The sequence below is a fragment of the Populus euphratica genome, unplaced genomic scaffold (genome assembly GCF_000495115.2).
Source record: "Populus euphratica unplaced genomic scaffold, PopEup_1.0 scaffold73.1, whole genome shotgun sequence".
Classification (NCBI taxonomy): domain Eukaryota; kingdom Viridiplantae; phylum Streptophyta; class Magnoliopsida; order Malpighiales; family Salicaceae; genus Populus; species Populus euphratica.
The window spans coordinates 655524-727612 of NW_011499895.1; the positions used below are offsets into that span (position 1 = coordinate 655524).

At 31.8% G+C, this 72089-nt stretch overlaps 2 protein-coding genes and 1 pseudogene across 15 annotated transcripts; all 3 read left to right on the top strand.

The window, feature by feature from the left end:
- Nucleotides 1-21251: 21251 nt before the first annotated feature.
- On the top strand, nucleotides 21252-39448 carry LOC105131920 (formin-like protein 18). 13 transcript variants are annotated; one of them, XM_011035125.1, is made up of 20 exons: nucleotides 21252-21622; nucleotides 22108-22808; nucleotides 23785-24006; nucleotides 24097-24961; nucleotides 25007-25748; nucleotides 25839-25962; nucleotides 26462-26533; nucleotides 27283-27381; nucleotides 27734-27775; nucleotides 28205-28285; nucleotides 28374-28424; nucleotides 28530-28611; nucleotides 34818-34912; nucleotides 35826-35897; nucleotides 35981-36097; nucleotides 37021-37089; nucleotides 37184-37250; nucleotides 38356-38698; nucleotides 38794-38876; nucleotides 39042-39448. In XM_011035125.1, the coding sequence occupies exons 1-18, from the start codon at nucleotides 21550-21552 to the stop codon at nucleotides 38529-38531; spliced, it is 3750 nt and encodes a 1249-aa protein (XP_011033427.1). In that variant the 5' UTR covers nucleotides 21252-21549; the 3' UTR covers nucleotides 38532-38698; nucleotides 38794-38876; nucleotides 39042-39448. The 13 variants fall into 13 exon arrangements, with proteins under 13 accessions (XP_011033427.1, XP_011033424.1, XP_011033425.1 ...); XM_011035122.1 differs by having other exon boundaries at nucleotides 24097-25748; nucleotides 38794-38932; XM_011035123.1 differs by having other exon boundaries at nucleotides 24097-25748; nucleotides 38794-38932; nucleotides 39060-39448.
- A 7385-nt stretch (nucleotides 39449-46833) lies between these two features.
- Nucleotides 46834-51594, top strand: LOC105131922 (reticulon-like protein B21). Of its 2 annotated transcripts, none has more exons than XM_011035135.1 (9): nucleotides 46834-48729; nucleotides 48840-48899; nucleotides 49011-49113; nucleotides 49234-49308; nucleotides 49413-49560; nucleotides 49655-49724; nucleotides 49940-50005; nucleotides 50992-51114; nucleotides 51224-51594. In XM_011035135.1, exons 1-9 carry the CDS (start codon nucleotides 47448-47450, stop codon nucleotides 51394-51396), a joined length of 2100 nt encoding a protein of 699 aa, XP_011033437.1. In that variant the 5' UTR covers nucleotides 46834-47447; the 3' UTR covers nucleotides 51397-51594. The 2 variants fall into 2 exon arrangements, with proteins under 2 accessions (XP_011033437.1, XP_011033436.1); XM_011035134.1 differs by having other exon boundaries at nucleotides 46835-48729; nucleotides 48831-48899.
- An 11783-nt stretch (nucleotides 51595-63377) lies between these two features.
- Nucleotides 63378-72089, top strand: part of LOC105131973 (RNA polymerase II C-terminal domain phosphatase-like 4) — a 9007-nt pseudogene continuing 295 nt past the window's right edge.

A 72089-nucleotide genomic window follows, 5' to 3' on the forward strand; every position in this document is an offset into this window, starting at 1 on the left:
TATATTTAATAATATGGTTATTTTTTAAAATAATTTTTACTTGAAAATATATTAAAATATTTTTTATTTTTAAAATTTTATTTTTCACATTAGTATGTTAATATAATCTAAAAACACTAAAAATATTCAAATTAAAAAAATAAAAATATCAATTTTTTAAAAATATAAAAATAAACAAGATATACAAAATCTTGTACGAGCAAAAATCTTTTTATAATCTCTTTTCTAGCATCAATTAAACTTGATATCCAACATTAATTAAATTTGATATAATATAAAGATAGTCATGTATCAGGTTATCAAAATAATTTTATCTTTATTTTATCTTTAATTGTATTTTGTTTTTATTAATATATTGTTTTATCTCTAATAACAGTAACCATACACATATTGCAATTTGTGTGAACCAGCTAGTGTATATATAATCAAAATAACATATAGATTGATCCTAATTTATATTATTGTGCTTTACTTTTTGTATTGGTACATGGTATATGAATGAGTTTGGCATATACTTGTTTAAGTGTTTGTATTCAATTTCTTAGAAATAGAATAAGAACATATACACACACGATTTAAAAAAAACATTTTAAGAGAATTAAAATGCAAATTGATGAAGCTTAAGAACTTTATAGGATTTCCTTAGCTTGTCATAGCTGACAATGAACCAAGTTATTCTAAATGAGTTGTAACTTGTTAAACAAAGTTTCTTGTATATTTTAAGAATCTTCTTGATACTTAAATAAATTTAGTAAAGGAGTTTAACATGAATTATGAACAATAAAAAAAATGATTAAATAATACAAAATTATAAGCAAAAAATAAGTGTTTATACGTATTAAAGAGTTAGGTGATTTGATAAGTAGCAGAGGCAGGGGAGGCTGGCAGGGGCCCTGGCTCCTGCAGGGAAAATTTTCTCAGCCCCTCTCTTGGCCCTTATTTAATATATATTTTAATAAAACAAATCTTTTTAAAATGATTCTTTTAATTTGGCCCTCCTTAATTTTTTTTTCTTGCTCCGCTCCTGGATTTGACATGCATCATTGAAAAATAATGATATTTAAACACCTTATCTTATGACTTATTTAGAACGGTGTATTTTGAAAATATGAAGATCAAGCATTGATTGCCATAATAATGATGACTAATCTAGTGTTTACAAGTAGTAATAGAGAAAAGGGGATTGGTAAGGCTCATAACCTTTCCAAAGAATTGTTTTTCCTACCCCTTTCTTAACAATATTTATAATTTTAACCTAAAAAGTAAAAAAAAAAAAAAATCTTATCCCATGGATTAATTTTTCTAATCCCCCTTAATTATATTTTCTGGCTTCGTCACAGAGGCGGAACCAAGGGGTGGCAAAGAGGGGCCCGGGCCCTGCAAAATACCCCTATAAAATATTTTAGATATTTTTTATTTAGTATTTAAATATAATAAGTAATAGGTTATCTAATAATAAATTATTATTTCATTAATTAATTATCTTTGAATATAAAATTATCTCTTCATCCAAGTTGTAAAAACAAAAATATAACCTAAACAAAAATATAACTTGTTCAATTTAATTATTTTTTGCTTTTTTTTTATGTTTCTTTTTTAGAATCCTAACCAAAAAATATAATAATACAAAGCAATATAGAAAGATTATAATAAAGCTGTCAATTAATTTATTATTCATCAAAATAAGGTAATTAGTGATCCAAATTTAATTTTTTTTATGTTTGTTAAGAATTTCATGAGGTTTATATGTATATAATTCTGCTATTTTTTTCTAACTCTACTAGTTTTACCATTTTTTGATTTTTTATTATAGTGAATGTCATTTTTTCTAATAAATTGAATATATTTTATAGATTTGAAATCATTAAAATTATCTATTTTTTCTCACATGTCTAATAAATTATCTAATGAATTTGTCATGATATTTCTAGCCAAATTAAATTTTTTAAAGAATATATACGCCGTTTTAATTCAATTAAAAAAAAATTACCAAATTAAATTCTTTAAAGAATATATACGTTGTTTTAATTCAATTAAATTTTTTTAAAAAACTAATAATTTTATTTTTTTATATTTGATTTACTTTTATTTATCCATTTTTTTAATATGTTAATTTTACTTTTATATATTAACGTGTTTTACATGCAAAAATTTATACCTATTATATTACTTTTGACCCTCCCTGTTAAGTAATCCCAGCTCCGCCGCCACTGTATGCAAGGAAGGTAAGAGTCTAAGCTTGTTACGATAATCAACTTGTGAAACAAAAGGAAATATTATTTTTTATTAGCTGTATAAAACAACCATTTGATCGGTTATATTAGTGACTAATTAAAAAGGGATAATGTGAGATTATTTTTATAAATAATTGAAAATTATATATTTTCACATAACATTGTTATGCATGTCAAACCAATGAAGGTATGAGATAAAATAAGCTAGTCTACAATATGTTCCAGTTTTTTAGGCTTGGCTCAAATGGTTAGAAAACCTTTTTATATATGTATTATCAGTTGCTCTTGGTTAATTTTTAAAAAACATTTCCATGTTGAAATTTGAATTAATAAAAATCTATTATATTGTACATAAAGTTAGGGTTGTATACATGTTTCTTATGAGATGGGAGCTAGAATTTTCTATAAATGTTTTTGTGGTAGGACTATGATACACTTCGTCAGAACGTTGCTTGCATGTAAGCCATATACCTGCATTGGTCCATATATATAGTGTCTTGGAAGGGGTTGTTTGGAACTATATTTGGATTTTATAATAAGATATATTGGAGTTATATTTAGAAATACTTAGACGAAAAAGAGAATGACATTTAGGTGACTTACATTTAAATGACATATTCATAGTCTATTATTAAAAATATTTTTTAAGGCACATTGAAGTTCATACTTAGATGGAAAGAAGAATGAATTATAATAAGATATATTGTAGAGATTATATTATTAGATGAGCAAGTCTTATAAATATGTTTTGTTTGCTAGAGAGTATCAATTCCAAGATGCAACATATTGCATTTTTTAACCAATATAGACAGATTTTTATATAACTAATTATAAAACAACCAAAACTTATACAATGTTAAGCTTTTGGCCGAGGGGTATCCTCTGGAGCAATATATTAAGGTACAAAGATTTTATGTCATGTATTCTTTCACCTCTTTCTTATAATGGATCGAATATGAAGTTATATTTTTTTATTTTATATATTGAGAAGCTTTGTTAGGGTTTTTTTTTTATACAATATCCTAAGTAAATTTAATTTTGGTGATTGTATTTATACCAGAATATGAATAGAGACTGAAAGGTCTTTTATAATTTTTATTCTTACCTCAATTTTCTATTTGACATGTATTGTCTAGTCTACCCATAAAATGATTTTCCCTTTCAACCATAAGGTAGTGCATCTTTTAGGACCAATTAATTTCTTCTTATAATTGTAACTCTATTATTTGTAGGGAATTTTATTGTTAGATACTTAGTACTTATCATTGCATTAATCTCATAAAGAATGGGTTTTTCTAATATAATGTTAATGTCATATCCATCTTAATGACCATGAAAGTTCGTTGGAACATATAAAATTTAAGTTATGTATCAATAATGACAGGAAGGTTTAGTGTACCTTCTACTGACACATTATCAAAGCCCGAAAAAAAGTTATTTGAAAAATTTAATTGGTCTCTCTTCAAATAAATATTTTCTAAAATTTTTGGCAAAGTCTCCTTTATATTTTCAATACTAAGTTATCGACTCAAAATCAAAACCTGTAAATAATGACCACAAACTCATCCCAGTATAAACAAACATCGCAACTCTATTAAACACGTCAATTTCTATATTCATTGTAGTTTTAATTAAATTTTTTTAGTTAGTATTGTATGATTTCATATACAATAGTTAAAACTAATTTATTTACAATAACATTAATTTTTTAGGACATAAACACATTCAAATATAAATACAACAAAACTATATTACTAGTTAAAGTAAGGGCATTGTTCTTAATTACATACCTGGCAAAAGAATAATTTTAAAAATTCTTAACATATAGGTAATATAAAACATAATATTAATACTTCCAATACAAAAAATAATTTAAATAAGGATTTCCATCTATGCTTCTATTTTCCAGCTCGAGAGTGCAATGTACCTAACAATATATTTATATTACATGTGAACATTTGGTAAAAACTAGAACATTTACACTTATTAATGATACATAATTTAAATAAGGGCTATTTGAAGCATATATAATAATATATGCACTAACTTATTAAATGAGCTACTTATCGTCAATATATTAATTTAATCTAAATTTTATTTTTTTTGCCAATCTTTACTAGATATCTTCTTTATTAACCAGGATATGACTTTCTCAAGTTGTCCATTAATTATTACATTACATCTTAAGTTTAGGTAAGAAAGAAAAGGAAAATAGTTCAACCAATTGTCCATTTAACAGAGTATTATTTTCATTAACTAGGAAACGCCCATTTAACATGGTATTATTTCCATTAACTAGAAAATAATCTTTCGGCACGCCCATTTATTTAACAAGGCATTATTTTCATTCTTTTTATTTCACAATTTCTACATTAACATTACAATCAAAGGAAATTTCTTCTAAAATACTAAATTAAATAATTAATTTATTATAGAGTATTTAACACCTACCTGGCGTTTGTGGGCGTGAAGTGGTTTTCTATTGCTAATTAGGTCCTGAGACTTTTTCTGCACCAGCACAAAAATCAATATGTCAATTATTATTCATAACCAAATAATAAAAATCTCATTTCACTTTAAGTTAAGAAGAATAAATTCTTCTTTTTAACCCTTCATTGAAATCAACTTCCTAATTCTGTAACAATCCATCTGATTCATCTAAAATCACTTTTTTACATTAACAAAATCCAAGTCAAAATTCCTTTTCTCCATTTTATATGTCATGTCTGAAATTCCTTAAGGAAAAAAGATGAATATTTTATTTTTGTAACATCATTCACCATTTCATTTATTAACATTTATAAGCCCATAAATTCCCACAATTCCTAAACAATTGGATTAAATTCTTCAATCTCCTAAAACTTCTCCTTTTGCGGAGACCAATAACAAAAAGGGAGGAGGGGTTTGTTTCTTCCATTTCCAAATTAAACACATACCCATTAATAATTTTAAGCTTCCTAATATAGTTCAATCATAAATTGCATCATTTCAATAATTAACACCATAAATTCTCAAATTCACATAATCATAGTAACTTAATTTCTTCATTAAAACACAAAATTATAATAATTAATCATTCTAAACATGTTCTTCGACTTAATTGGATAAAGATTCAAGGAATGGAAGCAAGAAAAATTCAAGTTTTCTTCTTCTCCCTTTTAAACCCTAACCTTAGATTTCTTTCTTTAAAACAAGTTTCAAACACTAAATCACCCCTCTTAATTATTTTTTTCTAATTGCTAATCACTCTAATTACACTTTTTTTTTGTTTTTATATAATTTGCAAGGAAACAACTAAAAATCACATAAATGATTTCCCTTTCTTATGGCTTCTAGCCATCGGCCAAGCAAAGAAACAAAATGGGTATTTACATAGTCTCATCTTTTAAATTTGCACATTAACCCTTTTTGTTTAGCATTTTCCAAATTTATCCCCTTCATTTCTTTCTCAATAAATTAATTTCGTATAACTTTCTTTTGTTTAATTTTGCCCCTCCAAATGCTTGCTTACTATTTATTTATTTATCTATTATTATTATTATTATTATTTGTCAAGTTAGAATACAACCGACTTTTACACACACCTCTCCGTTCAATCCCAATCAAAAGAGTTTTCATTGTAGTTAGTTTAGATGGATCTATATCCATTTGTATCATGATATCCTTTGAGAGTATATTATAACATTTCTATAATCTATTAATATTATATGTATCTTATGTTAGATAGGATTGCAAAGATGATAATGACATCTTTATAGGGAAAAGTCACATTTTCTTAATCTTATATAATAAACATGTCCAAGTATTATGAATTCATAACAAAAGTACTTATTTTCCATAAGATTTCCCGCACCTATAAGAATCTCCACCTACTAAGATTCCTCTGAGGATCATGTTGATCTTTGGCAATGATTGATGTTAACTATCATATTTGTTTTCTTATTTCTCGTGTTTTGCTTTCTTTTTCATAAATTGTTAATGATATCCCTTAGCTATAAGTCTTTTTTACTTTCTTCTTTAGAGCATATTATTCTTTTATATCCTATATTGGTGCTTGTGGAATAAAAAATACTTCTTTTGGTTATGCTTACCATGTTTATTTTTATAAGTGATAGGTACTGCATGAAATCTTTTTTCTTGATTGTTATTAATGCTTCTGTTTCAGTTGTGTTAGTAGAGTTATTAATTATGGACACACCAGTCTATTTTATTTAGGACCTCTTAGATCACCTTTAAATGTTTAGGAGTCATGAATGGAATGCTTGTGTTTTACAGCTTTTCCATACGCCTTTAAAATATGGATGCTCCTGTCTCGTTACACTTATTTTCTTAACACACATATTATTTTTTTATGGCTTGTTTAACATTAATGAGATTTCTATATAAGAGTGTATAAAATAATTCCCGCAAGGAGTAATTATGTACTTTATTAATTAAGGCTTTTATTATTATTAGTTCCACCAAATCTTATACTTTTACCATTTATTCACTGAATCTCTTCAGATATGATGTAATATTCTCTCTCTCTTCTCGAGCAATAATGAAAAGTTTAGTTGAATTGTTTTTAGCATGAATACTCATATTCAAATGAGCAATTAGGTTACTATATAAATTAGCGAAAATGAGTATGAAATCAAGCTTCAACTATGGTACTAGGCTTGTAAAAACCCATGAAATGTGGTTAGAAAATATTTGCACATTAGTTTGCTATCTTGTATCACCAATTTAAGGTTGATTCTTATATTTCACACTTGTTCTTTAGGATTAGAGAGAACATCATAGTTATTATGTTTATTTTTATCGAGAATAGATCTTTAGGTGGGCCAAGTATTCAACATATTCTAATATAATAAATAATCTTTTATAAGTGTGCAAGAATTTTTTTCCCTTGCTTTGTCATGACCTTTTACATTCCGAATCATTAGAGTGAGACTTTAAAGGGGAGTGGTGTTGTTAGAGATGAATGTAACTTATTATGACCTTGTTTTTGTTTGTGTAAAGATTATGTTTGGATGATCTATTCTAAAAATATTTTATATGGTGATGGGATATACTCTTTAGCACAAATAAGGAGTGATATCTACTTTTTTACACTTTATTTTGTCCTTTATTTCTAGAAAATAAAGTTGTTTATATATAAAAGAAGCATATTGATGGATTGGTTGTATGTTATGTGATGGTATGAAAAGAGCCTCGAGTTATTGGTGGTTTGTCAAGATAACCTTTATGAGTACTCTCATTTGCTAAGCAAACTAGTGGAGATTTACGAGAGCTGATAAGGGTAGTGAGAGGTTTGTAACTCTGTCTTATGAAGTTTCAATGTTGTTAGTCATAAAAAAAAATGTAAGATTAAATATAAGAAAATGGAATAAGTTAGGTTGAGTAGAAAATGAACAAGCTTTTATTTAGTTTTTCACAGACGACGTCACTGATGAAGTTATAGAAAAACTTTCGGCTTTCCATGACTAATAATGAACTAGGGTGTTCAGGATGGATTGTAGCCTGTAAAACAATTATGTCTGGCATTGAATAGAATGAGTATTTCCCTTATAATAATCTTAAATAAAGAATAGGTTATATTGGTTGCCTAAAATCTAAAAGGGCATCTAAATTGGACCGAAGCTTTTGTCAAACTATTGTTCTCTTGTTCCCTAAAAGTCATGGATAAGACATCAACTTCTCAATAAATCTTTTGATTCCATAATTTACTCCTCTAAAAAAACATCAGCGCACGTGAAAACAAGGTGCTTTTCCTAGCTAAGCTATAACCCTCTTATGAGTTTTAGGGGATCCTCTAATATTTAAGTCAATTTAGCAAAATAGTTTAATAGAAATGATGAACAATAAAGAAAAGATGATCAAACGATGCATAAAGTGTAAGAAAAAATATGTGTTTATATGTAGTAAAGAGTTAGGTGGTTTGACTTGTATTGTTATTAAGTAGGGATATTTAAACACCTTATCCCATTATTTATAAAGATTTTTCTTGGGAAGATGAAGATAAAGCGTAGCTCACCATAGTAGGGTGACAACTAATTTGATGTCTCTGAAAATGATGAAAGCTTAAGCCTATCAAGATGTTTAACTTGTGAAACAAATATAAGATCTTAGAAAGAAAATCTTATTATTTATTGGCCGGAAAAAGCAACTATTTGAATGGTCATGTTATTAACTAATTAAAAGGAGATAATATGATTATATTTTATGAATGTTTGAAAATTGTATATTCTCGTATAGCATTGTTTTGCATGTTAAACCAATAAATATAGGGAATAAAATAAGATGGTCTTTAGGATATGCCAGTCATTTGGATCAGGGTCAAATGATCAATTTTTTTAAATATATAATCATAAATATATATGGCATTTGAAAATTAAATTATGTATAGAAATTTTATTGTTTATATAAATCAATATAAAAATATAAAAAATGCTTGATTGGAGTTGTATTAGTAGAAAAATTCTAAAAGTTATAATATAATTAGCTTGGCATTATATTATCTTATTGTATTTATTATTTTGATTAAAGCATTGGTTTTTTACTAAAGAAGTACTATTGGAATTGTAGTTTTTCATCAACATGGCCATAATTTTTTTTTTCAATTGTTAATTAGACTTTTTCTTTTGATGTGTAAATGATAATTTAACTCGAAAAAAGGCAAACACAATTACGTTTTTTAACTAATTGTTTTATGAAAAGATCAATCCCATTCCTTTAACTAATTGTCTTATGAAAAGAGAAAAGACATAAAGCAATGAAATTTTATTTCAACTTTAAAAGATTAAAAAAAAAAACATGGATCCCTTTTTTATTTCTGTTATTATGATCTTGTCAATGGAAGCTTACATAATTAACAAGTGGATTTAATTATTACATTTTCATACATCTAAATTTGAATATTAGAAGAATTCATAACTTTTTTTTAGGAATGAACTAATTCAAATGCATCTAGCTTGTTTAAGATCTGAACATAAAAGATTTAATCTTAAATGATTTTTTCTAAATTTGGTAAAACTATTTAGAAACTAGGTATAGTCCTTGAGCTTAGAATTTTTTTTTTTTTTATCACATATGTAACTTGCTTCAATATGTTTATTTATATAAAAAAATCCAAACTATAAATTGAAAAGTCTATACAAGCAAGATCAAGATATTTCATAAATAAAATGAGATATATATTTGATTGTGTTTACTTAACTTATTTATTTAAATAAATAAAAGATAAATTCATAACCTAAAAAACTCGTGACTTAAAAGATAAATACAAATGAAATTGACTGAATAAACACATGCCATAAAAAATATTACGCAAGGCCAAACACAGTAGCAATATAATTTAAAAAAGAATATTTTTTATTTTAAGAATAAAATTTATTTGTATAAAAAAAGTTATAGATGAATTATAATAATACCTTGAAAAATGAAACAGAAACACCTAAAAAAACACTTATATTAAAAAAAGACATGTAAAAATCATGATCTTGGTCATGAGATCGGGATACACTCATAAAAAAAACTTAAAGATAATCAAAAGATTGTACAAAGTCAAATTCCCAATAAATTAAATATTGAAAGATGAAATTAGAAAAGAAATAATTACACAAAGGGTAAAAAAAATAAGGATGAGAAAAAATATTAATTAGAGGGATAAAAAAATTTAATTGGAGGGTTTAATTGAATTTAAAAATAGCTTTAATAAAATAAAAAATCAAAAGAATAAAGAATGAAATTGAAAAAAAAATTCAACAAAAATATCATTGATAAAATTAAAAATTTTAAAAAATGAGGATCGAGATGAAAAACTAAATGTAAGAGAAATTGCAATTAAATGATTAAATTGAAAAGAATAAAAACTACTTTAAATGGAAAAGGAAGGAAATAAGAACTTAATAAAATGAGGATTGAAATTGAAAAAAAAGAAACAAAAAAGACAATAATGTATATTATATATCAAGAGAGAGATAATATTCAATGATGTATATTATGTAATTTTACTATAGTTTAAAACACATTTTTCTATAGGTTGAATTGTAGTAAAACACCTATAATATTTAGTTTTTAAGTGAGAAGTCTCTCAAGTAAACAACAATAAGGGTAACAAGAAATCATTCAGATTTATTCATTTTGCAATAAAAATAATAACAATTATTATGATAAAAAAATTAATATTAATAACAATAATAAATAAATAACTACTCTCTGTTTATATAAATTTAGAAGCAATCTTATTTAAAGAAACTCAAACTGACTTACAGGTTCAAGAATTGCTACACACTTATATACGAGCTAAACAAATAACACATGAAGTACTATTTTTTTTTAAGTATTATAAAAAGTTCAAATCCCACTAGACTTGGTGATTTAATATTAAATTAAGTTATACATTAGTTTTTTTTAGTGTTTCAAAACCAAATAAATAATCTTTTTAGTCTTTATATTTTTCAATTTATTTGTAATTTAATTATTTTCATCCATTTCATGCTCCTTTTCACTTTATTTTATGTTTTTTTTAAAAAATAAAAAAAATAAGTAGATAACATGGAAAGACTCGGAGTAAATAAAGCATTTTTTTTTTAAACAAAATAATACTAAATAAAACATGGTCAACACTACTATCAAAGAACTAAGTAATTAGTTTTTAAAACTAAAGAAACTATTTAATTTATTTTATAAAATTATAGAGGCTGATTTATAACTTATTTATCCTTTGGTTAAAAGTAACATTTATATTTTATGTCCTTTATTGAATTGGTTAGGATAGCAAGGATAAAACTCTTTCAATCTAGAAGCCATTAGTCTAAATTTATGTTATTCTTTAACATTGTGTTTGGAAATTAATTTTAACTTAGGAAATTAATTTTAACTTATTTTTTTATTTAAATTTAATATTTTAGTATTTTTAGATCATTTTAATATACTAATATTAAAAAATAATTTTTTCAAATAAAAAAAATATTATTTTAATATTTTAAAAAACAACCATTATTATTTACATAAACATACAATAAATATGCATGAGTGTGTAATGTCTTTCTTGCTAGAAATATAACTATTTGTTACCCATTAAAAATTATTATTTGTAATTTAATTATTTTCATTCATTTCATGCTCCTTTTCACTTTATTTTATGTTTTTTTTAAGAAATAAAAAAAATAAGTAGATAACATGGAAAGACTCGGAGTAAATAAAGCATTTTTTTTTTAAACAAAATAATACTAAATAAAACATGGTCAACACTACTATCAAAGAACTAAGTAATTAGTTTTTAAAACTAAAGAAACTATTTAATTTATTTTATAAAATTATAGAGGCTGATTTATAACTTATTCATCCTTTGGTTGAAAGTAACATTTATATTTTATGTCCTTTATTGAATTGGTTAGGATAGCAAGGATAAAACTCTTTCAATCTAGAAGCCATTAGTCTAAATTTATGTTATTCTTTAACATTGTGTTTGGAAATTAATTTTAACTTATTTTTTTATTAAAATTTAATTTTTTTATTTAAATTTAATATTTTAGTATTTTTAGATCATTTTAATATACTAATATTAAAAAATAATTTTTTCAAATAAAAAAAATATTATTTTAATATTTTAAAAAACAACCATTATTATTTACATAAACATACAATAAATATGCATGAGTGTGTAATGTCTTTCTTGCTAGAAATATAACTATTTGTTACCCATTAAAAATTATTATTTGTAATTTAATTATTTTCATTCATTTCATGCTCCTTTTCACTTTATTTTATGTTTTTTTTAAGAAATAAAAAAATAAGTAGATAACATGGAAAGACTCGGAGTAAAGAAAGCATTTAAAAAAAACAAAATAATACTAAATAAAACATAGTCAATACTACTATCAAAGACCTAAGTAATTAGTTTTTAAAACTAAAAAAACTATTTAATTTTTTTTTATAAAATTATAAAGGCTAATTTATAACATATTCCTCCTATAGTTTTGGAAGTAACATTTACATTTTATGTCCTTTATTGAATTGGTTAGGATAACAAGAATAAAACTCTTTCAATCGAGAAGCTATTAGTCTAAATTTATTTTATTCTCTAATATAGAAATAAATTTTAATTTATTTTTTATTTTATTTTAATTTTTTATTATTTTTGGATTGTTTTGATATATTAATATTAAAAAATAATTTTTTCAAATAAAAAAAATATTATTTTAATATTTTAAAAAATATTTTAAAAAACAACCATTATTATTTACATAAACATACAATAAATATGCATGAGTGTGTAATGTCTTTCTTGCTGGAAATATAACTATTTGTTACCCATTAAAGATTATTATTTTCTTTAGAAGTCTATGTTATAGATGTCTTATCTATGATCCTACAACTTTCATCAGAGTGGATTGAAACATTTATTCAAAGGATGCCCGTGCATCACATGTCATAAAAAGGACCGTTCTTTTTTTCTAATCTCTGGATACTCGATCTGCCGCCATTGACATATCCTTCCTAGGTTTCCACGCAAAAGAAACACGTGTTGCAAATTAATTCATTGCATTAATTGTGTGAGAAAAATTCAACTGAGTGGGTTTTCCACTTGAGAAAAGTAGAAAAAAGAAAGCAAGAGAAAACTGACTAGGCTGTCGAGTGCGGATTTTTTATCAGTACAGGGTGGCCGGCTGAGTTCGTGACTAGTTTGCCTACCCAAAAAAATCGAAAATATTCCACATTATTAAAACGCATGCATAAAAGAGCCTTGTGGTCGGTACAAGGGCACAAAATAGCACTACAAGAAGCCATGTGAAAACAACCATCTGTTTTCTTTACGTTTCAAGCTCGGTGGTTATTTATATAATATTTATTAAAGGTTTTCATGATTATTAATTTTAAAATTTATAAAATTAATAAAAATATATACAAATTATATTAAATATCCATATTAAATTAAAAAAAATAAACCATATAAAATTATCTAGTTTAAATTATAATGGATAATTTAAGTGATTAGATTTTAAGTTTATTTTCTAATAATTATAGGTTTAAGTTTTTTCAGAGTCATTTAAAGTTTATATAGTTATTAACTTCAAAATTTATAAAATTAATCAAGATGTATATAAACTGAATCAAACACTTATATTAATAATAATAAAATATTTAATTTAACATCTTAGTTTGTTAATTTCTTGATCTCTAACGTAAAATTTTAAGCTCGTGGCTAATCTTTCATATCAAGTTTATAATTTATTTTTTGATAATAATAATAATTTTAGTTTGATCTTTTTTATATATTTTTTTCTTGATCTTTTAGTCAAAGTTTTTATGTTTTTTAATTTTATTTTTTAAATTAAATTTGTATTTTTTTAAATAATAATAGTAATAGTAACATTGATGCCATAAATTATATCTTTAATGCTTGGACTCCAATGAGCACAAGAACTATTACTTAAAGAGTACTAGAAAACCCTATTTTGCAACCTACCTAATCCAACCAGAGTTCCTGAAAGACATAGAAATTAGTAGACCACACAATTTAAATCTTTGGTTATCTTCCCAACATAACACAGGTTATAAAAGAAACCGGAGATATAAAAAACATCTTGAAGTCTTAGATTAGGAGTTATGGCAATATATCCTATACGAGTAATATGTAATTTATTACCATTAAGTATTCCAATCTAAGCATGATCTGAAATGACAAGCTTTTTTATCAAAAAGTTCATTGGAATCGGCCATATGGTTAGAGTCACTATTGTCAATAATCCACATGTTGTCAAGCTTACTACAATAATTAGCAAGGCTTAGTGACCAAAGATGGGTGAAATGTTGGAGTCATCACTCTGTCCTATTGTTCCTGTAAGATGAATAGAATGAGTTGAGTTCACAACAGATGCATGATTTATTGGCTTTCAAGTTGCAAGCTTGTTTGGTTTCTCTTGATTATTTCGGCAGTGTTTCCAACATGGTTGATACCCTATCAGCTGATATCATTCAGTTTATGTATGGCTGGAATAATTATAGTGTTCATATCACTTCTAAAATATGTTATATCTCTTATTGATTTTTGAATTTACAGCAAGTGCACGAGCTTCTATGGTGGGAAGTTATGACCCAGTTTTCACTTACTATCTTTCTTCGTGAATAATCATGCCATAAACTTTACTCAGGGATGATAAGGGCTCACTCTTTAGGTTTTGGGAACATATCGTCTTGAAACAATCATTCAAACGAAAGAGAAACTGATGCTCCTTCTCTCTCTCTACCTGCTGCAAATTCTTTTTCAGCATTACAATGATATTGAGGAGTAGTGTCAAACATCTAGAGTTAAACCCTAAAGAGCCTTAAACTCGGAATAATAGACAACAACCGTTTCATTATCTTGATGAAGCAGATATATTTCTTTTGAGTTCATGTATGCGTGCGATGTTCGTCTAGCCATAACTCTCTTACAATGTTGGTATAAGCCATACTATCATGCGAGAATCTCGTGACAAGGCATTGAAAATCCATGGAATTACACTTTCTCCATAGTGAATATTGTTCTAGAATCGGTTTCATGTGGGGTAATTGTCTCCATTGAGAACACAAATCACAAAAAACAATCTTGGAGTTATGCAAGAGGTGCAAAAAATATGGTGAATTAGGATCATTAGAGGGTTGCAATTGGTTATCTTCCCCTCTCGATTGGCTAGGGGTTGTATTTGTATAGGTTGCACTTTACTTTGGCATGATTAACCAGGCTGATTCTGCAGCATTGGAAGCCAAAAACTTAAGGTTTTGATTCTGTAGCATTTTCTTTGAAGGTCGTATAACAATAATTACAGAGGATTTACAGGAGAAATCTTAGGAGCTAAAATAGGTGTACATATACAAAAAGGAAAACACAAGTAATCCTATAGCAACCTCAATATCTTTTGTTTTATTAAGTAATTTTTTATATAATTTTTTTATTAAAATTTTGACAGAATATCTTTTATTTTTAAAAATATCAAGTTATTGAAAAATTCTATATTATTTATTTATTTATTTATTACTCTCAACTCCAATCCAACCATATTTCTATATCCTATCACACCTCAATATCAGATTCCACATTCCACATAACATTAATAATAATTCTTAATATCAAATAAATATCAACATAATAATTACAAAAGCATAACAATTTTTTTTTTTATGAAACATGCCATATCAAAAGTAATATCACCAAATTAGAACTAAACATACATGACATAAGTATATTTATATATTTTTAAAACATTCTACCCTAATTTATCATACATATTTATCTAAATTCACAACTCTACTTTATAAGTAAAATAATTAAATATTGTTAAACACACACTAATTACATAAAATCCCAAAAGGTTTAACATATGTTATATTTTACAATATTCCATCAACTATTTATACATATAATAAACAAAAACCTAATGCTCTCTACTAATAAATCAAATATTAAAATTTTCTTAATATGAAATTATTTTACCATCATCAAGTCCATACATACATTTATTTTATACCATTTTCCAAAAATTTACGCAACCGATCAACTTAAATAGTTGTCACATAATTTAGCTCCACTACTATAACTATGGTAATCTATTCAATTACCAATAATTCAGCTAACCAATCAAGTAATCTATGCGATTACCAATAATCTAGCCAACTCCAGAATTTTTATTAAATTCTCAAATCATCAAACTCAAATACATGAATTCTCATTTCACTTAAAATTAATTTTTATCACAACTACAAATATTAATTCTACACAATTTCACAATATTCAAACATATCACAGCAATCCCAATTTTTTTCTCTCTATGGTCGTCCATGTACCCTAGGAATTCACCATGATTTCCACTTCATTTTAACAGAAATTCTTCCCTTCTCTCGTCATTTCTTCATCCCCTGCAATAATTAATAACTAATGCTAAGTTCCTCTAAATTGCACCTAAGAACCCTGCTCCTAGAACTTAAAAATTCTATCAAAAATAAAGCAAACTTCGTAAGAATTTGTTTAAGAACACCTGACATATCTTACCTAGCAAGAATTTGAGCTTCTAATGCTCACTAAGAAAAATTCTTATTCTTCTACTTTCTTTGTCGTCCCATCCTCTCCTTTTTCTCCTCTTCCTCACTTAATTTCTTATATTATTATTTTTTTGTTTAAAGATGGAGAAATCTAAAAATCTCAAGATTTCTTCTTCAATTTTGTGGTTTTTTCTGAGGTAATTCTCTCTAGACTCTTCTCAATACTTCCCCCCTCTTTTTTTTTGTTCCCTATGATGGTCGGCCGAAGCCATATATATAGGCAACAAATTTATTAATTCCATTTACATCTTTTTCCTTAAACCTTTTGATTTCTTCTTGTGCTTGCGGTGCTGCTGATGGTGGGTCACGGCGTAGATGAGGGAGGTGATGTTGGTTGGTTCCAGGTTTGGGTCTTTTGGTGGTCTAAATAGGAGGAGATAGAGGCTGTGAGGGGTGGTTGTTGCCAGACTAGGTGGAGGATCGGCTAGCTTGGGTTGAAGATGAGGTGGGCCTATCGATTGGAGAGGAGGTGGCTTTGCTGTTGTCGGTAGGAAAAAGATGGGTCTTGGTTGCAAATGAAAACGAAGAAGAGACGTGTGAAGATAAAAGGGGAGATGATTTGGTCAAAGTGTGTGTTCGTGGTTTCACGGTGGTGGCTCCCGACGTGGAAGAATGGAGGGGACGTCAGACAAGGGAAGGGGCTAGTTTGGGTCTCCAAGCCAGAAGAAAATTTGGGAAAAATGGTTATTGTTCTAGGATGTGGAGGGAGGGGGGTGGCTCTTTTTTTTATTTTTTTTTATTTTTTTGGAGAGTGTGTGAGTATCTTTTTATTTTTTATAGGTTTTCTAAAATTCCTCTTTTTTTCTTTTATATGGGTAGTCACCACGTGAATTCTTATTTTTATTTTTAATTGTTTGGACTCTATGCAAATTTATGACCAAACAACAAAAAAATAAATTAATCCCTCAATTTTTTTTATATTTAGTCCCTTGCAAATTTTTATTTTTATTTTGTATATTTTGAATTTTTTTTAAAAAACACTAATGTCAACTTAAAAATCACGTTTACAATTAAATGTGTAAGAAAAAAACGCTGCAAGTAACGCAAAGCCATTAAAAATATATTTTTTGAGTTTTTATTATTTTTAATTTTTGTCTAAAATTTATAAAAAATTAGCTAAGAACACTATGTATGATCCATACTTTATTTTTTATGCATTTAATTAATACTTAGGAGAGAATTAAAAACCCAAAAACAAAATAACACCTAATAAATTTAATTTACAATTTTTGTTTAGGGAAAACTTATAATGAGAGCGGCAATCAAGAGATTCAATGAAGGGATTAAAGTTAGTCATTGTTTTCATGAGATGTGTAGAAAAGCAAAAGGAAGGTATCCAAATCTGGTCAACACTTTTGGCTATTGCGATGGAGGAGATCAATCTTTGGTCTCTAAATATTCCATAAATGGTGATTTAGCAACCTAGCTTCTCGGCAACCTTACATCAATTGTTTTTTTTTTCCCCAGATGATTATAGGTATTTGGTAATGTGGTAATAATTGTTTATTAAAGTGTTTTGTGATTGAAAATATATTAAAATAATATTTTTTTTTTATTTTTAACATCAAGACATCAAAACTATCTAAAAACATAAAAAATAATTTTAAACAAAAAAAATAAAATAACTGAAAAAATATTTTTTTAAGGGTTAATACTTCTTTCTAATGTAAGTGTAGAAACAATATATCAACACAGTACCACTAGTTCTGAAGCAGCAATGTCTGAAGAGCCCACTTCCATAAGTTATGCTTGATGATTTTGAACTCCAGCCGGAGCGTCTTCTGCCTGTTTAACAACAGACGCATTGGTCTGGGGAGATGCAAACCAATCAGAAACGAAATCCAGCTTCTCTGTTAAAGAATCATCTGAGTCATGACTCATATCCAGGAACTTGGTATGGACTTCAAAGATGTTTACGAACTATGTTCCTGTTCCTGTTCTTGTTCTTGTTTTGTTGGGTGGATCTCATATTGTTTTCCTTGAATTAATGAATTGTGTCATTTATTTATTTGCAGCAATGTTATGAATTCTTTGTTCCTTTCTTTCCCAATACAATATTATTGTAATTATAAATTATAAATATCAATTTTGTTATTCTACAATATAAATGATGCTACAATGACTTTTTTATAATTAAAATGAATATAATGATAACATATAAATAATTAAATATTTTTTATTGATTTTTTTTTAATATCTGCATATTTAAAGTTCAAAAACAAAGTATAATTTCTTAAATCTTAGACTTGAAACGAAAAATTGACCAAAGTATGTATGGTTTTTTATAATTATTTTTTTAATATTAAAATAATAAAATATTAAATAGACTTAAATTTCATGGTATAACTCATCAAGCCTATGACCTAGATTATAGACTTCACTTAATTTAACAATTTTATTTTTTAAAATTATTTTTTACTTAATAATATGATATAAAAAATAAATACTCGTAAAATTAAACATCAACCAAATATTGGGATATTTGTTTGAGAATGCAATAACCTCAAGAAAAATAAATCAAAATAAATTGTAAATATCAATATAAATTAATTTAGTATTGAAAGATAAAATTAATATAAAAATTAAAAAAAAAACTCCATTGAAAGATGAAATAAAAAAATATTTGACATTGTTATTAAATAATTTAACACAACTTCTTACTTAGCCTAAATTTAAAATAACATGTATGAGAGTTAACTCTAGGTGACCTGATTGACTTAATGGATCCAAAAAGAATTGAGATAACTAGTAAAAATATGGTTATTTTTTTATTTAATGATATGATAACAAAATACTCTTATAAAAATTAAACATCAACTAAATATTAGGATGTTAGTCTAAGGCTATGATAACTTCATAAACAATAAATCAAAATAAACAATGATAATAAATTTAAAATTAATAAATTATTAAAAGATGAAATTATATTCAAAATCAATAAAATATTAAATGATAAAATAAAAAAATTTGAAAGGTAAATTTTTTTTTTAAAAAAAGATAAAAACAACTAAAAAACCCTAAGATGTTTTATTTCTATATGAATAATGAAACACCATAATTTTTTTTAATTCTTTTAGTAAAGTAGTAATAGTAATAATTATTTTGGAAGAGTTTAACCTGTAAATAAGATATTATGAATTTCATAACATCATCTAAAAGTTAGAAATTTTGATCAAAACTCAATTCATATTAGTAAAAGCAGTCTGTAAACCCTCTTTCTTATATGCAAAATATATCAAATATTTGTGAAATTACTTCCATAAACAAAAACACATGTTTCAATAGATATTAGGCTTTTAGCCCACTTCTCGAAAGACAATTCCATGTACCATCTTTCATGTGGTGATTAGTTATTTGATTCTAGATAAAAAAAACGAAAATGGTGAGGATTAAGAGAATATATTTTCTTTTATTTATTGTTTTAAAAGTATACAAATTTATTTTTAAAATATTAAAAAATAGATTTATTTTATATGTATATCATTGTTTTTTAAATCAAACACCTTTTGTCCTACTTTTTCTTTAAGGTCCTAACACATTAACCAAACATAATTTTATAAACAATTCAATCATAATTATTAAAAAAAAATTCATCCTATTAAATCTTGATTGTTGTAATGGTGATGGTAATTGTGATAATAATAATAATAACAACAAATAACTAAAAAACATGATAAAAGCATTATAGATTCCTGTATAGCGCTATCATGTTAAACAATTTCCTCTTTTTTATTTGTCTTTTATGGTTTTTTTATTTATTTTGATTACCAAACTATTTTTTTAATTTTATTATTTTAAATCTATTGGAGTCTATAATTCTGATTGCAAGTTCTATAAATTAAGTTGTAAAGTCTGATTTAATTTAATATGCTATTGTCTTAATATTAGAAAAAAAAAGAGGAAAATACCATCTTGAATTTCTTTTAAAGTCAAATCATGCTTTTACTTGCCATCAAGATTATTTTTAAACTTGTCAATTAACTTGATTATATAGAGTCAACTTTCATGTGGGTTAATTTTAAACTCGTGCTGCATATCAAGTTAAGAGGTTTCAGGATTGACGTACCGGGTCTAATTTAATAAACCAAATAGTTTTTATTTTTTTAATTCTATCTTTTGTTTTTTCTTTCTTTTGATTGATTTTTTATTTATTTATTAATTTTATCCTTTAAGATTTATTTTATTTTAATTGATTTTTATAATTTGTTTCGTTTTACTTTCTATTAAATTATTGCAGTTTCAAATGAATGTCTTAATATTTAATTGATATTTAATTTTATGAGAGTCTACCTTTATTATTATATCATTAAATGAAAAACAATTATAAAAAGTATAGTTATTAAATTTAATGAAATCTATAATTAGAAGCGTGAGTTTGATATCTTAAGCTCTAAAATTCAAGTTAATATAATATTTTTTTTATTTTAATATTAAAAATAATATATCATTTTAGTTATTTATAAACCCTTCAAGTCTGTTATATCAAGTAAAAAACAACTTTCATGGGTTAATTTTAATTTAGGACTCGGTTAAGTAAAGAGTGGAGTGAGAAGAATTCAAAATTATCACAAATGATCGAATTTAATAACAATACTAAACAATCTTCACACCTAAATAGTTTTTTTAATGTTCAAATTTTTTGATGCAACCCGCATCAACATGCTCCATCGATTCATCGAATTAATTACCATCCAACTTTGTGAAAATGGTGCTGCTAATCAAGTGCTAATTATGCCGTCCAACATCTCTGCAAGCTGGTTAGATTTTAACTCATAAATGAAAAATGGAAGCTGGTCAGACTAGTGCGGGCTAGGAAACCAGTAAATAAACTAAATCACGAACAAAGTTAGAGCCTCGTATAAGATTACATGCATGATGAACTCAACAATTTCTTAGATGTCGGTTGTAAATGGCATCCACGTAAGACAAAACAACCCGCCATGCCATCCCCATCGAGCAGTTCGGTAATAATTAGTGAAAATGAAATTTAGGTAGGGGCAGGCAGCAGCTGCCTGATGCAACTTAGCTTTTATATGGTAACGAACAAAACTAACAACCCCATCTACCAAATCAAAAATCCACAACCCAAAAACTTTCACTTTTATTTCCCTTAAAGCCAACTTTAATTAAGGAAAATTGTATTTCTTTGTTACTACCAAACCAAACTCCTCTTTGTTACGTTCAAGGTTTTTTTTTTGTACTTGTTGTAAGAAAGCTTGAGATTTGAAGGAGAGAGAGTAATAGAAAGATGTCACTGTTTCGCAAATTGTTTTATAGGAAACCCCCAGATGGCCTTCTTGAGATCTCCGAGCGTGTTTATGGTCAGTTTTTTAATTTTATTTTGTTACTTTGTTTTTAAGAAAGATTGCATTTTTGTTTTGTTTTTAAGTTCATTTTCTATTCATGGAGAAAAATGGTTGATTGTGTTTGAATCATTGAGTTGTGTTTTGAAGTGGATTTGATTCAAATTTTGTTCGTTTCTGTTAGGTTGCTAAGAAAATGGAATTTGGGTTTTGTGAATTTTGATTATTACTTTCTTAAGTTGAACTCATTTTTAGGGCGCCTATTGGAAACTGATTAGCTTAATTACAATGGTAATTTAGAAAGTATTGAATTCTTTTTTATATTGTAGGGATTTTGACATTGTGAATTTTTGGGGCTTGATGCCTCGATTCAAGAGGGTTATGATAAGGTTCCTTTAGGAAAGATAAAACTTTTGTTGGCATGTTGAAGTTATGACTTAAAATAGCAACTGGGGTAAGCTTTGATTTGATGACTGATATTTGCACATTCTGTGTAAACGCAGTGTTTGATTGCTGCTTTAATACTGATGTCTGGCGAGAAGAAGATTATAAAGGTTACATAGGCGTAATTGTCAGTCAACTTAAAGAACATTTCCCTGATGCTTCATTCTTGGTGTTTAATTTCCGCGAGGGAGAGAAACAAAGCCAGATTGCAGATGCTTTGTCCAAGAATGATATGACCTTAATGGAGTACCCTTGGCAATACGAGGGTTCCCCATTGCTCACGATGGAGATGATCCACCATTTTCTAAGATCAGGTGAAAGTTGGCTCTCCCTTGGACAGCAGAATATGCTGTTAATGCACTGTGAACGTGGTGGTTGGCCGGTTCTCGCTTTCATGCTGGCTGGACTGTTAATTTACAGGAAACAGTACAGTGGAGAGCAGAAGACCTTGGACATGATTCACAGGCAGGCGCCTCGTGAGCTATTGCAGCTGCTCTCACCATTTAATCATGTACCTTCTCAACTGAGGTATCTACAGTATGTCACCAGGAGGAATGCGGCCTCAGAATGGCCTCCATTGGATAGAGTTCTGACCTTGGATTGTGTTATCCTAAGATCTCTTCCTAATTTTGATGGAGAGGGGGGTTGCTGTCCCCTATTTCGGGTATATGGGCAGGACCCTTTTCTTGTTTCTGATCAAACTTCCAAACTTCTTTACTCAACTCCAAAGAAAGGAAATATTCTCCGGGCTTATAAGCAGGTAACTTCATAATTCTATGTTTTTTTATGTGTTTGCGTTTTTTTGTACGATCTTCATTGTTCTTGCTGATCTTTACAAAGTTTTTCTCTGTATAAGTCGGACTGTTGAAACATATGTGACAACATTTATATTGCAATAATAACGCACTTTGCACTCTTAGATGGTGATGATGTCTTTGGATTGTGGAATTTTACAGAGCAAGAATAGTAGTTAACACATATGAAAACTGTCAGAATGGACGGAGGAATCCAAAATATCACAAGACACTAGTATTACTGCTGGACATGATTCTTAGGAAATATTAATCTACTAAGATAAGACCTTTCTTTAGTAGATATTTAAAGCCAGGCATTCTTATTGTCCAATAGTTTACTGGTGAACAAATATTTCTTGAATCTTTCTGGAGCTGTTTTTTAGAGGCTTATCCGTAGAAAAATTAATGTCATGGATGCACTGATTCCTGGGATCTATGTTCAGTGACACCTACCCAACTAGTGGAATGTATTTATCTACAGTCCCAAGATGATTGCAGACACCATGATTACCAGTCTGATTATTTTAGGTGTAGGAACCTAATACTGTGTGACCGTAATAATAATGACAAAATACGATTCATGCTAACCTAAACAATATGTTTTCTTTGTTAGTCCCTATACTGTGAAACTGAAGACTGATCAGTTGGGGAGAACGGATGATATTGAATTCATGATGTACTAGTTATCGAGCTCATTTTCCAGAGGCTTCGTCTGCAGTGAGCTTGAGTCTGCTACATAGTTTTGGTTCTTGGGATGTTAAAGTTGCCTGAGAGTTTTTGGTTTTACTTGAATGCTTTTCTTATTCTTTGTGTTGGAAGATTCACTTTTCTTCATTTGTTCTATCTGCTATTTATTTTGGCATATGTTTTCTACAAAAAACAAAGTGGTCCTGCCTTTAAATATATTTATGATTTTCTGAAACCCCTTCTAATTTATTGCAGATAGAATGTGAACTCGTTAAAATTGACATTAATTGCCATATACAAGGTGATGTTGTGCTTGAGTGTATCAGCTTAAATGATGACATGGAACTTGAAGAGATGATGTTTCGAGCCGTGTTTAACACAGCATTTATCAGGTCTAACATCTTGATGCTTAACCGTGATGAAATTGACATGTTATGGGATGCAAAAGATCGATTTCCAAGGAACTTCAGGGCAGAGGTTTAATTCTCAACCATATTTCATTTGGCATTTCTCGTTGAATTCTTTTCTTCTCCATCTTTTAACATGGACTCTATTCTTTGGGTGAAGATTCTTTTCTCTGAAATGGATGCTGCTGCATCAATAGTTGCAGAAAATTTATCTGGCTTTGAGGAGAAGGAAGGCCTTCCTGTGGAAGCATTTGCTAATGTTAAAGAGATATTTAGCTCTGTTGAATGGTCAGACCCCAAGTCAGATTTTGTGCTTAATGTGCTCCAACAAATTAGTGCATCGAATATTGCTCAGGAAAACTCAAGTGCAGATTTGCAGCACGGAGTAAAGATCAGCACTCAAAAGCAGGAAACGAGTCCTAGAAAGGAACTTGCTGGCCAATCTGCAGTCACTAATGCCACAGTATCTACAGCTTCCTCAGAACAAGCTTTGACAGTCTCAGCTGGAATTGAACTCATGGAACCTAAAGGAGGTTCTATCTCACCATCAACACCTGCACAGCCTCTACCATTGGGACTTGCTGTGACTTCTAGTGTCGTAAAAGTTCATCCTCATCCACCACCAACTCTTCATCTTTCAGCTTCAGAACCATCAGATCCTTCATCAGTCAAAGAGACTGAAACCCATTTAGAAGGCAGAGGTAAGTCATTATCAGTCAGCCACCAACCAATTGATCTACCAACAACACCACCACCAACAACACCACCTCTACTTTTTAAGGAGGATAATTCCACTGTCAAAACTGAATGTCCAACCCCTCTTTCTCCTGCAATGCTACCTTTGAAGGAGATTTGCACCATTAGAGCTGTACCTCCTCCAACACCAGCTTTGAAGGAGAATAGCACTGTTGGAGTTGGATCTCCTCCACCTTCAACACCTCCTGTGACGGAGAATAGCATTGTTAGAGCTGGACCTCCTCCACCTCCTCTAATGCCACCTTTGAAGGAGAATAACACTGTTGGAGTTGAACCTTCACCATCTCTTGTGAAGGAGAATAGCACTGTTATAGCTGGACCTCCTCCACCACCTCCAACACCACCTTTGAAAGAGAATAAAACCACTGGAACTTTTCCACCTCCACAACCTCTGCCGCCTTTGAAGGAGAATAGCACCATTGGAGCTAGAGTTTTTCCTCCACCTCCACCTCCACCTCCACCTTTGAAGGAGAAAATCACTGTTGGAGCTGGACCTCCTCCACCTCCTCCAACACCACCTTTGAAGGAGAATAAAACCATTGGAGCTGGAACTCTTCCACCTCCACCACCTCTTCCACCTTTGAAGGAGAATAGCACCATTGGAGCTGGAGCTTTTCCTCCACCTCCACCTCTACATTTGGAGGAGAAACATGCTATTGGAGCTGGACCTTGTCCACCTCCACCTCCTCCCCCTCCCCCTCCCCCTCATTTACGACCACCTACTGGGCCAATAGTTTCATCTCGGATGCCACTAGCCCCACCACTGCCTCCTACTATGTCAACCAATTCCTCCTGTGTTCCTTCTGCACCTCCTTCTGTTCCTTATGGTAAGGGAACTTTAAATACAAGCACCAATGGACATAATAAATTGCCTGGGCCTCCATCTCCTGCACCACCCTTAGGTTCCCCCTCCATGCCCAAGGGACGTTTATCTCGTACTATAAGTTCACGGACCAGTCAGACAAAAAAGTTGAAGCCATTGCATTGGTTGAAGTTAACAAGAGCTGTACAAGGAAGCTTATGGGCTGAGGCACAAAAGTCTGGTGAAGCCTCCAAGTATGTGCTGCTTTCCAAACAATTTATGTTATACCATGCTCTCATATTCTTTAAGTATTACACCTTTCCTTTTGTGATCTCTTCACATAGGGCCCCAGAGATTGACATGTCAGAACTCGAGAATCTTTTTTCTGCAGCAGTTTCAAATACAGGTCATGGCGGGAAATCAAGTGTGCGGGGCTCACGGGGACCTAAAGTTGAAAAAGTGCAACTGGTAATTTAATATGTTATCTTAAGTGATACAATGCATGATCGCCACCTTTTTTCTCTCAGTTGAAAAAGTGTAGATCAATCCTTTTCTTTCAATCCACAGACTGCTGTTGTTATTTATTAATTTTTGACAGTCCTAAGATCAAAATGAATACTTCACCCATAACTGGTGTAATGCATGACTGCTACAATTTCTTTTTGTTACCTGAAATTATCCACGTTTACCTTGCTTTTATCATCCTGACTTCTTGGCAATTTTGTTGTAAGAGTCTATTTGTCATTCTTGTGGTTGAAGCATCTTGGTTTAAAGGTTACATAAGCAACCTCCTGTTATGGGTCATAATACAAGATCAGTAATATATTCTTTTGCTAACCCATAACATATTATTTTATGAAAAGTTTCAGCATTTCAGTTTTTATGTCATGGAAATGGAACTGAGGGGGTATATCGTATGTGTGTATCTAGGTATTTGTGTTTTCTCCTTTTTATTCTTTTCTTGCAGGTTGACCATAGACGAGCATACAATTGTGAGATCATGCTTTCAAAGGTGAAAGTGCCGCCACATGAGTTAATGGTAAGCTGAATATAAGAGTAAGGCTACTGGTATAGCACTTTTAACATAAATGAATCCGGAAGTCAACTTATTATCTCCTTCTCTACCCATATATGCTCAGCAACACAAATGATATGTCATATCTAGGATAATGTTTGTGAATTATGCCATTCTCTGAACGTGTTTGGCATGCTTCAAGACCTTGAATGCATTTTAGGTGTTCTGGAAAAGCACTGCCGTTGATGCTTTGGGAAACTACCCAGATTGGCTTTTGTAGACCAAGACCACAACACCAAACACATTGTAACTACTGTAGCTACAATTATTTACTCATGCAGCCATAAAAGAACCTTAAATAAAATATATACAGAACTCAAATGCATGTTCTCCTAAGAAATCATGATACTCCTTATGCCAATACTAGCATTTCTATAGCTTTCATTACTGTCATCCTGCTTAATATCTTCTCAATAGTTATGCCAGCGTGTTTATTTGGAATCTCTTTTACAATTTTGAAAAAGAAATTCTATCCCTTGCAATGACAGTCAGATTGCATTATTGAGATCTAGGACTTGTAAATCACACAATAAGCATTATTGAAATTTCCATTCGTGTCATTGCTTGTTCTCTCCTTCTTGTTCTTGCTCTTTCTATAAAATGTTTGTGTGTCTGCAATGGTTTTCTTTATTTTCTGCTAGTTATCGCTTTCAGTCACAACCATACAACATAATATTTCACTGTCCTCATTCCATTGCATGATACATTGACAGAGTTTAGTACTTCTCCTCGAGGATTCAGCATTAGACGTTGATCAGGTTGATAACCTCATAAAGTTCTGTCCAACAAAAGAGGAGATGGAACTTCTTAAGGTGAGTGTTTTTTTTTTTTAAAGTTTAGTATTATGCTCTATCATTTATCATTTAGGGCTATTTCTGGTTTGCACTTGCAACCACAAGGGTGCATATTCAAATCTTGGGCCAGCCATCCATTAAAAAATGTTCACAAGTAGGATTGTCTTCACTTCTTTCTATGACTCCATTTTGGCGGGTTCATAATTGGGATAGCACTTTTTTTCATTCTGTATTTTATAATCATAGTTTTCAACTCAATAATTTTGTCTGACTGTCCCTTGGGCTCTAATTGATTACAAAAAGTTAGGAGCTTCAAGATGAAACTTTCATGTGTTGTGGGCTATAATTGCCTTCTCATTTCTATGTCCAGGGATACACTGGAGAAAAGGAAAAGTTAGGAAAATGTGAACAGGTCAGTATTAAAGTTGTCTTTGCCTTTACAATTGTCAGTTATTATCTCAAAATTGCTACTTCTTTCAGTTGAACTTTGGATGGACTCAATGTTTTTTTGTTGTGTATTGATGTCATGGTCTTTTGTTGATAGTGTTTAGATTTGTGAGAGGGTAACCTGGGTATGTTTTAAATATATATTTTTTCTTCATTATGTCAAAACCAACATTCATAGGAGTTTGAGGTTGCATTGTTGATACAATTCCTATGATTCAAATCTATCTCCATGTTCTCAATTAGCATGGCTGCATTATTTAGTTAAATATGCCGGGGTACCCACTGTTTTCCATGAGAAAGAGTCAACCAGAGAATGAGAGAATTTGTGTTTAATTGAAATAATTGTTTTTGGCATGTATTTATTATTTAGTAAGTTTATGGATCTTTTTGGCAGTTCTTCTTAGAGTTGATGAAGGTGCCAAGAGTGGAATCTAAACTCAGAGTTTTCTCATTCAAGATGCAGTTTCATTCCCAGGTTTAAAAATGCATTCAAGTGATCGCTACCTTGTTATGCCTGGTTTCATGTTTGATTTGAGCCTATCCTTTTCTGTTTGCAATTTTAGGTTTCTGACCTAAGAAGAAGCCTGAATGTTGTGAACTCTGCAGCAGAAGAGGCAAGTTATACTATATACACTCTCTCTTTATTTATGTTATTTTTTTGGGTACTATTTCACATGTTCTAAATTTTGGAACCATTCTTGTTAACGGTTCTTTATCAGATAAAGAACTCTGCCAAATTGAAGAGAATCATGCAGACTATTCTTTCCCTAGGAAATGCTTTGAATCAGGGAACTGCTAGGGGTAAGCAGAATCTTTCACTGGTCTGCCATCTTGCTATGGTGTAGTTCTCGTATACTTGGAGCTATAAAGATTTTCTGATCCAATGATTGCATGTGGGCACATATGTTAATGGGAAATAGTAGACTTATTAAGGGTCCTGTGAGGGCTTCCCTCTCCATGTGGAAAATTTTAAAGTACATTTCATTTGCTAATTTTAGATGGTGAATTATGCAGTTGGTGTTTTTGGAGCATGTGGAATAGTCTTTCTGCTGATGACAGATAGGAAAAGCACAGTAAAGAGGGAGAGAAAAGAGAGGTGATGAGAGATTAAAAAACAAGGGATAGAGAAAATGAGAAAGCTTAATTTCAATAACATCCAAAGCAGCCTCAAAACATAACAGTAGGTGCTCAAAAAAAATATATAATAGATTTTTCTTTCTAGCATAGAAGCAATGAGATCCTTAGTGGGTCCTCCATCATCTGGATTTTTTGATGAATGGTGGGTTTTTGCACAAACTCTAGAAGGTTTTGTTATTAGGTCATTAACAGGTTTTGAAATGGAGAAAGCTTGTAAATTTCTGGGAAACATGCACCGATTTTGGTTATCTGGTGTATTTGGACAGAAAGGAATTCTTTATTTTGTTTCCTATAGGATCGTTTTAGCTGTGGTATTAAATTGGATTTGAAAAACTCTATTTTTGCATTTGTTTTATATAGAAGGATTCCTGAAAAAAACTATATAGTCATATTTCTGCTATTCTCCTTTATTGATAAATATTTCTTCATTGATTAGAGAAAACCCTTTCATACTTATGGACTAGTTCATTTCCATAAAATGGGAAGGTTTGCTAATTGGTATTCTTCTAACATTATTCTTGAAAGCTCGTTACTTCATCCCACACTTCTACTAGCACCTTAAGGCAGTTATCTATTTCTTTAAAGTAGTTAATGAAGGCATGTCTATTATTATTATTGTAATAATTAGTCATTTCTTCTAACCTTTGCTTATTAATCGTTATTTACCGGATGAAAATGCGAAAAATGCATGGGTGACCAACAATGGACCACTCCTTGGTACTAAGATTATCTAAGCCATATTCAATGAGTAGTTCCTCATAGCCATTAAGATAAATCATGCTTATCAATTAGGTTTTGGATTACTTTTGCGGAGTTCATGGATTATGATTATCAGAGATAAGACATTTTGGTGTTTTTCATTTACTCACAAGAATAGGATTCCTTATTTGAAGATACTAGAGTCTTATTGATGTAGAATAATTATCCTAAGAGTTTATGGACAAGATTAACAAGGTCAAGCCTAAAAAGAAGTTCGCAACAAAACCTAGAAGCATCTTATATGAAGCCTGAAGTTATTGTTTTTCTATTTTAATTTTTTTCCTAGTTGATTTTGGATTTTAATTAATTGTTTTCTACTTAGCTTAGGATTTTTAATTTAATTAAAAATTTACTATTTAAATATCCTAATGCTAGATAGATTCTATTAATTAGGTAAGTTTTAATTGAGCATTATTTTTTTAAAAACAATTTAATACTAATACAAATAAGGATATCTAATCTATTTTTAGAGATCAAGACTATTATTTAGAATTAATAAAAATATCAGAGAACCTTAGGGTTTGAGAATCTTAGTTTTATCTTCGTTATACATTGCATTAGTTAGTATCAAAGTATGTCAACATCTGGATCAATGGTGAATTGTGAAGATAATCGTGAAGCAGTTGGTGACAACCATCTCTACAATGGTGATCAGGGGATGTAGGCTATTTGGGATTAGTTAGATTGTCATTTAGTAACGATAACAACTTTAAAGGGGCGAATGCAAACTGGGATTGACGATCAATGTCAGATTTAATGATCTTACATTTAGGCTTGATATGATAGGGTTACGCGGAAACAAGAACTAGGGAAGAAGAGAGGCATGTGTCGAGGATGAAGCCTGCAACCAGCCTTTCTTTGAACTAGTTCATGGGTCTATTTTGACTAACTAGAGGCATATACATGAACCACAAAGAGAGGAATGTGCTTGGAGACTTAACCTGGGGTTGACATTACTTTAGACCTATTTATGAAAATCTACCTAGACAACCACTTGTCTACGTGAAGGGTGGTGTTCGTGAAGATAAAATTTATTATCATAAATTGAGTACTTTTGTTTAATCTCATTAAGCTTCTCACTAAAATAGGTTGTTGGGTGACATTCTTGATTAAGTACACCACTCATTCTAATTTCCAACATATCACACTCTACTTCAAATGCATTAATAGAGTCAGGAAGTTGCATAATTAGAGTCTTTGTCATCCTCTTTTTAATCTTTTTAATGCCTTACTAGCTACCTTGTTTCAAACAATTTGTGATGAGAGATATAATAGTGCTAAATCCTTTGATAAATTGACGATAAAAGATAGCAAGCCCATTAAAACTAAGAACCTTATGAATGTTCACGAGCTTAGGCCAATCTATAATTGCTTGGATTTTTTTAGGATCAACTGAGATTTTTTCATACATTACTATGAATCCTAAGAAAATCACCCTGATGGTGAAGAAGGAACAATTTTTGACATTAACAAACAAACTTTCCTTTCTTAGGACGGTGCAGACTTAAATGAGGTGATCCAAATGCCCTTGTTTGACATTGCTATAAATGAGGACATCATAAAAATGTACCACTAAAGACTTTTTCATGAAAGGTTTAAGCACGTGTCATCTCTCTCATAAAAATACGGGGTGCATTAGAAATGTCAAAAAACAAAAATAATTACTCGTGCAATTCATCTATGGTTTTAAATGTAGTGTTTCATTCATCCTCGAGACAAATTCTAATATGATAATACTTACTCTTTAAGTCAATCTTAGAAAAAAGTTGAGCTGCTACAATCCTATCCAACATGTCATTTAATCTAGGAATAGGGAAACGATATTTAACTCTATTGATGGTTTGAATATCGACGCACATCCTTCAAGAACCATTTTTCTTAGATTTCAAGAGGGTGGGTACTACACAAAAACTTAACCTTTCTCTTATAAAGCCTTTTTGTAATAACTCATTATCTTGTCTTTTCAATTTAACTTGTTTGATAGAATTCATTCTATAGTGGGGCAGGTTTAGAAAAATAGTACCAGGGACAATTTATGATGTGTTGAATGTCATAAATAGAAGGTATTGCATCAGGAAGCTCGAAGGAAAAGATATCTTGAAATTCTTTCAACACTACACTTAACTCTTTAGGTGGCTCATCTGAAGAGTTTTCAATAACCTCTTTGGCAGCTAGGACAAACACAACATACTCCTCGTGAACTTCTTTTTCAAACTCCTTAGAACTTATTATGTTAAGTTCATTTTCTCACATTTTCCTTCCTTCTTGCTATTGTTGTTAAGTCTTGATGGTAATCTAATAAGTTTAATCTTTTTATCTTGAAAAGTGAATGAACAAGAATATGATTGACTAAAGATGGTAATATTTAAATTATATAACCAAGTCCTGTTCAAAATGACATGTCCTACATCAATGGGAATCACTTCACACCAACTTTCATCTAGGAAAAAAACATCTATCTTTGATTGCTATTGAGGTGTTGTTAACCCATGATACACTGTATGATTTACAGTGAGAAATAAACTTTAAGTCTAAGTGGATTACGTTACCAAACTCTTCAATTTGATTAGATAACTTTGAAATTATGCTTTCACCAATCTCTTCCATGTTTTTTCTCCTTGCTTTTGGAGAAGGTTGAACATAAGACAAATAATAATAATAATAATAATAACAATAATCATCTATTTGTTTATCTACCTAATATAAAATCTCTTCATAATCATCTTTGTATAAACTCTAAAATCAATGATCGCCTAAATTCTTGTCAAGATGAAATTAAAGGTATACCGATACGAGTTTTAAAATCTAGAAATTCAAATCACCATTCTCAAGCACTATAAGAAATTTTGTGTACGACAAGTCCTACTTTTTTATGATAAGGAATCTTGTTGAAATAAAAGTAAACTTCTAATTGTATCAACCACTTAATAAACCTTTTCTTTAAATATCTCTCATCATATAATGAAATCTCATCAGATTCAGTAATAGATCCGAGGTTTGGCCTGTCTCGAGGTAAGTCTCCAAGAAAGCTCCTCTTTTTTTCACGATCCATGTTTGTGTTAACCATTAGCAGAGCTAGATCTGCTATGGTTTGCTCCAAACTATCTAGTGTATACTTTTGAGCCCGCATAACACCTAGAAGGCCTCCACTCCTGCATTGCAGAGTGAGTTGTTGTCATCTTCGTCTATCAAAGAGGCTAACCTGTTGTGATATCAATTGATGTGGTGTATATAGCATGGTTAGAAGTTAGGATTCTCAAGCTTTAAGGTTATAGATCTAAGTTGTAGAGAGATTTAGAGAAAACTTTCTGGTATTTTAGAAGAAGTTTTAATAATAATTCTCTTATCAAAATAAACTAGACATGCCTATTTATATTAGTTTTAAAATCTTTTATGGGAAATGATTCTTAATTAAAACTAAAATTCTTTATAAAAAAGATTCATAATTAAAACTTAATTAATAGAATCCTTCTAGCATTAGGATTTCTAAATAGTAAAATACTAATTAAGTTAAAAGTCCTTAGTTAAATAGAAAAAAAAAAATCCATATACATAAAGACAACCTTGCACATTAACTTTTAAGCTTTATTTAAAGCTCTTCTAATCTTTGATCAACATGAAATTTTAACTTTATAAGAAACAAAGCCTTCATAATCTTCTGTTAAAATTTTAACTCGATCCAATGATAAAATTTATACTTGATTTACCAAACTACATTTTAGATTATTCTTAAACTCTTCAAAACCTAGAAATCTTAAACATTGATGAAATAATACAATACAAATTATTATTCCAAAAATATGGAAGAAATTTCTTTGCATCACAACAGTTGCGTGACTGCTCTGATAGATGTTCACGACTGTGGTGATGATAGGTGGAACTATCAACTGGCTGAACAAAGTAGTAGTTGTGGTTGTGGGTTTTTTTCTTGTTGTGGTGGTGTTGTTGGGGGATCTTCCTTCGTTGTGCTAATTGCATAGGGTGGAGAAGATGATCAATTGCTGTGATGAAATGAATTAAAGTGAATCTTTGGATAACGACGGTGACAATAGGTCTTTGTTTGTTGATATGGTACTGCTGAAGGATTTGTTGGTGTGGGTGGTTGCCGTTGTTGTGTTGGCCTAGTCTGAATGGACTTGACAGCGGGCTTAGGTTTGTTGAGGTGTGAGGAAGGTGAACACTAGCTTAGGGTTTTTGTAAAACTAAGGGTGTGTTTGAATAGTTTTTTTTTTTTTTAAAAAAAAAGATCTGGATTGTAAAAGAAAGGCTAAAAGAAACAAATTTGAAGATTGATGATGATTTACGATTTATAAATTGTGTTGAATTTTGAATATTTGCACAATCTTTTTATTTGATTGATTAATTGTAAAAACAATTGAAAGTCTATATTATGATAACAAAGTTGATGCGAGGGAAAATAAACTAAAAAATTTAAAGCAAGGAAATAAAGAACTTATAGAGAAAGATGCTAAGATTAAAAGTTAAGAGTTAAAAGCAAATAAGAGAACAGCTAGAAAGAAAGAGAGAATTCAGTGAAGGAAAGGTCTGCCATTTTATCAAATCATAAACTGAATGTAATTTTCTGAAAAAATTACATATAAATAATAAGCCATAAAAAGACCAGTTATTGGGCTCGGTCCACTAAATAAGACTATCCAATATAAATAAAGCCTAAATTATAACTCAAATAAAAAAAAATACAATGTAATATGTCTGAATGGGCCTGGTTTTCCAATAAAAAAGTGACAGGCTGAGCCATCCTCCGTCATCTTTGTCTATATATTTGTGTAATAAGTTGTGTAAGTTTGGTATCCCCACCGCTTATTCTACATTTGAGAGTTCTTTTTTTTATATATATATTTTTATAAATCTTGGGTTACCAAACCCAATTTATCCGGTTGTTTTGCATCTTGATGCTGGCTATATGTGTGCTCACATTTGATATCAGTTAAGAGGGTTTTGTTTTCATGGTATTGTGCACATTTTGTTGTAAACCTTTGCAGTTTCTTGTCCTGTGACCTGATATTCATTTTGCAGCACTGTTTTCCCTTGCAGCTGGTAACTGCTTTTTATTCCTTTAGTTGAATAGGAAATTCTCTCTTTTCGTTTAGGTTCAGCTATTGGTTTTAGATTGGATAGCCTTCTTAAACTAACTGATACGCGGGCAAGGAACAACAAGATGACTCTCATGCATTATCTTTGCAAGGTACAAATTGATGCTTTAATGTTGTTCCTATGAAACTAACTTTTAATTTAACTATTTGAGAATTCTTTGGAGACCTGCTGTCATTTTCACATCTCATTCTTATGTGCATGCTTCTTCATAGCATATGTTTTTGTACTACTAAGTGTATTTCTTCAATCGATAAATTAGGGGAAATTCATTCAAGAGAATGGGAGCAAGATAGGTATTACGCTTGGTTGCCACCTTATTCTATTTTCCTGGAAAGGCTTTTCAACTCAATTTCTTTCCTAGCTGGATAACCTGAAAATGAGCTACCCATACGCCCACCTGTTCTTTAAGTGCATTATCTCATTTGTCTGTAACGACTGTAAACCACAATTGAAGTTCGTACTTTATTTAGGAAAAGAAAGATGTATTTTACACTGGCTTTTGACCTAGAATTAACAGATGGATTGACCTTGCCTACTTTAATGACACTGCCTGGTAAACATGTATAAAAAAGACAGTTGAACCTAACAAGTGAGATCTAAAACATGAAATTTTTGTATACCTGTTTTATATGATTGTATACAGTATACACATATGCTCTAATATATGTTATAAAGTCAATGCATGGTTTTGAACCATGCCAACTATACCCATGGGACTTAACTGACCCATTAATTTGTTTCTGTTATCTTTGCTTTTCTGGTCCTGTTTTGATTCCCGTTTTTCCAGAACCAAGAGATCTGTTCTTTTGTTATTATTTTGTTTGAACTTGCAGTAGACATGACTTCTATTTTCTGTTTTCAGAGGCATATCAATGGAAATGAGATTATGTTATGTGCCACAAATTTATAGATGTTATGTTTACCACCATACTGAGGATTGAACTTTCTATTGCTTATCTCAGAATTTTATGCAAATCATATACATTCTGCTTGACATGTTGCAGGTACTTGCTGACAAGCTACCAGAACTTCTAGATTTTTCAAAAGATCTTGGGAGTTTGGAACCTGCAACAAAGGTACAACTGTTGGTTTTGTTGATCATTTCAAGGCATTCGGAAAAGCCACTATCTTGTGACTAAAATTTGGGTTTTCCATCTAGATACAATTGAAATTTTTGGCAGAGGAAATGCAAGCCATAAGCAAAGGACTGGAAAAAGTTGTACAGGAACTGTCTGCCTCAGAAAGTGATGGTCCTATATCAGATAATTTCTGTAAGGTACTGCAGATCAGCTGATGTTTTTCGTCAGGCATATGTGAGAAAACAATTTTGTCCATTGTTACTTATTTATCAAATGCAATTCTTTGCTTCCTAAGTAGATTAATTTGTACTCCGTATTCAAGCTTAAATATTGTTTCTATGATCACATATTTTTCTTAAAGCAAGCTTTAATACAATATCGATTCAGGTAAGGGCTTAGATTAACATAAAGGTCTCAATGCAAGTAAATCTTTGCCTTAGATATAATAATAGGACTCTGGGCAATTTAGAAATGTTATGTATGAAGAAGAGGAACAATAATAAAGAGTTTGGTAAATATGTATATTTAGCACGCCCACACATATTGTTTACATGCTGCTTTGAATCCGCAATACCAATTACAATTTTCTGACCTTTGGAGGGAAAGATCCTCCTCTTTTGGCTAGTTGTCAGTGAGGAGGGATATATTTTTTAGTTATATTAGACATGCATGGGATTAGATTCAAGATGAGCACATTGAAATGGGTTATTATATGACTGCCAGACATGATTTATTGTTACTAGATCAGGTAATGAATCTCTGGGCAAAGATTTACCCATATTGATAAGATAAGATGGTGATTTTGGATTGGACTCCAATTTCAGTAGCTAGATGTGGAGTAAATATGTTCTACTGTGATGTTAGAATGAACTCCAAATTAGAACTGATTCAAGTACTAGTAATGGGAAATTAATGAAACCTTGATGCATAAAGGACAGATGTATTCGGATTCCCTAAGAGAGAATGTGGTTTGGTTTTGAGTGATTAAATGTCATAATTTCTAAGCTTGGTTTTTCTAAGACTCCTTTCTACATGTGTTTGTTAGCACAGGCATGCCTCCACATGTTTGTTCTAGCATATTTATAAATTTTTCTCATGTAGCTTATCTTCCATTGTTCAGGTTTTAAAGGAGTTCCTTCGTTTTGCTGAAGCTGAAGTGAGATCCTTGGCTTCTTTGTACTCTGGAGTGGTAGGTTTTAAAACTTTGCTTGGAGACTTGTGCTAATTTAGTGTTTATTACTCTACGTTTTTTTCTTTTTATCTGGAGTTTGATGTTATTTCAGGGTAGAAATGTGGATGCATTGATTCTTTATTTTGGAGAAGATCCAGCACGCTGTCCCTTTGAACAAGGTATTTGTTATCTATAGCAGTTTGTTGTGCTATAGACCTTTTCATTGTTGATAAAAAAAAAGTGAAATCTTTGCCTAATATATCTTCATAATATGGCAGTGCTTGTTCTTTATCATATGAATCTTTTTTAGCGCATTAGATTGTTGTTAGTTAATTCTATTTAATGATGCATCTTGTACCGCGCACACACTTGCTGGTTTCTAGATTGCAAAGGTCTGTCCTGTCTAATTGGGTTTTGGTACTTGAATGAAGGTCTTTATCAACTGCATTAAGGTCATGTTTGATTGGGGCTAAAGGGTGTTAACTGTGAACTCCTTTAACCCTGTTTGGAAAATTTTAGGAGTGGGGAATTTTAAGGGTGTTAACACTTAGAAGTTTTAACCTAGTAGGGAACGGGGAAACTCTGGGATTTGTGCATTGTGTTTCTTCAAACTCATCAATCAGTTTCCCTCTTCTTTTTCTTACACCTAACTATTGGGTCCCATCAATGTACGCTATTTAGTAGTATTTTTTAATTTTAATTATACTGAATTTAAAATTTATCGGGCCCCACCATTACAGATTTTTTATACACCTACCAAACATCCTTAACATTGCACCCTTCAACCACTTTTTCTACACCCTTACTTAACCTCTAATTTTAACCTTGAACGAAGCACAACCTAAATGGATGTCATATCTGGTGCTAAATTTACCAGTCCGGGAATCCAGCAAAGACCTCCTTGTCTGTGTTTCTAACCAATCCACCCATCATGGGTGCAAAGTGATAGGAAGCTCAAATACTGACACTTCATGTTATATATAATCATAATTGTATTATGTCACATTGATTTATCTGAATGATACTTCCTAGGAAACCCAGTCTCGTTACCTTTGTAGTTTGTATTGATCCTGATTGTTACCACCTTTGGATCTAGAGGTTTTATGCACTGTTTCATGTGCTGAAGATGTACAGAATCTTCGTTTTTGTGACAAAGCTTCATCTTGAAGTTCATCAGTTTTCTTCCAATTATCTACATCAATGGTCATTAGTGCCTAATTTGAGGAGCTGACAGTGCAATCGTTTTCAGAGTCCATCTTATAACTCTTTAAAATACTTCTGCAGTTGTATCAACACTGTTCAATTTTGTGCGACTGTTCCACAAAGCCAATGAGGAGAACTGCAAGCAGCTAGAAATAGAAATGAAGAAATCAACAGAAAATGACAACTCAAAACTGGGTGCTCATAAGGAGTCCAAAAGCTTCTTACAAACTCGAATCGAGAGTGGCATTGTCAAATGAGATACTGTTCAAAGATGAACTAATTTTTTCTTCTCTAGGGAGAACTCTGGCATAGTAGAGGCATCTGATACAGTTAATTGAGCTGACAGATAGGGATCTTGTTGATGTCAATATCATGTAAAGTGACAATGTGCTACAAACTCCGAGATCGAGTTGTCTTTTTAAAGGTGAGCTTCTACCCCATTCTCCCTACAATGCACCTTGCCTTTTTCACTCTTGCTGAAACAACTAATGCAAACAACTATTATTATCTTCGGTGCAGATACAGAGGAGTCAGCAGAACCCTTTTCTTCTGGAAGGCAACTTGTAAAGTATCCATTAGCCAAATTTGTTGTAGATATTCAAGTAAGGAGCTTGGAGACTTTCTCCCCTTACAATTTTGGTTTTTACAGTCGGTTGAGGTTATAACTTATTTCCTGAATTTGTTTTTGTCAATATCCACCTGTATATGTACAGATATTCTGTTCGATTGTATATATTTCTGTCAGTAAGATGCTAAGCTTCGAACAGTCTTTTGCCAGGAACGGGGAACCTGACATCCTTTGCATTCGAAGATACTAGTGGCCGCACACTTGAATATATATGGTTGAAGTACATAACAATATCAATGGAATGAGGAATTTGCGAGTAAATAAACTATGATACCTGTAAACCAATGATGGTGACAAACATTTGACTCCACTAGTTTTCTTCTCCATTGTTAACCTATTAGGTCTTATTGTATTGGAGAATATTTGACAGTGGGTGTTCCAATTTCTTTTTTATTTTAACAGTGGCATATGACAAGATAGAATTTAATTCTGAGCTCTGTTCTTAGTTTCTAAGTTTACGTGTTATTGGATAGCACCTATTAACTTGGCTCTTGGCTCTTACAAGAGACTAAACCTTACCCCTTATCTACAGCATGTATTCAACCACTTTTGATAACTTGTCATTCCTAAACAAAATCTTTATGATTTCATTAAATTGCATGCTTGCTTGCACAATGATCCCTTTGCTGGTGACTTGCGTGATGATCTTACCAAAAGAATCATAATTGTATTGATACATGTTTTCCACCATAAAGAGAGAAGTCATTGAAGCCTGAAGGTTTCAGCTCATTGGCTTCTTGGAGAGGTGGTAAACAACTCATGAGGCGTCCAAAACTTTGATCTCAAAATACAAGAATGGTGGGGTACTGGGAATCTTTTCAAAAATGTAGAGGTGAAGAATACAATATTCTATATTGAGTATATGATCAACTTATCTATCTATAAATTCATTTTTAACGACAAAAAAAAAAAATATTGTTATTCATTATGTAAGTTGTAATTCCCATGCAATCCCTACTGTAATGTTCTTTATTGAAATCCAGTTCCTGTTACAGATTCGATTAGTTACCCCTACTCTACGGCCTTCTAGCCACATGTATCCAAGCAGATGTTTTATTAGATGGATTTGTCGCCAGTTTGGTCTCCAATTTCTGAAGAATCTTGGAGTTAGTAAAGAACTTGTTGTGAATAATTAAATGTAGCTCTTCGAAGCTTAGATTGTCCTGTCTTCTGGTATTTATTTATCTTTGGAGTTGAGCTTATATGAGATGCTATGCTCGAACGTTTGGTCACATGCATGTTTTCCAAATTCCAGAGTTACTGAGAATGAACGTATTTTATTCTGAACTCATGTTCCTTGCTTTGATTTTCTAGGTGTGATTGTGTGAGATACAGAGAACTGAAGGAATGCGAGTTTCTATCCGATCATTCGCCACCTTTAATGTAAAATCTATAAAGACAGAGAGACATTTTATGGGAGAGAATAATACTGGATCGTGGTTGGCATAATTTTGCGGGAATCGGTCTCGGAAATGCAGTAGAAACCAAGATCACGTGCCTTGAACGGCGTATAAGGTTGAGACCGGCCATAAATGATCCCATATTATACTCAGCTAGCTTTAGCATTTTTCACCCCTATTATAACAAATCCCAATAAATGGGGCTAAATTATGCAATTAGCACCCAAAAGATCACCTGCCCTGTTTTATGATTTGTGATATTTTTAATTTTTTTTTAAAAAATAAATAGATATTTAATAAAATAATTTTACTATAAATAAAAGAGATAGTCTGTTTTGACTACTATAAAATTTTGAGAAAACTTTCATGTTTTAATCTTAAAAATTTATAAAATTATAGTTTTTAGTAATCTAAAATTTTATTTACTTTATTATTTTAGAGAGTTAAAATATTTATAATTTTATCAAAATTTAAAAAAAGTTTTCTCTTTATAAGAATTAAATCTAAAATTTTATTTACTTTATTATTTTAGAGAGTTAAAATATTTATAATTTTATCAAAATTTAAAAAAAGTTTTCTCTATATAAGAATTATATCTAAAATTTTATCCCATTTAAAAAAATCACAATAACCGCAATTAATAAATTCTAACTAAACTCAACATATTCTCATATTTATATATACACATGCAAAATAAATATAAAATAATTTAATAATACAATATTCAAATATTTTTAAAATATATAAATATAACACATTTATTTATCTATATCTACGTTGTCTACTAGATGATTTAGGCTTATTAGTAGCACGACCAAATCTAGAGTAACATTGTCCTCTACCATGACATTATCAAGATTTTGCCTCTCTCCAAAGGTTTTAAATCTAATACGATAAACATTTAACCACCTGCTATAATGTAAACTTTGTTTTCTTTATCAGTACTACAAAGATAAGATATACAACATTTTAACCCTCTTGTGGCAAGAAGTCAACATAATATTAATAAAATATTAATATTAAATTAAAATATAAATACATAAAAATTAATTGTTAACATATATTAATTATAAAAAGATTTTATTACTTGTGATATTAAATCCATTGGAAATATTGTTTATACTGCATATATCCAAATAGAGGAATATGCTTAGAATTTAGAACAATAATCCATTGTGTTATACTTATATAAAAAATTATATAATCCTTGTCAGTTAATTACATGATACATTTTTATAAATATCTTATTCTTTGTGCATCCTATTGTAATACATAAGCATTATGATAGCTTAACCACTTGTAATCATCATTTATATCCCTATAAGTAATAACGTGCAAAGCATCACTTGTATTGATATCGACTAGAATGTATTGTCTATAATCGAATTATCATATTATCCAATCTGGATAATATATCTTGACCATCTCAAAATATATTTGTGAGACTACTATTGTTTATATATTCATCTCGTTGTGTGTTCAATTTGTTTAAGTTTTAATTAGTTTTATGCTTATAAAGTATAATTTTTTAAGTGTTTGTGTTTTAAAAGTGCAATATGTAATTTCAGTGTTTTAGAAGTATAATATTTAATGAATATAATGCTTTAGAAATGCGACAAGATTAAACTATGTTTTTTTACTATTTTTTTCAGATAGTATTATTTTCTTAAATTTTTAAATTTATTATGCTAATTTTTTTTATTAAAACACCAGTAATATTCAAAACAAATCCTAAAAAGAATTGAGATGTAGGGTCTATTTAAGAATATGGTTACGGTTATTTTTAAAGTGTTTTTTTATACTAAAATATATTAAAATAATATTTTTTTTATTTTTAAAATTAATAAATCAAAATGATTTAAAAGATATAAAAAAATTAATTTTTAATAAAATAATTTTAATTTTTTAAAAACATAATTTGTATTATAATACCAAACTTTCTTGTAGTGTTCTCCAGTAATAATATGACACGACGACTTTTCTTTTTCTTGTGTAGACTAGTCACGTCATCTCAGGTAAAATTCACAAGTGGTTTTATATCTGATTTGATAGAGGATATTAACATATCGTACCCTGAAGAATCTTTTTCCCCCCTTCTTTTTTACCCCCATGATAAAATAACATTAAAGTCTACTATGCGACGCATGAAATTTGTGTCGGTGAGAAACAAGCTTGACAGACGGATGATCTGGGCTCACCGGCTCAGATCACAATGAAAGGAAATGGGGGGCGGCGGATTCGTCGGTTTCATCAGCTCCTGTTTGCCCATTTGGATTCTCGCACTCAATCTCAATCCAAACATTCTCTACTCCCAATGCCGCAGCCTTCGTCGTATTCATGAGATGCAAATAATTGCTTTTCCACCCAGTTTACGAGTTCTTCATCAATGGAGGTCTTCTGATAAGAAGAAACAGAGATCTTGATAAAAGTAAAACCACTCAAATATCACCCTTTTTTCGATTTATTGAAAGTTCCATGAGATTTTGGACAGTTGATTGATAAAACTAAATCGAAATTAGACCTTTCTCCTTTTTTTTTTTCAAGAATAAATGTTATTTAATTTTTTAAATGGTAATCAAGTCATAAAAATTTAGAACTAATTTTTTATTTATTTTAGGTTTAAATTCTTAATTACTATAGTTATAGTTATTAAAGATTTTAATTTTAGGATTCGTAAAATTAATTTTGATATAAAGCTGACTGGACATCATATTAATTTAAAAAACAACAAGTGTCACTAAAATAAACTCCTGCCCATAAATTGTTCGTATGAGATTAGCCATGGACCCTCATCAGCTGTTTGAACCATCCATTTATTCCATTTGCTCCAATTAGAAACATCAATCCACCTCTATTATCGATAAAGTGTTTAAAGGGCATAATCTTTGACAAATGCTCGATGACTTGAGCCCTTTTTTTCCTTAAAAAAATGATATGCCATACAGCACCATAGCATATGGAATTGACGAAAGAGACGCATTATTATTATATTAATTATTTGACCCACGATGTGTCAGATATTTTTTAATCTATAAAAAGTTACGTATACAACTTTTTTTGTGTTTTTATAATTAAAAAATATTAATAATAAAACAAAATTATACATATATATAACCAAATAAATTAAAAACTATATATGTTAAAATAAAAAAATTATAAATGATAACTAAAAATAAAACTAAAAAATCAAAAAATATATATAAATCAAACTATTTAATCTCGTCAAGATAAGATATTTACCTAACGTGTTTGCTATACTAAAATAATATTTTTATTGAAAGCTTTAATCTAATAGATGGGTTAGGTGTGAATCCATCCAGTTTAAATCTTTATCTATATAAAAGATAAAAAAACAATTATAAATAAATAAACAAATCTCTTAAAAAATTAAATATATATAAAATAACTTAAAAATAATTTTCATTTAAAAGAAGTTATATAAACAAAACAAAAAAAAAGAATGGATATTAATTTAAATATAAATAAAAAAATATTTTTAAAAATATAAAATTAAAATAAATTAGAAAAAAAACTAGGCGCCATAACTACTGACTCATTTTGTTAGAGTCATCGCACTTGGGCTCTTATTTTTATTTTAATTGCATCCAAGGTAGACGACATGTTATTCACCATAATTGGTTTTGATAAAAAAAAAAATTAGACGACATGTTGCATGTTATGGAAAATAAGGCGTCATCTAATTTTACCTAGATTTCAGCTATTATAGGGGTTGAAAAATCATGGTTAAAAGTTTTTTGACCCAAAATAGTTAGAAAAAACCCTAAAAATCATAATAAACCTATATATAGCCTCATCAAACTTAGAAATTCATTTCAAAATCTGAAATCAACTCGCAACAAAAAAAGAGACTATTTGACCTAGATATATCTTTTTAGGCATTTTCAAGACAAAAAAAGCTTCTAACATGAACTTCCCTCATTAAATGAGACCATTTGACTCAATGATTGACTGTTTTGGTGGCCAACAATATTTTTCTCTCTTTAGTGCTAGAATTTTATGATCTCTTTCTTCTCTCTCTCAATCCAAAAATTACAAAATAATAAAATTGAACTTTTGTACCAAAATTTAATTGAAAGAATATCAAGGAACCAAATATTTATAATTTTTATGAGAACTAAATTAAAATTTTGTGTGAATTTTAAAACCATCAACCATTTGTGGTGTATTTTCTAATTTGATCCCTTGACTTTTAATTTTATCCTTAATTAATAAATTTAATTCAATTGCGAACTTGGCTTAAAAAGAATATAATCACACAAAAAAAAAATTGAGAATCAAATTGAAAAAAATCTTAAACAATAAGTTCAACATAAAATACCAGAAGATGAATAATGTTATATGAACAGTAAAAATGTCATGCCCTTTAATGTTTTATGTAATTATTATTAAAAAAAATATCAAAAGGGCTTAGTTTTTCTCAATGTAACCCTACTCACAATGCACACAACACATTGCATTTTTCTTCATCTTTTTTTTTTCATTTTTTTGGGTAGCTTAACATTTTTTTCTTTTTTTTTTTGTAATTTTATTTTTTTAAATTAATTTAGGTATAGACTTGATAATTTATTTCGGTTGACTTAATATTGAATCCTTGTAGTATCGAGAAAGAAATTCAACACTTAGTTAATGCTCCATTTGAAAAAATCAAATTTAATTTTGTTGATTCAAAACAATTCAAACTTTAGGGATTACATCTAAAACAAATCAAATTTCCAACCTTTTTTTCTCTCCTTTCTAAGTGATTTCCACACCTTACACTCTTTAAATTAGAAACAAGGGCTGTCAATTTATTTTGATGTTAAATTTAATTTTTATTTTTTTAATAATTATTTTTAGTATCAATTTTTTTTTTAATTTCATCATTTAGTATTGGGTTCGTTAGGAATTGAGTTTCATAATTTTTTTTTATTTGTTTTCCATAAAGATTTCCCGTTCTCATGGCATGAGTTATAGTTTTGGCAAATTTACCTGAGTTTGCTATAAATCTTTTCTGTTAACTATTTTTTATTTTAAATTTCATCCATCTATATTGAGTTGTTCATGACTTGGGCTTCATATTTTATTTTATTTTTTTTATTTTTTCTATTAGATTATGTTGATTTCACAACTTAAATTGAGGGTTTGACAGACTAACATGGATTGACTTGAGATGAATTTTTTTATCTTTTTTATTTTATTTTTTTTCTTAAATATTGGGTTGGCTAGGAATTAAACATTATAATTTTTTTTATTTGCTTTTTATAGAGATGTCTGAGTCTCATGACTTAAGTTCCATGTTTGGCAAGTTAACTCGAGTTAACTAAGTTATTTTTTTTCTTTCTTAAAGATTGAATATTTTTTCAGTTTTGTCCTTCATTATTTTATTAATTAATATATTTTTAATATTATTAGATTAATTAAAGATATATTTCTATATATTATTTTATTAAATTCTGTTTAGACCTTGTTTGTTTGTTAAAAAATAGTTTTATTTTGGAAAGTGAATTTCTTACAAGTGAAGTATTTTCTGATGTTTGGTAGTACCATGAAAAATAAGTTGGAAAATAATTTTTCTAGTATTTGGTTATGTTATGAAAAATGAGCTGAAAAATAATTTATTAATATTTTGATTTTTTCTCAAGTTTATTAAAAGAATAAGGACTAAATGTAACAGATAAAAAAGTTGAAGGGTGACAAAATAAAAAAATATAATTTCATAAATTATTTTAAATAAAACAAATACAAACAAAAAAGCAAAGATCAAATTTGATAGATAAAAAATTTCAATTAAAAAAATGATAAAATAGAAAGAAAATAAAAATTAAAATAATAAGAACCAAGGTTGATATAAAAATCAAATTCTAAGGGATGAAATTGAAAAAAACATAAAAAATATATAGTAATCAAAATATTAAGTACTAAATTTGATATAATAAACAAATAATAAGACATTTATGAATTTCTCACAATTTTTTTTTAAAATTTCTATCCAAAATAAAAAAAATATTTTTTAAAAAATTAAACCAAATTTTTCTTAAACTAAAAAATATTTTCTATTAATCAACTTTTCTAAAGGTAAATATACATATAAAAATAATTTTCAAAAAATTATTTTTTATAAAACAAACAAAGCCTCAATTTTAACTTTGAAGTATAAAAATTGTATTACAATATTTACAGATGCTGTTTTTATGAATGTTATGTAATGAGATTTTTTTTAGTTAGGTTTATTTATAATGATTGTTTTTTTTTTATTATATAATTTAATTAAATAAATTTATTAAACTCATCAAGACTAAAACTCAAGTAACATATTTTGCTTTATTATAAAAAACATGTTAGTAATAAAAATATATTTTTTAAAATATTTTTATTTTTAAATAAAAGTATATTATTTTAATATATTTATATAGTTAGTATGAAAAACAACTAAACGGTATCTAATTATATCTTATACAAAGACCAATTTCACATTCTAAACGGTATCTGATTATATCTTATACAAGGACCATTTTGACAAACTACATTAATGGGTTTGAAGATTTTCACCTAACGAATTGCAGTTTTCAGCACCACACGAATCTTTCTTTTGCCTTGCTCCCAGACAAATTAGCCAAAATGAGGCAAAGAGCACGGCTTTAACACTCCTTTTAAGGGCAGCGTCTGTGTTTGCATGTGATAATGAATTTGAGGATTTTGATCCTCGGTTGCAGTGCTATCCACATAGATCCTGTGGCGAGGCACAAGAGTGAAGGAATAAATACCCCTCAAAAGAAATAAAGGAAAAGCAGCGAAGAGAGAGAGAGGGGTCTTCATCCTTGACATCCAGATTATTTAACCCCACCAGATTCTTCCCTTTTTTCTCTTCCTTTTTTCCATAGATATATATAGAGATCCAGCGATCATACACTAGTGTAAAAAAAGCTTAGAAACAACCAACCCCCGCATCTCTTACTACACAACCTTCAATTCTCTCTCTGTCTTGTCTTTCTATTTGCAAAAGTTAAAAGGGATCCAGAATGTATCTAACATCACCAACAAGTGCTATATATTGAGCTTAAAGACTCATGCCCAAGACTATCACTCATGACCGAGGAGCACATGATTACAATTGAGAAAAATAGATAGGATAAAAAGGGTCCAAAATGGATGTGAGCAGGAGAAGAGCTGGGGTTAAAACTAGTGTTGTAGCAGGTTCTGTGTGGGAGAGCAGAATGAAACATGATGAAGTTAAAGGTGGAATTAAGGTATTTAATGGAGAAGAGAATGTTGAAGAGAGTAGAAGTAGTAATGGAGATACTGCAAGAAAGATTGTAAAGGGAGGAGGAGGACAAACTGGTATAAGTAATGGTGTGGCTGTGAGTGGCAAGAGAAAGACTTGGAAATCTGAGATCTTTGAAGGTCCAATTCAGATTGCAAAGGGAAAAACTAGTGAAGTGCAGTGCAAAGAGTTGAGTGTTTCAGTCGATGGAATCAGGAAAAGTCCAGTTCAGGCAAGAAAGGGGAGATCTGAAGGGAGTAATAAAGAGCTTAACTTGTCTGTTGATGGTATTGATGAAAGCTTTATTCAGGTCGAGAAAGTAAGTAAAGAGCTTGATGGAAGTCCAATTCAGGTCAAGAAAGGAAGTTCTGAAGCAAATAGAGAGGTTGATGAAAATGAGAAAAGCCCAAGTCAGACAAGGAAGCAAAGATCTGACTTAAGCGAGGATTTTGAATATGATGTAGAATTAAGGAAAGTAAAGTCTGATTCTGTGAAGGTTTCAAAGCAGTCTGGTATTGGTAAAGATCCTGTACCTGATGGCGGGGATGAACGTAATTCAGTTCAGTTAAGGAAGGCAAAGTCAGAGCCTGAAAAGCTACTGAATGAATCGGTTAATCGAATTGAGAAGAGCCCACCTGAAATCGAGGAGATTGGATCTGAGGAAACTTGTGAAGAGTTTGGTATGTGCCAAGAAAAGGTAATTTCTAGTAGTGAAAACAATGAGTTAATAAAGAAACCAGCTCCTAAGCTTTGGGTATATAATCCTCCTCCTGGTGATGATGAATTTGAGGGAGATGAAGAAGAGGAAGAAATTGAGATCGAGATTGAAAAGAAAACCTTAGTTATTAAGGAGATGAAGATACCAGAAGAGAGGCCTAAGAAAGTTGAAACAAATGTAGCAGAACAGAAGCCTAGGAGAGTGGAAGTCGGCACGCCTCAACATAAACCTAAGAAAGTGGAGGTCAGCACTCCTGGGCAGAAACCTAAGAAAGTGGAGTTTAGCACACCTGAAGAGAAACCTAAGAAGGTAGTGAGTGAAGTGAAAAAAATTGAGCGATTTAACAACAGAACAGCACCAACTTCTTCAGATGTGAATAAACAACCTCCTCCCGTGTTAAGAAGAGCAACACTTTATCAAAATCTTGCAAAGGCTGCTGCTACTCCTTGTAAGTATGCTTTACTAATCTATTTATTCATTGAATTATTGTCTTTGTTGGGATTGCTTCATTTATTTTTGTCTCAATGTTTTCACCATACTTTCTGCTAGCAATTCCAGTTGCTAATGAATACCACAGTTTCAAAGAAAATCGTAGGCATAGCAAGCTTCAAAACCTGGGTGAGTTAATCATTTATTGGAAAGCTAAATTCCTTTTACTCTCTACTATTTTTGATCTACTAGTTTGACACGAAATTCTCTGAATCTGGGTATTGTTTGAGGGGTTTTCAGTGGATTTAGTAATGTGGAGAGACCTACCGAGATCTGCATTAGCCTTTGGAATGGGCACATTTATCATAATCTCATCCTCCTACTCTAAAGATCTCAATGTCAGGTTAGATACTGAAAATAAAGCATGAACTATGAATTCTAAGTTAACTTTCCTGCTTACTGCATCTACTCTGTTTTAAGGCACAGATCTATACTAAACTCTGCTTGATCATTTCTTTTGCAGTTTCATTTCTGTGATGTCCTATCTGGGACTTGTTTATCTTGCTACCATTTTTCTGTATAGATCACTTATTTGCAGGTAAACCCCTATTACAATAGTCAACAATACAAGATAAAAAAAAAAACACCTGATTAGTTAGTGACATTGGTTTGTAATTATACCCTTTTCTTGTTGAAATTCAGGGGAGTTATAGATATAGATGATGATAGAAGCTATGTGGTGGGTGAAGGTGAGGCAATTTGGTTATTAAAATTGGTTCTGCCTTACTTAAACGAGTGCCTGTTGAAAATTAGAGCCCTTTTTTCTGGTGATCCTTCCACTACAATGAAGGCAAGTTCCCTTGTTTGAGTTTGATTACTTTTATGTCCATTTGAAAGAGGTTCAAAAAGCTGATGAATTATGTATGAGTCTGTGACAATGGCAGATGGCAGTGCTGCTCTTTGTTCTTGCCAGGTGTGGCAGCTCCATAACCATCTGGAAGATGGCAAAATTGGGTAGGTTTTCTTTTCATTTGTCTAATTTCAGAAATTTAGAAATTATAAACGAGAAGAAGCCACAACTCATCTTAAGCAAAAGGGTCCCCTTTAGCACTTGGTAAACGAAATTTACATTAATTTCCACAGCCTGCAGTAATTCTTGAAATGTTTCCTTGGCTTCAAAACCGAAGGGGAGCCCTCTTAAATTCCCTGCATGTTCTATGGTTGTGCAGGCTTTTTCGGCGTTTTCATTGTACCAAAAGTCTGCTATTCCTACTCCACACAGTTAACTGCATATGGTAAATCCTCGAATTATAATCTCTTTCGTTTCTCTGTCATATTTCTTTCATTGAGTTATGATTTTATACCGTTAGATCACACAAACGACAGCCCACTTGCACCAGTCACACGAACGTAGACTGACGAAACCATAGCTTACCAAACCTGACAGATCTTTGTTTTCATCATGCAACGGTTCTATGGACAAAGATGATGTCTCCTCCGTAGGAGGATCTCATAGGTCCAAAAGAAATAAAGAGCGTATTAGAATCCAAATCTAACCATGATATTATTATCTCTAGTATTGGGTGCTAATTTGGTCAACCATAAGATATAAATGGAGATTAAAGGTTGGGACCATCCTAATAACAAAAGAAACATTTTCTTCTAGACCCAAATGTTGATTAGTTTTATAAGTTTTGAAGTTAATCATTCTATAAGCTTATAATGATTTTAAGATTCATTGGGATATATGAAATATTAATTTTTAGACACTAAATCTAAAAGATGACTATAATCTTTCCTTTTCTTTTTCTTTGGCATATTAGCCAAAATCACGGTACCTGCTTAAAGTAGCTGGGTTTAAGTTTCACTTCTATTTCCGGGAATGCAGTCTAAATTGTATGCAAAAAATACTTTTAAAAAACAATTTTTATAACAAACGTTGGAGGGCACTCACCACACTGGTTAAGGTTTATATATATATATATATATATATATATATATATATATAGAAACCACCTTTGTATATATATAAACCACCCTCACAAAGAAAATCAGCAGAAAAGACAACCTATATATATATATATATATATATTATATATATATATATATAGGTTGTCTTTTGGTGTAAAGATTTAATCAAAGTGCTTGAAAACTGGCCCAAAAAATAAGGAAAGGAAAAAGAATGCTAAACGACGATCCTTGATTCTAATAATATGGGCTCAAGATTGCAGCTTCGACTGGAGGGTACTCACTAATTTTTATCATAAAACCCAATGTGAAGGTAAATTTTGGATTCGACGATTTCGCGATGCTTGGGAGTCATGCTCGCACAAAAAGGCCGTGGCTTTAGGTATCTTCTCCCTCGTCTGGCACCTATCTTCAATGGTTGCTCGCATTTGGGCTGGTAAGGGCACCCCTTGTATCCTTTTTGAATAATATTCGTTATGTCTGGCCAGATGTGAAAATTGAACTAGCTTTCGTTACCACTCAATGTTAATACACCGTTTTTGCAGTGTTTATGATGTTTGTGGCCGTCCGATATTATCAACAGACTATGGAGAGATATGATTGGGTGGAGGAGGAGGATGCAGAAGCTGATGAAACGTGGCATGGAGATAGTGGAGGACAGAGACAAGGGAGTGGTCCCGCTTCGATAGACGTAAATGAAATGAAAAAGGGATCCTAAGAAGATTGGTATAGTGTATTAATTGATGTGGTGTGATACGAAATGATTTGTATTTTCTTTTTTTAATTCTTGGATATTTTACTGTAAATATTTTTTTTTGGACATGACTAACAAGCTCCGATGGTAAGTTGGAAAATAATTGTCTTTCTTACTTCATATCTAATTTGTTATAAATTACAGAACAAAAACCAGCAAATATTTTTTTTTTTAAAACTAATATAGGTCATTTATTCTTCATGATAGACTGTGATTGTATTTAATTTTAATGGTGCACTTTTGATTTTATCCTTGGTTAGTGGGTGGTGATGAATTAACATTTTATTAAAAAAATTAAATAATAAAATCTTTTTAAATCAAATGGGTGTGGTAAATATATCAGTTCAAAATAGTTGAATTTTGTAGTTAGATGAATCAAGGTAACATGAATCCTGTAAATATGTCAGATTTAAGGTATCTTAATAACTTTAAGATAACATGGTTTTAACGAATATGTCATGGTTTTAGCGAATATGTCAGACTAAAATAACATGTTTAAGGTGAAATGGGTCTGATAAACATGTCAAACCTGAGGTTATCAGACTTTTCAATCAGTCAAATTCAAGGCAATACTTTTCAATCAGTCAAGTTCAAGGCAATGTGGGTTTGGTGAACATATCAAACCTTAAGTAGTTGAATTTGATAGTCATCAAGCGCAAGGTAACGTAGGTTTAATGAACATGTTAGATCTAAAGTAGTTAGGTTTTACTAACAAGATAACACGAGTTTAACAAACATGCCGGATCTAAAAAATTTAGACATTATCAAATTTTAAGGTTTTATGATTGATTATAGATGATCTTTTACAATATAAGTGTTAAAGACATAGTAAACTGTTATATCTCTCAATCTAAAATAATTGTTCATATTAAGGTGATGATTTTCTTATATTTATAAGTGTACACAAAATCTTTTATGAGACCTATCATACTTACTATCTCAATAATAATATATAAGAAATATTTATCTCCCATTCATGTAACTGAAAGCAGAGAACCTTTTGGATTTTTTTTAATAAAAACAACAAGGTTCATCAGTTATAAATATCCCTTGAACCATCCAAGTAAGGGGTTTACAAAAAAACTTTCCTCTTCTTAAGATAAAAAATATAAAAACTTCATAGCATTAATTAATTTAAAACTCAAGAACAAACATCTTTGTCCTTGAAGTTTAAGGCCTTTTTAAGTCATTTACTGCTTTATGTCATTTAATACCTTTCTTATAAAGATATTGACCTTGTCATCTAAGGGTCTTTACATCCCTCTTATTTGAGATTTTTTTGCAGGTATTCAAGACTTTGATAATTAGCTTGGAGTTCCTTGGATTATGAATGTCGCACGTGTGCGGCGTCGTGACGGGTTTTCCACTTTATTAATGAACGTGTATATGGTGCTTATCTGGCAAATATGAGGAGACAAGAAAATATTGTCTTTTATCGGCGGAAAATGAAATGAGAGTCATCACCTAATATTTTGGTCACTAGGAACCCTAACTGGTCTCAGAGATCGGGTACGGGGACTAGTTGCGTAAAGAGAAGGTATTAGCACCCCAAATACGCCTTACCTAAGATAAGCTGCATTGTTTGATTGTCTGATAAAAAGCTAAGGTGTTATTGTATTTCTAGTTGTTGGTCCGTCTATGGTTCAAGAAAAGTCTTATCTTATCGGGTAACTCTGACCTAAAGACAAGAATTTAATTTTCGGAATACATCTTACGTATAAGATCATAACCCCAGATATTAAAAGAAAACAAAATAATTTTTGTTTTATTTTTGAAATATTGGCCTAGTTCTCATGACTTGAATAAATTGGTTATTAAAGCCAAAATGCATGCTAATACATATATTTTTTTGGAATTTTCTTTGTTGTATGAAAATATGATGTGATGATTATATATATAGACTAGGCCGTATGCATGAAAACAAAATATTTTTTATTTTTATATGTTTTTGATGACTTAACGAAAATCGAGTATTTTAATACTGAATTTATATTTTTACAGTATAAAAATACAAACCGATATTGATCAAAATACAGTAACAAAATTACAAAATTTACAGTATAAAAATATAAACCGATATTGATCAAAATACAGTAGGAAAATTGTGAAAAACACAAATTTTTTAAAATAATTTTTTAAATGGGCCAGACCCGGCCCAAAAGAAAACTGGGCCAAAATCAGCCCAAAATAAAATTAGGGCCTGGTTTCTACAGGGCTGGACTAAGCCCAGCCACATGGGCTGGGCTGATGTTCTAGCCCAAAACAAACATGGACTGGTACTGTGCACCTGCACAGTAACCGGGTTACTATACAGGTATACAATAAATAGTTAATTAATTATTCGGTTACTGTGCACATGCACAGTAACTGGCTAATTATCTTCTTGCTTGCAAAACGTGCACAGTGCACGTTCTGCATGCAAGAAGATGAACAGTAAAACGAGATAAGAGGCAGAGGGCTGACCTATGGTGGCTCTGAAGGTGGTGCTGCTGGCGGTTGCTGACCGGAGGATGGCTGAGACGGTGGTCGACCTTTTTTCTTTTTCTTCTCTGTGTTTTTTTTTCTTCTACTCTGTTCTCCTTTGCTTCTGTTTCCTCCTTCTGTTGCTGACGGTATTCTTCCCTCTCACGGTGGTTCAACTGTTGTTGGCAGCGCTAATGGTGGTGGACTGACGGAGGTTCTAGGGGGGTGAGGCACGGTTCTTCTTCTTCTCTCGCAGAGGCCCCAATATCTGTCTTTCTCTCCTCTCTACTGTTTTGACTCTCTTTCCTCTCTACACTCTCACATAATATCTCCTCATTTCAAACTTCCCTTCCCTTTCAGTTTTCCCGAAAGCCCCCCCTCTGTTCTTTCGTTTCTTTCTTCTTCTCCTGTTCAAAACAAAAAAAAGTGTCCCTTCTTTCCTCCTCCCCCCCCCTTGCTCACTGTCTTTCTCTGGCTTTTATAGGCCAAGGAGAGCCTTGCGGTGATAATGGTACGCGGGACAAGCCCTAAAACATGCCCCATGATTTAAGCAATTTGCTGCAAATCATATCTTTGTTTTAATGCTGAAAACGACTCCCCCCCTTTTTTTTTTCTTTCTTTATAATTTTTTTTTGATATATATTTTTTGTATTTTCTCATTTGTATTTTTTTGTTTTGTGGGAACCCAAAAATAGATAACAACAATGAAGTCCAAGTATATTAACATATTGATTAATCATTATCCCAAATACCAAATAACCTTTTAATTACGTATTTTTGACTTTACAACCTAATCAATGGCATCGTCTGCTGGAAGACTTTACAAAAAGGCATATATAGTTCTATTATGTAACTGTTTTTCCCTTCTTATCTTTATTAATGGCAAATAATCAGGACATTCCTAGACTAGGACAAGTTACTGATCTCCCTACCACGATATATATTCCAACACCGATTTTTCAGTAATTAATGGATCAAATACAACTCCTTAGCGAAGCAGTGTTAGGGAATCAACAAACGAGAGAAAATCCACCACTATAAATTGCAACTCCTTTTTAGCAAGTTGCTGCATTTTGACACTCACCTCTATGACAGCAAGCCCAAGCTAGTGTCCATAAACAATTATATTATCCAGAAAAGTGCAGGAAAAATGATCCTTTAAAGGATGCTCAACCTTAAAAGGTTATCAAGCCATGTCAAGTAGCATTAACGCCCTCGTGATGCTCGAGCATGAAGTGGTTATTCTAGGCACCCATATGGGCAACATGAGAAAGAGGTAGTTTGTCCATCATGCCATCTTAAACCACACATATCAAGTTCCCTTAAGCTTAATAAACAAAGGAGTGACAAACAATTGGAAAAAAAAATTCATCTAGAAGGACGTCTACACTCCTTATCAAATCAAAGATTCCTCTATATCAAGATGTATCTTGAACATACATATACACATAGATTACAACGCCACCAAAATAATCTTAGAAAAGTATGATAGGCTCATAGACCCCATAGAGTATGTATAAAATATATGTAGAAGTTTAGAGCTGGTTATTCAATATAGCCATGCTATGTGCAAGATCCTTCTTCTGATTTTTAGAGTTTTAATAAGGGCATGGTATGATAACCTATATGCACGTTCAGTCACCAGCTTTAATGATGTTTATGTCAAGCTAGTGACACACTTCAACACAAATATTTCATCCAAAAAAAGTTTTCTTGAATTCTTTGGAATCATCTAAATGATGGATGAGTTTACTAGAACATACCTGAAGAGGTTCAATAAGAAAATTCTTAAGGTTGAAAACTTGATCAAATCAGTAGCTTTCAAATCCGTTATTAGTTGGGTAAAGGAAAAAGCCTTGTGGAAGAAGTTGTACACTTTACTGGATAGAAGATTATTGAAGGTGAAACAAGCCATGAACAGTCATATTCAAGTAGAGAAGGAGAGTACACTACACCTTGGTCCTCCCTATTTTACCAGGGATGAACAATAAAAAAGGTCCCCTAGATAAGATCATTTGCCCAAGCAAGACCACTCTTTTAGAAGAGATAGCAATCTCATGAGGAATTAGAAGAACCAACCAAGGAACATTAAGGTTATCTTGAAGTATATGCTTCTCCTTTAAACACCTCCCTTACTAAAGTTCTCACAGCCATCCAAAGCAAAGAGTTTGTTAGACATCCTTTGCCTATAAAGTCTCCTACTAATACGCATGCTTCTAAAAAATATTGCTTATTTTACAAAGACAAGGGTTGTGATATAGAGGACTGTTATGTCTTGAAAAAAGAAATTGAAAGGCTTATAACTAATGGCTACCTTCGTCAATTTTTGAAAAGGGACTTTCATCTTGAGCAGGGCAAAGAAGACCCTGGTCAATCCATTATAGCCTTACCTAAGATCAATGTAATCTTAGGAGGAACCTTTACTGGAGGAGATTCTAACATAAAAAAAAATAATAATATAAGAAACAAGTCTTCACTGCTGATAGATCACTGGTTCAATGGCACGAGCCGATGACCTTCACCCTTGAAGATAAAGAAGAGTGACTTTTTCATATAAAGATGCTCTCATCATTTCCACTGTTATCAATAATCACAAGGTACATCGGATATTGGTAGACGATGACACAACAGTTCATTCTCTTCGCAGAAGTTATGGTTCAAATAGTAATCCCCTCTTCAAAGCCAACGCTGGTAAAAACTCCTCTTGTTGGTATTGAGAGTCCAAACATCCTAGTGAAAGGTGCCTGGTGCCTTGGAACTATCTATTGTGATGGGTACCCCTCCAAAATATGTTTCACTCCAGTAAAGCTTTATGGTGATTTATATGACGTGAACTTATAATACCATTCTAGAAAGACCCTTTTTAAATTAAATCAACGCCATCATTAGTAAGGAGCAGCCATAGCCTTGAGAGATTATGCAATCTTAAGATAATGTGCCACTACGTGCTTGAAGGGCAAGAAAGTATTGATATCGGACCAAAAAAGATCCTTGAAAGATTTTTTTTTAATTTGATCTTTATTTTTTTGATTTGATTTTGCTTTTGTTAAAGGTATATTTTAATTCAATTTAATTCTTCAATTAAAATTTTTTATTTGCCTTCTAATTATTTTTATTTATTTTCATCCTTATTTTTTTAATTATATTTTTTCTTATATAATATTATTCAATTGGTTTTTTTCTTGACTTTATTTTTTAGCATTTGATATATTAGAAATTTAATTTTATATTTTTTCTATTTATAACAATTCTCATCAGGGTAGCCTTGTATTTATTATCTCATTTGACAGCTGCATATTTTTTTTCTCTGATAATCTGCCAGTTGGCAATCATTAAAGTGGATTTCATTAAACCATGGCTCTGTTTTGACTTGTTTTGTATTTGTCCCTGCTCTGATTCATCGTGCCACTGCTTCTCCTTATATGAAACAAATAGGTCTATTACAATGTTAAGGTTGTATCTATCACAAGTTCTTTATTGCTATACACACACTTGCCTATTGTAGACACATTTGTAGCGCGCACCTGAATCAGCGCCAAAAGAACTAATTCATGTTGAATGTTAAAAACTATGATTTTAAGGATTGTGGAGTGTCTTCTATTCGAGCTCACCAGATTAATCCAGATCTTTTTTTTTTTTTATGAGCAGAAAATGTGTTGATGGAGATTGCTATTCTCTTTACTTTACCATGGTCACTTTCATCATGCTTATACATTCAGGGAAAAGCTTGAATTCTCTTTGGATTATGTTGTAGGAATAAGGGGAGAAACAATTAAATACCTCTTATATCAGGATGTCTGCTGGGAAAAAAAGAAGAAGCAGTTTTGGTAACTACAAGTTCTCTCTTTGTTCAGGAAAAGAGCAGAGGATGTTGAGGTTGTTTCTGTGCCTGAGAGATCAAGCCATGAAGGTCTGCAAGAGTTAGAATTTGAGTACAGGGATGCAAAGGATCCTCTCAACTGCATTTGTTTCCTCTAAGAAGCTTTATCTCTTCAATATCACCCACTCATACAAAGCTAGAGAGCCCTCTTGACGCTTCTACGGGAACAATTTTTAGAAGAAATCCTTAATTCATTTGATGCAGCTCCAGTTACATGACTATAAAGCCCATTCTCTTCAAGCATGTGCTTGATGAAGTAGACTTCTTGAAACTTCAAGGTTTAAGTTAAGTCTTGCATTTTCTTCACACATGTTATATCAAAACTGAAGCAACCAAGGCCTGTTGATTAGTTGGCATTGCATGGACCCTTCAGAAGCCAACGACTTCCATTTTATTTCACATGATAGTATTGCCCAAACCTTTTGAGGGTATAGCAGAGCTGCTTATTTTACTTAGTCTTCTGCATTCATATGCTTCCAAATTTATGTATAATGGTGCTACAACCAAAGGTTTTGTAGTGTTGGCTTTGTAACTGCGGTGAATGACAGTATCTTTTTTTTTTTTTTTTAAATTTTTTATCTTGAGATAAATATTACTACATCACCCACTACTCTAAAACTTGTCGAAGCAGGCTGTGTTCATGGCTCATATCAGTTGTGCTGCTCCAATTGGTTAGCTGGGGTGCTTTTTTTTTTTTTTTTTTTCATGGACTAGGTTTCTGTTGCTCATACTGGACTAAAAGCAAACACAAATAAAATACAAACAAGTAGATTTACATGGTTCCCCAAAATCAGGTACGTCCACAGAGGCAACAAATTGTATATTATTTGAGGAATAATACAAACACTTAACTCAACCAGTACAATCCTACAAAACCTAGTGTTTCACTCTTACACTCGATGTTTCTCTCAAATCTGCACTTTCTCACTATTTCACAGTTGCACTCACCACTGCACTCTTCCTCTGCACTTGCACTCACTCTCACAGTTGCATTATTTTCTCTCTACACTCTTTGCACACACTTTTTCACACACTGCACTCTCTCGTCTCTTTTTATAGGAGAAGTATGAGGGTCTTGGCAGCAACTCATGTGCAGCCTAATAAATGTCAACCAACTATTACCTACTACAATAACAAAGTCATGGTGGTTGGAAAAAAGTTGACAAATTTGCTACAAATCTCCACCTTGGCAAGATTTTTCCATCCAATCCTCGTGATTAATCAATGCTGCCTTTAACGCGCTATATGGCGCTGCACCCTGAAGGTGCTCAACGCCGAGAGATGTTGACCAAGTCCAAACAATGTTGGAACTTAATCCTTGAGACATATTTTGTGAGCATGTCAGCTGGATTATCTGCGGTACCAATCTCTGTAGTAGAATATCCCCTTCATCCATAATTTCTCGAACAAAATGAAATCGAACATCGATGTGCTTGGTGCGGGAATGATGAACCTGATTCTTTGCAAGACAAATAGCACTTTGACTATCACAATGGACATTCACGTGCTCTTGAACAATTCCCAAATCTTCAATCAACCCATGTAACCATATAGCTTCCTTGAAAGCTTCTGTTACTGCCATGTACTCTGCCTCAGTTGTTGACAAAGTTACTGTTGATTGTAACGTTGACCTCTAACTTACAGGCCCTTTAGCAAGTGTAAACACATAGCCTGTTGTGAACGACACTTGTCTAAGTCATCAGCATAGCCCGAATCCACATAACCAACTAAATTTTGTCCGAGTCTATCATCCCTCTTAAACTTCAAACCAATATCAGTTGTGCCATGAATGTACCGTAGAATCCACTTAACTGCCTGCCAGTGACCCTTTCCTAAATCATGTATATACCTGCTCACCATACTGACTACATGTGAAATATCTAGTCTTGTACAAACCATCACATACATTAATGCACATACTGCATTTGCATATAAAATTTGAGCCATATGCTTGCGCTCTTCCTCTGTGCGTGGAGACATTGAAGCACTTAGCTTAAAATGAGAAGCTAGAGGTGTGCTTACAGGTTTGGTCTTACCATCTACCCCAAATTTCTTTAGAATTTTCTTCAAGTATTAGGTCTGAGTCAAACAGACTATGCCTTTTCTTCTGTCTCTCTGAATCGCCATGCCAAGAATCTTCCTAGCTTCTCCAAGGTCTTTAATTCAAACTCAGTTCTCAGTTGAGCTTTCAGTCTATTAATCTCCACCTTGCTTTTCAATGCGATTAACATATCATCCACATATAAGAGCAAATAGATGAAAGAACCATCAAGAAGTTTGCGAAAATATACACAATGATCAAACTGACTCCGTGTGTATCCATGTTCTATCATGAACTTGTCAAATCGCTTATACCACTGGCGAGGAGATTGTTTCAATCCATACAGTGACTTCTTCAGTTTACAAGCCCAATTCTCTTTCCCAGTGACTTTGAAACCATCTGGCTGAGACATGTAAATTTCCTTTTCTAAATTTCCATGTAGGAAGACAGTTTTCACATCAAGTTGGGCTAACTCCAAATCAAATTGTGCAACCAAGGCTAACAGAATACGGATTGAAGAATGCTTAACAACTATACAGAATACCTCATTATAATCTATCCCCTCCTTCCTGAGCATAGCCTTTTGCTACCAATCTTGTTTTGAATCGGATGTTGTCTTTTCAATGATTACCTTCCTTCTTGCCATATACCCACTTGCAACCAATTGTCTTCTTTCCTTTAGGGAGTTGCACCAAATCCCAAGTTTGATTCTTATGGAGAGATTTCATCTCTTCATCCATTACCTCTTTCCATTTTGCACTTTATACACTCTGCACTGCTTCTTTGTAGGTGTAGGGGATTCCATCATCAATCACCGGAAGAGCATAAGCCACCATGTTACAATACCAAGCAGGTTTCTTGATAACTCTTTTCAGTTTACTCGTTGTAATGGATTCTTGTTGTGTGGTTGCTGAAGTTGTTGCATCCTCTTTATCTGAACTTTCATATGAATCTCCTTCAGTAGAGATTGTCTGAAAAGTCTTTATAGGGATGACTGAAGTCCCCAACTCCACCTGTTGTGCATCACCAGACAATTTTTCCTTCTTATGTGATTTCTCTTACTGTAACATGCTAGACTCATCAAAAGTAACATCTCTACTCAAAATCACTTTCTTTGATTCAGAACACCAGAGTCTGTAACCTTTTACTCCTCCACTAAAGCCCAAAAATATAGCTTTCTTGGCTCTAGGATCTAGCTTGGACTCAGTAACATGATAATATGCTGAGCAACCAAATATACGCATAGAGTCATAATCATTTGCAGGAGAGCCTGACCATACCTCTAAAGGGGTTCTTCCATTTAATGCTGCTGAAGGTAACCGGTTAACAATATGACGAGCATAGCTTAATGCCTCGCCCCAGAACACTTTGCTTAGTCCTGAATGTGATAGCATACATCGGACTTTCTCTACCAATGTGCGATTCATGCGTTCTGCTACTCCATTTTGTTGTGGTGTTTTACGCACAGTAAAATGTCGTTTGATCCCTTCATCCTGACAAACTTTAAAGAAAGGATCTAAAGTGTACTCACCACCATTATCTGACCGAAGAGTCTTAACTCTCCTTCCCGTTTGAGTCTCCACCATTTTCTTCCATTTCAGAAAGATATCAAGGACCTCATCCTTGTGTTTCATCATGTACACCCATACTCGTCTTGAGAAATCATCAATAAAAGTAACAAACCAACGATTACCTCCAAGAGATTCATTCTTTGAAGGTCCCCATACGTCTGTGTGAACATAATCAAGAATCCCTTTTGTATTGTGTACCGCAGTGCCAAACTTGACTCTTGTCTGTTTTCCAAGAACACAATGCTCACAGAACCCATGCTTCCCAGTCTTGGCGCCTTTTAATAGACCTTGCTTGACCAATCCTTGCAAAGCCTTTTCACCAGCATGCCCTAAACGCATGTGCCAAAGTCTGGAATTATCTGCTTCATCATCTTCTATGCTTTTGGAAACAGCTGCTGTACCGGTAACAGTAGATCCATCCAGGAAATATAAGTTTCCTTTCCTCGTGCCTCTTAAGACAACTAATGCACCACGGATTGCTCTCAGGACTCCACCATGCATGATAATCTTATAACCATTGGATTCTAGGACTCCAAGTGAGAAGAGATTTTTCTTCAGGTCAGGTACATACCGTACCTCTGTCAGTGTCTTGACTACCCCATTATGCATCTTCAGATGGATAGTCCCAATCCCTTTGATCTCACAAACATCATCATTACCCATCAACACAACTCCTCCATCGAACTCCTCGAGTCTCGAGAATAAGTGCTTGTTAGGGCACATGTGATAGGAACATGCAGAATCAAGAATCCATTCACCAGAATGGTTTTCTGGTGATGAGACCATGAATGCAGAGTCTCGTTCATCCTCATCTCGTGCAACGTTCACAGTTGGTTCATCTTTTTCCTTATTGCCCTTGATCGGACAATCTTTCTTCCAGTGTCCCTTTGTGACAAAAAGCACACTCATCTTTTGCAAGACATCACCTATTTGATGATTCTCCTCTGGATTTTGAGCGAGATCACCCTCACCCTAGAAATCTCTTGGGGTTTGTTCTGCCTCTAATTGTCAATGCTTCTGACGTTGACTCCTTGTGAACAATCTGGTCCTTTTTTCGGTACTCATTTTTCACCAAAGCATTAGACACATCAATGAATTTAATCTTTTCTTTACCATACAGTAAAGTGGTGACGAGATGTTCATATGTGTCAGGCAGTGAATTCAATAACAACAAAGCTTTATCTTCATCATCAATTTCCATATCTAAATTCTTCAAATTAGCTATCATTTTATTAAAATCATTCAGATGCTCATTCATAGAAGTACCTTTCTTGAGCTGAAAGTGAAAGATCCTTTTCTTCAAGTAGAGACAATTCTCTATACTCTTCTTCATAAACTTGTCCTCCAGTGCTTGCCATAATTCCTTTGCAGAGTTTTGTTCTGAAAAGGCGTACTTTTGATCCTTTATAAGACAAATTGGATGGAACTGCAGGCCAACTGATTTATCCTTTCCCAGCTTTTATCATCTAAATCCTCCGGTTTATCTTCTAGAGTGAAATCCAAATTTATTTGGACAAGCATATCCATGACTTCACATTTCCACATGCTAAAATTACCCTTCCCATCAAATTTCTCCACCTCAAATTTGGTACTCGATATCAGGATATATTGTGGAGGTATACTAGCATTTCTTGCAAATCTTTCTTTTGGAATATCAGCTATTATGACATCTTTGGATTACAAATAGGCTCCCGAAATTGTTAAAACACACACTTTTATACTAAAAAAGCTAAAAATAGTAACTTTAGTGTGCTGTTTCACAAAACGGACACCACGATTGCATCCGGAATGGTTGGAAATGCTAGGAACCAGCTTGAGTCGGCCTAAAACCGGTCAAAAAATCACTGAGTTGGCTAAAAAACCAATCTGACCGAGTTGACTCAGGGAAGGAATATTCTGTCTTTGATAAAGAATATTCTGTCACGAGAATATTCTCTTACTGTCAACAGAATATTCTTATTATGTTAAGAGAATATTCTACCACTGTTAGATGACGTGTCTGATGACATGGCAATGTGGACCCTCTGTTGATGACATGGATGGTGACTCAACGCCAACATATCAGATGGCGTGGCTGTCTTCTCAGGTGAGAATTCTGGCACTGTCTGGTTTTTCTAGTAGATTTCCAACGAAACTTCGGCGAGCTCTACAAGGCTCGTTTCAACTTTGATTTTGATGATCTTTATATCGCTGGACTCGTATCGATGAGAGGAATCTTTGTAGGTGGTCAAAATCAAGATCTGAGAACTTTGAAAATTCTACAACTTTGAACAGAGAGCTGAAAAACGTGTTTTTTCAGTGTTCAGGCTTCCCTAATGCTCTGATACCAATTTGTTGCGCATAATGGACCAAAAGCAAACACAAATAAAACACAAACAAAAAGATTTACATGGTTCTCCAAAATCGAGTACGTCCACGGAGGCAGCAGATTGTATATTATTGGAGGAATGATACAAACACTCAACTTAACCAGTACAATCCACAAAACCTAGTGTTTCACTCTTATACTTGGTGTTTCTCTCAAATCTGCACTTTCTCACTATTTCACAGTTGCACTCACCACTGCACTCTTCCTCTGCACTTGCACTCACTCTCACAATTGCATTATTTTCTCTCTACACTCTTGGCACACGCTGCACTCTCTCGTCTCTTTTTATAAGAGAAGTATGAGGGTTTTGGTAGCAACCCATGTGCAGTCTAATAAATGTCAACCAACTACTACCTACTACAATAACAAAGTCATGGTGGTTGGAAAAAAATTGACAAATTTGCTACAGTTTCCGTTCCTTTATCTGATGCTAAAATGCAAGCATTACAAATTGGCTTGCTCTTTCATTCTAGTGCTTTGGAGATGTTGAAAAACATTGCAGCTCATTGCAAAAATGCTGAATCTGAGCTTCAATAAAAGAGGTAATTAACGAAGCTTGATGACTTCTTGCCCATTTTGTAGTTTTTTTAGCTAGTGTCTAGAAAGGATAAACAGTTTCTTCTCTGCTTCGCTCTACAGTTTGCTTGCTTGCGTTGTTTTTTTAGGTGTTAGGGTTCATTCCCAAATAAACTATTTCTTTTATTGATTGATATGAAGGGCAGAAAGGTGTACTATTTCTTTTATTGATTAATTATTGATTGTTATGGCGGATATATATATAGCAAGGAAATATGCCATAGAAGGGGGGATGGGACTTGCGAGTACATCAGTGTAAGGAATCAAGAGGAGGACATGGTAGCAGTGAGACGCTGAAACATTGCCTTTTGCGCTGTACAATACTCTGTGATATGTGGAGTTGGCTGTTAGTAGTTTGGGATGAGCTTTTGGCAGTCTATGGCAAGGGAGGGGTCATGAACATATGTGGAATTGTGTAATGAACGTGGGAGTATGGAGTCTATGGATGGAGGGGAACACTCAAGTTTTTCCATATTTCTCTAATTGTTATTAGCCTCTTAATGCAGTATAGGAACAAAAGAATTTACGTATTTATTTGTGATTTTATGCGTTTATTAATTTAGGATTTTGTTATTATTATTAAAAGTTACATTTATTTAGGATTTTTATTTCCCGTTTAGTTTATAACACACTAGGGTTTCTTGGTGTCTGCAGAAACAGCATGTCCTTTGCAGAAAGTTAATTATGCCTTAAAACTTAAGAATTACGTATGTTTTTTCTTTTTATTTGAACCCTCTTCTACATGGTCTTCTTTCATTTCTTCAGCCTCTTGAGATTTGTTATATTATATTTTAAAACACGTGGGATTTTCACCATGTATGTGTTATTATACAATTTTTTTTCTTTTCAATTTGATTTTTAAACTTTGTTTTTTGACAATTTAGTTTTATTTTAAAAAATAATTGATTTTAAATTCTTATGAAAGGATGAGATTGGAAGAGCGGGACTAAAATAAAAAAATATAGTAAACATGAGTGGCCTACTATAGTTTTGAAAAAAATACACTTTGGTCCTCCAACATAAACAAGCATGCAAATTATACAATTTTGGTTCTCGAAATTGTTCGAATTCCATTTTGGTAGAGTGGGTTTTTTTTGTCCCTGATTGAGAGAGAAGAAAGAGAAGGGTCATCAAATTCTGGCATTAGAGAGAGAAACTTGTCATTAGCATCGATTTAGTCCATCAAAATGGAGGATATTTATGTCAAATTACTTCATTTGACGAGGGGCGTTCATACAAGGTATTTTTATACCTTGAAAGTTTATAAAAAAATATATTTGAGCTCAAGTTAATCTTTGATTTCAAGTTGACTTGAGTTTTTAGGGTGGATTTTTTAATTTTTAAGGTCATGGATATATTTGTCATAGTTTCTAAGATGTTTCGGGTCAAAAACAGGTTGAAAATAAGTTTTTAGATCAAAATGACATAGGTTTTGATTTTTTGACTACTATAGTGGTCGTAATCTATGCAAAATAAACGACATGTCGTTTGTGTTTTTTTAAAAGAAAAAGAGGCAGCCGACATGGTGCAGATTAAAAAAATTAGCCTGGTCACGTGAGCCTTGGTGAAATGGGTCTGACAAGTTAGCCTAGCTTGCTAGGCCTAATAATTCTAGACCTTTTCCTTTATTTTTTTATTTTAATTGATTTTTTTAAAAAGACTTAATTATATCTATATTAATACCTGTTTTCTTTTTTATTTTGCTTAGAGAGTCTTTTTTAAATAATAATTAATGATTTTTTGGTTACGCATTTAATTTTCGAAAAGTTTTTCCTGATTTATCTATGATTTTACTTTTATCTTTTGTATAGATAAACTATGTTTTAAAAAATAATAAATATCTATTTTTAGATAATATTTTTAATATGTGTAGCTTTATAATTTTTTATTCAATCAATTTAATATATTTATCTATTTCTATTATTGTTTGATTAATTAATAAACATGATCAATAAATGTTCTATCTTTCAAAATTAAATAGCTTGATTTATATCTATCTCTTGATTTTTAAAGTTTTGTTTTTAAATGTCATTAATGACTTATTTATTTATTAGCATATATAATTCTTAATTTATTTAATTACTGCATAAAACTTTTGATTTGTTAAATTTTTTTAAACTATATATATATATATAAATTTTTTTTTTATAAAAAATATAAATATTTAACCTGATTTAATAACTATTACTCTTGCATTGGGTTTTTCTATTTTCCCTAATTTCAATCGCCTATTGCGAATTCTACCTTTTCCGACATCAATTGGCGCCACCGTAAAATCCACCTAGGTTCTTGTTCTTTCTCAAAAAGAAAAGAAAAGAAGAAAGACCTAGACCTCACAAATCCTTATTTCTTTGCTATATAATCACACACACACACACAAAAGAAAACACAGCAAACTGCCATTATAAAAAAAACTAAAATAAATAAATCACGTGAAAACAAATCCCTTCCTCTCCATGAATGGTTCCTTCATGCATGAAAATTATATTTGTTAGAATCCATCCTTCTTAATGAGGTTTTTGAACCCTATGGCCTTGTAGAAGAGATTATCATGTATGATAAGGAAGCCCTAGCTTCTTTCAATTCTCCAGTCCGCTTCTATGAGGTTTCTTTCTTCTTCTCTATTTTTCCTCTTCTATAGGTAATTCTACTCCTATATATCTTTCTATTATTATGCCAAGGAGTAAAGCTGCAGAGGTTTTTAGTGGAGTTTCTTTAACAAATGCTTCATGTCATTAGCAGACTCATGATGCCTTGTCCTATTTATAATGTTTGTCTATTGATCTCTTGATGAGATTTTTCTTTTATCAAATAAGAAAAAAAATGAGAGAATTGGGTAGAAGAAGTTGTTGTTTGGGTATAAATTTTGTTTTCATATCTTGTGCTTGTAACTTGTCATCATATTTTTGGACATTTTGGCTGAATATATATCTCTTTTTTGATAGACAATGCATTTTGCTGAGCATGCATTCATGCCAAATGAATAGATGTTTCAAAAGGCAATCTATTCATGTTGAGGTTCATGCACATGATGGTTAAGTCAAGGCCTTTCGCATGTATGTTTCTTAAAAAAGCAACTCAGATGTTTGGGCTGTACATGTACACCTTGGGTGATCAGGCCTATGCATGGGAAATGGCTAAACTGCTTGACCTTGGAGGAGAATTCTTCAATGCTAAAGTTACTTCATGTAATGATGGAACTCAAAGGCATGAAAAGGGTCATGATGTGGTCTCGGGGAAAGAAAGTGCCATTCTAATCCTTGATGATGCAGAAAATGAGAGTGCATATGGTTAATTTTTATTGAAGAGTTGCCTTTTAATTTTTGTAGCGTGCTTCTAAACATAGTTTTGAGGCCTAGATGAGGCATAGAGAAAATTTGATATTGATGCTATCAATTTGGATTCAATTGTAAATCTCTTTTGGAGTTGAATAGTGATAAGAGTGAGTCTGAAGGAGCACTTGCATCTGTTCTCAAGGCTATACAGAAAATTTACCATATCTTCTTTGAGGTGTATCTTCGTGTCCCCAGTTTGGCTAATAAAATTCTTTTGTTTTTTGTTTGTTTTCAAGGTGTTATTGATAGGGAACATTGTTGCAGGAATTAGAAGAGAATCCGGATGGTAGAGATGTGAGATAGGTAAAAAGGGTTAGTGAAAATTGGTCTCATTAAGCGGATATTTTCTATTTTGCATGCAGGTGCTCAAAAAAGTTCGCAAGGATGTCCTGAAGGGGTGTAAAATTATCTTCAGCAGAGTTTTCCTACCCAATTCCAGGCTTATAACCACCATCTTGGAGGATGGTTGAGTAGCTAGGAGCCACATGCTCCACAGAACTTGACGCATTAGTGACTTGTGATCTTGAAAGAAGCTGGGACTAAGAAATTATTGGGGTGTTTGCCTCCCCTGCGAAATGATGGTGTTCATGATAGTTGTTAATTGGAGGTTAAGTACACTAACGCACAATATTTAACGTGGTTCGGAAAATTACCTACATTCACAAGAGTAGTCTATATTATTAGAGATAGAGAAAGATCACATTCACTCAACTCCCATCTTTTATTGCTACATAGGGCAGCAGCTGTATGCAGCAGCAGGGCTGTTGGTGGCAGCCCTTCTTTCTTTCTCTCTTCTTCTCTTCACTTTGCTCTTTCACCCTCTCATTTTGTGTTGCACTCTTGGTGTCTATTTATAGGCTTCAATGACAGCTCCCTCTACACTGGTCAACAATGTTGGTTGCTCTTTATCAATTATTAGTGCAACTTCTTTTGACTTTAACAGTGACCACCAATAACCCATCATCGTAGCCTCCTTCTTTGACAATGTTAATTTTCACTCTCCACCTCAAATCGTCCACATGATCAGGTGTCCCAGAGTGTCCTAATCTTGCCTTCGATTCAAGGTAACAAAAAATCTCCCTATATAACAGTTTAACACATGTAATTGGGCAAACATTTGTGATTTTTTTTTTATCACCATTAACCACCATGATGACCTTTAGATGCCTCCTGATTAGGCAATCTCTCTTAATAATTCACCACCACCATTTTTGGTTTTAATGTCAATGATTGGACCATACCATTGCATCCGAAACGATCAAATTAGTTGGAAACAAGTCTGAAATCGTTCAAATCGCATTTCAGAGGGCTAAGATTTGATCAAAACAATTCTAGCCTAATGAACAGCTCAGATTTAATCTTAAATCTGGTTGCACGTAAGATCAGCTACACTGGATCCTATCCTTTAGCTTGCGGCTCGACTCTAACTCGGCTCGGCTCGCGATTTAATGATGTGGTTGGTAGGTCCTAGTGTTGACGTGTCAGCTAACTGGACGCTGACATGACATGCCAACTGTGCATGCTGACATCACAACTATGTTATGATGACGTCATCCTTGGCATGCTTACTGTGCATGCTGACGTCATAATTATGTCATGCTGATATTATCATATCTGGGTCAGTCACATGGGTCGGGTAAGCCCATCTAGGCGAAGAAGACTCATGGCATGTATGGGGCGCGTCTACGCGCATGGACTGCCACCTCGTCATTGTGTGCGGGCATGTACGACATCCGATTTCTATTCCATTTTCACTAGTGGCTTCGTCTTTGCCTCCTCTACATAGTGGTATGGTTAAAACACAATTTTAACAACTTTTATTTTTGAGCAAAGATCAAACACCACTTTAAACCATAAGTTTTGATATCAATTGTTAGGAAGTCTGCTCCCCCTGTGGAATGGTGGTGTTCATGATAGTTGCCCATTGGAGGCTAAGCACACTGACACACAATATTTAACTTGGTTTGGTAAATTGCTTACATTCATGAGAGTAGTCTATATTATTAGAGATAGAAAAAGAATACAACACACAAAGAAGGATCATATTCACTCAACTCTCATCTCTCATTGCTACATAGGGCAGCCGTTACATACTGCAGTAGGGCTGGTAGTGGCAGCCCTTCTTTCTTTCTCTCTTCTTCTCTTCACTTTGCTCTTACCCTCTCAGTTTATGCTGCACTCTTGGTGTCTATTTATAAGCTTCAATGACAGCTCCTTCTACACTTGTCAACAATAGTGGTTACTCTTTGTTAATGGTTAGTGCAACTTCTTTTGACATTAGCAGTTGCCACTAGCAACCCACCATTGTAGCCTCCTTCTTTGACAATGTCAAGAGGTTGCAAATGCTGCACCAGCATCCCTCTTTGACTCTCAGAAGTTAGCCTTCTTTTTTTGACAATGAAAGCCATCTTCTTTGACAATAACAACAACATAATTGGCAATATTCCAACAGAAATCACGTTGGGGCCTTGATGCATAACTAGTTCTTGGTCCATCCTGGATGGATTGAAGCTACCAATTATTTTTGGCAAAAGCAGCCTGAAGAGAATCTTTGTCAACCAAATTAAAAATTAACGATCAAGCTTTTTCAACTATAGTCAAAGTCTAACTTGTATTTGGGCATACAAACACTTCATATACCGGAACTTTACATGGAACTATATGAATCCCATCTTAAGTTGATTATATAGGAAAGTTGAAGTTGTATTCATATACGTTGTTCGTGCCTTTAAATAGGCATTTCATACATTACAGGTCATTGATTCTTACGATATATATACATGATTTGATGCAGGAATTATGGAAATCATGAAGTAAATGGAATAAAGAATTATAGTAGGGGATTTCTGCACTTGAATCCTGCATGGAATCTCTGCATATATTTTCATATCTCTTCATCCCCCCTCAGGCTCAAGGCGGGGCTGGACCGAGGTAGAGCTTGTCACGATTTAATGCAAACATTGCAACATAAAATGATTTGGTAAAAATATCCGCAATTTGATCGGATTCTGGAATATAAGCCAAAGAAAGAGCTCCACTTGCAACTCATTCTCTAACAAAATAGACATAAATTTCAATGTGTTTTGTATGATGATAGAATACTGGATTTTTAGCCATATGGATGGCACTAATATTATCATAGCAAAGCTTAGGAGGAGGAACACAATGGCCAATATTTTTGAGTAAATGAACAAATCACATAAGCTCAGCTGTAGTGGAAGCTAAGGTGCGATACTTTGCCTCAGCTATTGATTGAGACACAATGGCTTGCTTCTTAGCTCCCTAGGATATCAAATTGGTGCCTAAAAAATAGCAAACCTAGTAGTGGAACGTCTATCATCCCTACAATCAGCCCAATCTGTGTCACAAGAACCATGAGGTTCATGAATAGGAGTGCGAATGTAGTGAAGTCCAACATTGAGTGTCCCCTTCAGATACCAAAAATATCCTTTTTACAACAATAAGATGAGTATCATGAGGTGCTTGCATGAATCTGCATATATGATGTACAACAAACGAAATGTCTGGTCTGCTCAGGGTGGGGTATTATAGAGAACCAACCAAACAATAATAGTGAAAAGGATCAGTTAAGGGAACACCATCAATGGCAGATATGGTAGAACCCGATGCTAGTAGAGTGCTTACTGGTTTGGCATCGTCAAGGCCAAACTTTTGAAGAAGAGATATCAGATACCTTGTTTGAGTGACTGTGAATGTGGACTCATCATGAGCAATTTAAAGTCATAAGAAATAATGAATGTCACATAGATCTTTCATATGGAAAACAGTAGAGAGATGGGCAATAAGCTTGGTAATCTATGAAGATGAGCTGCCTATTAAAAGAATGTCATCAATATAGATAAGTAAGAGGAGAATGTCTGATCCTTGAGTGTGATAAAATAAGGATTGATCATAGAGGCATCGTGTAAATCCCATTTGCTGAATATAGTTACTGAATTTGAGGTACCATACACGAGAAGCCTACTTCAATTCGTATAGAGCTTTATGAAGATGACAAACATAATTTGGATGAGATGAATCTTCAAAACCTAGAGGTTGAGCCAGATACACTTGCTCCTGTAGATCACCATGAAGGAAGGCATTGCTAACATTTAGTTGTTTGACAGACCATCCTTGAGACAGGCCAATGGTGAGGATAAGCAAAATGGTGCTGGGTTTTATAACATGATTGAATGTTTCATCATAATCAAGTCTTGGTTGCTGTGAAAATCCACGAGCCACCAGCCAAGCTTTATAACTTTCAATAGAACCATCAGATCGTATTTTGAATTTAAACACCTATTTATTACTGATAATATTCATTTTGGCTTGTTTAGGTACCAAGGTCCAGGTTTTGTTGCTGTGAAGGGCATCCATTTCAGCTTGCATTGCTTAAAGCCAATGTGGATATTGGAGAGCATGT

Excerpts from the sequence above, each read along its gene's own strand:
- LOC105131922 (XM_011035134.1), top strand. The coding sequence starts at position 47,448 with ATGGATGTGAGCAGGAGAAGAGCTGGGGTTAAAACTAGTGTTGTAGCA. Across the intron at positions 49,309-49,412 it reads TATAGATCACTTATTTGCAG|GGGAGTTATAGATATAGATG; the intron begins GTAAACCCCTAT and ends GTTGAAATTCAG. Across the intron at positions 49,561-49,654 it reads ATCCTTCCACTACAATGAAG|ATGGCAGTGCTGCTCTTTGT; the intron begins GCAAGTTCCCTT and ends TGACAATGGCAG.
- LOC105131920 (XM_011035122.1), top strand. The coding sequence starts at position 21,550 with ATGTCACTGTTTCGCAAATTGTTTTATAGGAAACCCCCAGATGGCCTT. Across the intron at positions 26,534-27,282 it reads TGCCGCCACATGAGTTAATG|AGTTTAGTACTTCTCCTCGA; the intron begins GTAAGCTGAATA and ends ATACATTGACAG. Across the intron at positions 36,098-37,020 it reads TATCAGATAATTTCTGTAAG|GTTTTAAAGGAGTTCCTTCG; the intron begins GTACTGCAGATC and ends TCCATTGTTCAG.